At 41.5% G+C, this 69,565-nt stretch overlaps 5 protein-coding genes across 6 annotated transcripts in view; 4 read left to right on the top strand and 1 right to left on the bottom strand.

Moving 5' to 3' along the window:
• The window catches only part of arid3a (AT rich interactive domain 3A (BRIGHT-like)), a 49,583-nt gene extending 35,906 nt beyond the window's left edge, over positions 1 to 13,677 (top strand). Inside the window, exons 4-9 of one of the 2 annotated variants that reach the window (XM_034213105.1) lie at positions 622 to 694; positions 2,592 to 2,775; positions 3,728 to 3,975; positions 4,323 to 4,610; positions 6,484 to 6,573; positions 7,142 to 13,677. In XM_034213105.1, the coding sequence (XP_034068996.1) occupies positions 622 to 694; positions 2,592 to 2,775; positions 3,728 to 3,975; positions 4,323 to 4,610; positions 6,484 to 6,573; positions 7,142 to 7,287 (1,029 nt within the window). In that variant the 3' untranslated portion in view covers positions 7,288 to 13,677. Of the gene's footprint in view, positions 1 to 621; positions 695 to 2,591; positions 2,776 to 3,727; positions 3,976 to 4,319; positions 4,611 to 6,483; positions 6,574 to 7,141 lie in introns of both variants that reach the window. The other variant, XM_034213104.1, reaches the window with a different exon arrangement.
• An 11,760-nt stretch (positions 13,678 to 25,437) lies between these two features.
• On the top strand, positions 25,438 to 42,780 carry ctdspl3 (CTD (carboxy-terminal domain, RNA polymerase II, polypeptide A) small phosphatase like 3). Its single transcript, XM_034213052.1, has 11 exons — positions 25,438 to 25,831; positions 35,909 to 36,032; positions 36,164 to 36,304; positions 36,685 to 36,796; positions 36,885 to 36,996; positions 37,730 to 37,816; positions 37,970 to 38,032; positions 38,421 to 38,500; positions 39,451 to 39,577; positions 39,864 to 39,959; positions 42,312 to 42,780. The coding sequence occupies exons 1-11, from the start codon at positions 25,706 to 25,708 to the stop codon at positions 42,375 to 42,377; spliced, it is 1,134 nt and encodes a 377-aa protein (XP_034068943.1). The 5' UTR covers positions 25,438 to 25,705; the 3' UTR covers positions 42,378 to 42,780.
• A 1,370-nt stretch (positions 42,781 to 44,150) lies between these two features.
• Positions 44,151 to 51,966, top strand: LOC117544224 (transmembrane protein 79-like). The gene is made up of 5 exons (XM_034213082.1): positions 44,151 to 44,282; positions 47,107 to 47,391; positions 49,362 to 49,928; positions 50,515 to 50,728; positions 51,261 to 51,966. Exons 2-5 carry the CDS (start codon positions 47,118 to 47,120, stop codon positions 51,514 to 51,516), a joined length of 1,311 nt encoding a protein of 436 aa, XP_034068973.1. The 5' UTR covers positions 44,151 to 44,282; positions 47,107 to 47,117; the 3' UTR covers positions 51,517 to 51,966.
• A 1,721-nt stretch (positions 51,967 to 53,687) lies between these two features.
• On the top strand, positions 53,688 to 59,149 carry ndufs7 (NADH:ubiquinone oxidoreductase core subunit S7). Its single transcript, XM_034213061.1, is given in 9 exon segments — positions 53,688 to 53,780; positions 54,724 to 54,760; positions 55,381 to 55,452; positions 55,540 to 55,660; positions 55,917 to 55,982; positions 55,984 to 56,097; positions 56,458 to 56,504; positions 57,616 to 57,704; positions 58,656 to 59,149. Coding segments are annotated over 9 exon segments (660 nt in total). The 5' UTR covers positions 53,688 to 53,764; the 3' UTR covers positions 58,754 to 59,149.
• Positions 59,150 to 62,561: 3,412 nt separating this feature from the next.
• On the bottom strand, positions 62,562 to 66,444 carry gamt (guanidinoacetate N-methyltransferase). The gene is made up of 6 exons (XM_034213077.1): positions 66,110 to 66,444; positions 64,284 to 64,429; positions 64,090 to 64,153; positions 63,691 to 63,758; positions 63,123 to 63,233; positions 62,562 to 62,830 (listed from the first exon to the last, which is right to left on the bottom strand). Exons 1-6 carry the CDS (start codon positions 66,285 to 66,287, stop codon positions 62,690 to 62,692), a joined length of 708 nt encoding a protein of 235 aa, XP_034068968.1. The 5' UTR covers positions 66,288 to 66,444; the 3' UTR covers positions 62,562 to 62,689.
• Positions 66,445 to 69,565: the final 3,121 nt, after the last annotated feature.

Below are 69,565 nucleotides of genomic sequence, written 5' to 3'. Positions count from 1 at the left end.
ACGTGAAGGCTTTCTTGTGATATGAAATGCTCTCCACAACATGAAGGTTAGCTGTGGCTTGGTCTACTTGCTGCGGGCTGTGTAGTAACAATACGCTGCTTGTGTTTCACAACCTTTAAATAATAACAGATTATGAAATGTTTCCTACAGATACTGTGTGATTTATAGTTGTATAACTGGGGAATATTTTACTATGATACTGACAAACTGGACTGGAAAAACAACTACTGGTTTCAATGGCTGCTCTGTACTCCCCTGAGTTGGCGCCCCACTTTTACTGCTAACTTTCTCCTAACTTTTCCAGAGCCAAAGGCAGCTGGATCCACATCAGGTTCTCATCAAATGAGACTGCTCCACATTTCTTTAAGTTTCTCCCCCTGTCATCTCCTCTTATGATCAGAGGGAGACTGACTGGTTTCTCATGACAAACCTTTACGAGTGAATGTCGTCATTTCAAAGTTTTACAGCTATCGATTTATCATTATTATGTTTTCATGATGCTTATGTAACAGGAGAGCATCCTGGTCGTCTTCTTCCTTGCTGTGTCAGATCCTAAATGGTGGTTTTGATATAAATTCAAAAGCTGTTGTCTCACTGGTCTCTTCTCCTCCTCTTCTACAGCTGTATGAACTGGATAGAGACCCGAAGAGAAAAGAGTTTCTGGATGACCTTTTCAGCTTCATGCAAAAACGAGGTATGTTATTATGTTCGTTCAGTGTCTTACCATATTATAGGTCATATCTCCAGCCAGAGTCTCACATACATTTTTTCTGTAAACAATGTAAATCGTTTCCATTATAATTACAAATGACAAGAACAAGCTATTTTCTTCTTCTTTCCTCCTTCACCCAAAGCGACAAAATGTGATATAATTCCAACGCGCAAGCAAAAAAGAAACAACAAATCATCAACAAAATACAAACAAAAAATAAAAAAATAAAACATAATGCGCTCCAACTATTACATTGCTATTCAATGGTATCTCTATTCTATATTCTAAGGAATGTAATAAAGGGTTTCTTCAAACACATTTCTTTTATCTTCTATAATAGCATACATGAGGCCATTTTGCTAAGCTATTATTAACTTGCATGCTGTTTTCTACCAATATAGAGCAATATATACTGGCTTGCAATATACTTGGTACGGTTTAAAATCGTTCTTCATGTTTTTAGTTTGGATTTCAAATCTAAATCTTATGTTGGTCAGGGTCCTCTACAGCGGTGATTCTGTCCATCCCATGTTCTATTTCTATCCAGAACTCCATTGCGTACAGAGATGCTTAATAGTTGAATATGAGGGAGGGATGACCCCCCTCCACTCCTCTCTCTGACATACGACACAGACACGTCTTATCATCTTTCACTCACATGGGTGGGGTCTTTATTCGTTTCGGAGATTATTGCTTTATGGTTAGGCAGCCCCTCGTTCCTTCCCAGGCTATAACTAGAAGGAACGCATCGTATCGATGCCTGGGAACAGATTGGTTTACCTTCCTCTCCTGCTGCTCATCCGCCAGCCCTGCACACACAAACACACTCTCACTCACACACACTGACTCACCAACCATGCAGGATGTTCACTATGGCGACACAACCAACATAAAAGCTCATTTCTAATTGTGCAATATTTTATTTACATGTCATGGCCAATGACTCATTTCAGGTGTTCCTTCTCCCATAATACTCAAGCAGTCTGATTTATATGACAAGTTGATTTATGGCTGATATAATCAGATCAGTGGGGCGACGACTGACATGAGAGACATGAGACAGACACGTGCTCGCAACTGATACAGTACTACATGTTTACAGTGTCAGAGCCAACAGCAATGGGCGGATCTGCCAAGCATGATCTGAGAATATGAGAGCGCCATCTGCAGGTCGTACCTATAACTGAGGCATCACTCTTTAGTATGAACATCTAGGGTCGATCATATTTTGGGTCGAAGTGGACCTGAAGATTGTGTTCGGGGTCACTCTGTGTTTAAATGAATATCATTTGATGGAAAGATTAATGAAGTGAATGATCTTCCTAAGTAAAGGGCATTTGTCACAGATTAATCCGAAACTGGAGATACTGATTGTCCCAAGGCAATTTGTCTCATACTTGGTTTGTCATTAACTTTCATTCACATCCTTTAGAAGACAAGATTGTCAGGTTTGCAAATGTCCCCAAGACAAATCCTGTTTTATATTTTTGATGAAACAGTACATATTTAAACTGTTCTGTCTACTGAAAAGGATGTATCGAAATCGAAAGATGCATCAAAATGAAGGGCCATCACTTTTCCAGTACACCATACTTTATTCCCCAGAAATGTTTGGATATCTCGCCCTCTGGTGTCTAAGTATGTTTCCTGTATCTTATTATAATCCATTTGTCCATCAGATGACTGCATTTTGATACATTTGTTGACCTGTACTTCAGTCTACTCCTTGCTATGTGTGTGTCTGCCAGTTAAGAAAATTCGATCAAAAGATCCTCCTGCCTTTTTGTTAGTATAGGAAAAATAGTAAAAGCTCTTTTCAAGCATGTCAATTTCCAACTATTCCGAACAAAGATCACTGTGTGTTTTTGTGTTATTACAGGAACGCCAGTGAATCGTATTCCCATCATGGCCAAGCAGGTCCTGGATCTGTACATGCTCTACAGGCTGGTGACAGAGAAGGGCGGCCTGGTGGAGGTCATCAACAAGAAACTGTGGAGAGAGATCACTAAAGGACTCAACCTGCCTACCTCAATCACCAGTGCAGCCTTCACCCTACGCACACAGTCAGTACAAACACACACACACACACACACACACACACACACACACACACACACACACACACACACACACACACACACACACACACACACACACACACACACAAACACAAACACAGGATCACACCTCTGGTTGTTTTAATTGGATCTGTGTTATTTGTGTGTTTGGTATATTTGGATCCACACTGGCAGTGACAAGCCATAAGGGCCTATTATCAAAGTGAACAAAAGAGTGCAACAGTGACGCGTCCTTGACAGACATTTAAGAGACGGATCACGTTTTGTTCAGTCGGATAATATCCACATGTCTACCCTACTTTTATAATTTTCTATTCATAAATGTATCGATCATAAATCTATCGATTAGATTTATGATTTGAAAATTATAAAAGTAGGGTAGACATGTGGAGATTATCCGACTGAACAAAACGTGATCCGTCTCTTAAATGTGTGTCAACCACAGACCTTATTTTGAGCTATTTTCCAAAATCCTAAGGAGAAATTGCATTGCTTTTTTGTCGAAGGAACCCATGCGCAGCTTACTTCCGGGTTTTAGGACGCGTCACTGTGGCACTCTATTGGCTTATTTTTAACAAAATGCTTTTGTCCATTACTCTCATTCCTATAACCAGTTTTCTACTGCTCAGCGATTTCAATAACTCCTTCTAGTCACTCTCTGTAGTTGGTCCATATTGCAATGTACTTCGTTACATTTTGGAAACCTATCAGAGAAAAATTGTTGATATAAAAGAAGCAGAGACCATCGGTCATACAAGTGGGTTAGCCCACTCAAAATAGTTTTTTCCAGACAATCTTTCACCAACAAAAATGTTGAAGCTTTATACTGTATGTATGTTATAGGAACTAATTGAATTTTCAGCAGTAGGTTAAAGCTTGGCGCATCCCTGCATTAACAGGCTTTTAGTGAAACATAAATACATTGTACTCCTTTCAGATACATGAAGTACCTGTACCCATATGAATGTGACAAGAGGAGTCTGAGCAACCCCAATGAGCTCCAGGCAGCCATCGACAGTAATCGGCGGGAGGGCCGGCGGCAGAGCTTTGGCAGTTCCCTCTTCACATACTCGCCCAACGGGACCCCTACAATGCTCTCCTCGCCCAAACTCCCATCAGCCAGCGTTGGCCTGACGATGGGCACCAACGGAGCCTCGCTGATCCATAACCACAAGATCAAGCAAGGTGAGATTCGTTTAGAAACTCACATGATGTGTGATGTTTAAAGACTTTGGAAGGATGAAAGAATATATTTTGAGTGGTAAGACTCAATTACTCTATTTTGCATGACTGGGGATAGTTATTTTTTAAGTTAGGAAAACTAAGTAGTCCTCATCCTTACCATTTAACAGGAATGGACTTGCTGTCCTCTCTTCTGTAAGACATCTTAAACACTAACATACTATCTCAGATAGGCTGTTTTCATATAAGTGTGTTTATGGTTTATATCTTGCCTGGATAACACATCATGTTTAGTACTTTTTCAATCAAAAATAACCCTTCTCCCCTTCTTTGTGGTGTCTGGCTAGAAGAGGACGTAGGCCACTCACTGATGGGGCTCAGTATGGCTCGTCTGTCAGCGGGGGCGCTGCAGGGGAACACGATGGGGGTGATGCAGGCGGCGGCCGCTCAGGCGACAATGGCCGCTCAGATGGCGGCTCTGGAGCAGCTCAGGGACAAACTGGATGCCGGAGAGCCACCAGAGAAGAAGATGGCGCTGCCGGCAGAGGAACACCAACGACTGCTGCAGAGAGCGCTGCAACACAACCTGCTGGCCATGACCGCTCAGTTACCCATGAACATCCGCATCAACAACCAAGGTACTGACTGAGGTGGAGCTTCTGATACATTCAGTCAAACTAATCATACAGTCAGACGTGGTTTTTCATATTACATGAGGAAGCCTGTGGTTCACTGGTGAAATTCTTCCACTTTCTAATCATATAAAGATAAAAGTTGAACTAGCCTTCCTAAATCTGCTTTACCCATAAGAATAAATGGTTGACTACACTTGATTCAATATGCAATAAAATCAAAGTACTTCTCTTTTTGCACTTCTCGCTACTTTTACGTTAAATCATGAATTAAGACCAGTTTGAGAACAATATCATTATTGTATTAATTGAATCTAATGAATCAACTAGTAATTCAGTACTTTTACTTCTACTTGAGTGAATCCACCACAGCTTAAATAAATACAACGGTAATTTCTTGATAGCTGATAAAAGTAGAAATCATCTTTGGTCTGACAACATAATAAAATTGTAGCTCTGTTATATTAAAAAAGGGTTAATGCTTTGCCATATTTTTCCGTCAGACTGAACGTTTGCAGCAGATACGTACAGGGGGTATTGGTTCAACAGACATCAATATATACAATTAAACACATAAGAATACCATTTTATCCCCTGGTGATTAATGACATTGCCTCAGGGCAACATGTGCATGGATAAAGGAAGAAAATCCATACTCATGTATTAAGAATTAACATAATCAATCGGCACAAAGTATGATCTTCCAGACAGATCTACCTCAGAACAACATTTTAAAAGAATCCACAATAATGGAAGAAGGTGCATATCAATAATACCACATCTGCTGTGGATTTTACATTTCATTGTTTTTCCTTAGAATTTACACAAGCTGGATTCTACACCCTCTCCCACTTCCTGGCAGTTAGTTTCTCAAGCCATTGTTGTCATCTCACCACACACCACAGCAGCCGACAGGGAGGAAGTAACCCACAGCAGGCCTATATGTTGACCTGTTTAGCTTATAGGAGCAGCATGCATACATACAGTGCATGAGTGTGTGTGACTGAGCGGGGATTCCCTTCTGCCGGCTGACACTTTGATCTTATAGCCGAGTTTCCTTGGTTACTGTCTATCTGATTGAGCACGCAAACAGTTTCTCAGTACTGATAATACAGGTGACTTCAGAGGAATTTAAAGGTTTTGCAAGTTCACACACAAAGTTCCAACTTTGAATACCCAGATGTAAAAAAAATAGCACACATAGATCTTGAAGATAAAGTTCACTTAATTAAATAGCACCAATTTATGTTGGCTATATCAAACAATCAATGCCTGTTGGCGCTGTTGGTTTTGGACAGTTGAGGGAAGTCAACTCTGGACTGCTTCTACAAGAACATTTAATGGCCGAAATATTGCCTAGAATTTTCATTCAGGATTTGTTGTAATGGACGTACAAATTCCCAGTTTTAATAGCAATACATTTTAATCAAAGTTCCTATAAGGGGGAGGCCAGGTTGGACAGATAGGTAAACATATGTCAAACAGTAGGCCAATGAAGGAGCCTAAATGCAGTTTATTAGTATAAGTAAATAGCATGCAAAAAGATAAGTTACATTACATTGCATTTAGCTGACGCTTTTATCCAAAGTGACTTACAATAAGTGCATTCGACCAAGAAGATACAAACTTGAAGAAAACAGAATCATATGAGTACATCAGGTTTCATAGAGCCAAAACATTTCAAGTTAATATGTAAAACAACATTGATTGTAAGAAACTTATTTTGAAGTACAAACTTCAGCTAGAATACATCACAAACATACCTACTTTAACCAGAATTATGATATTTTCTTTGTTTAACATATTGTAATTTTAGCACATCTTGTGCCACCATCATGTAATGGGGTGTAATTGTTTTGTTTGTTTGTCTCCCTCACAGAGAGCAGGCAGAACTCGGCCCTGAACCTCACCACCAACGGCACAGGCAGCATCAGCATGTCAGTGGAGCTCAACGGCGTGATGTACACCGGTGAGTAACACTGTCATGTGGCACAGGGATCCCTGCTTATCACTACATAGTAAATATAAACTATAATTTGATATACCATCAGAAAATAGGGCTGTACCAAGGAGTGCAAGCTTCATTCATAAGGTTGACTTTATTTCTGACTCAAAAAGACAGAAATAAATTAAATGTATATACCAATATAACAAATCTCTCTTTAAATGTGTTGTCATGGGTTGTTAAAGACTAATTGTAAGACCTTAATATAGATTAACATTTACAATTCAGTACAGCCCTTTCAGGGACATTCATTGAGTTGATCAGTATTTGTTCAGATAAAGACTGGAAACTGGAAGAACGTGTTTCTTTTTAGCCTTGTACAAAAAACAGATCACAAAGGGGAAGTGATCTGTTGTAAATATTTCTTGTTGTCACTGTATGATTGTCAGGTTTTGTAAAAGCAATGGCGTCATTTCAACTTTATGAAATTCTCTTGGTTTCCCAGTCTTTTGTTTAATTTCATGTCGAGTTTCGTTGCTGAAATATATTCTGTATTTTGAACCGTATTTTTCTTTTAATCTTTTCTGTGCAGGCGTTCTTTTTGCTCAGGCAGCAGCAGGGGCAGCTTTGTCCGGTGCAGTCGGATCGTCCGTCTCCAACAAGATGGTCAGCAGTCGTGTTGCTCCAGCGCAGCACCAGAACACACCTACCTCAACCTCAAGCAACCCGTTGTCTTAACAAACCCCAGCCTTTTATTTTTTTTACCACGCTAAGTAAAGCCAAAAATCAACCTCATTTTCTACATAATCTATGCCAAAAAGAGAAGAACCATAAACTGTACAGAGACTCAAACTGAAACTCAGATCACTTGAATTACACTATCTCAGGTTTTCTCTCATCAACTCACCTCTTTTGTTCTTCATAGCCAAAATTATTTCGGGGAAAAAACAAAGAATATCTCAACTGAGAACCAGTATATGCTAAACAAATATGTATGCACAATCTGTGAATTATTTATTTCTGCATAAATGTACAGATTATTGGAGAACAAAAGAGAAGGTAATAACCAGGAAGGGTAATGCACTGTTTACACACAAACACAGCTACTGATTGACAGCAATGTTTTATCCTCTAGGGGTAGATTCTTTTATTTTATTTTAACTTTTTGTTGTTATTGTTATTCTCTTTACTGTGTTTTATCATTTAATTTTAAATCTTTAACAATCCTCTCACTGCAGGAAAAAAATATATTTAGAATTATATTAAAAAAAAAAAAGATAATATGAATATTCTCTATTTTTAATCAGAAAAGCTTTTAAGGTATATGTTTTCTTCAGGGCATATAACAATGTACCATTGTGACCTCATTTTGTGTAAAACCTTTTTCGCAAGGCAGCCATTTTGGATCTCTATTAGGGAGATTGCGGTCACTCCTGTTGTGTACCGAGATACACATCATATTAGTGCACAGATTCTCCAGTGAAACAAAAATGTAAAACGCATCTCAAGAGTGGTTACAATGCTACATAGCTAATGAATGCTCTGAAGCTGTCATGCTTCTCCCGTTACAGCTGGATAATGTTTTTATCTAAAACCTGCTTGTTGACATGAGGCCAGTTTAATGTATACTGTATCTGTGCCAATCTTGCAGGTATTTTGTGAGTTAGCTTTGAGTTCAAAATGGCTGTTTTGTAAGAGTAAGGTCAGTTCTGCAGGCGGGGATATGAACTCTTAGCCTTTCTTTTACCCTCGCCGCAGCTAACACGCTGGACTTTCGGAGCCTCAGTAGCGTCCACATAGACTGTTGCTGTTCGGGGTTCAGATTGTATGTGAATAATAACTATTTTCGACTGCTCTCAGGTGTCTGATGCTCATCGCTTTGTACAATATCTTGACAAAGCCAGAGCAATGCTTTTCAACATCTTTCTCTGCAGAAAGATCGATTTTCATCTTCTTGTTTTTCTTACTTGGCCTTCTAGTGAAGTGATTGTCTTAAGGTCATATGCATGCCTGTATTTGTAGATGAAGCCTTTCAGCGATCAGGAATGAGGCAGGAAAACTGTGGTTTTGTGAGTCGTGTATCCACTAAATCCCTATCATTGTGGAGACACTTACATGGACAATCAGGTGTTATTTTAGCTTAAATCTGATTTGTTGTTGTTGTATTATAGTTAACAGATGCTTTTATTTTTATTTCAGCTTTGTGTTTTGCATGACTTAGTGCTTCTTCTGATCCAAGTCCTTCTAATCCTGTGCTGTGACAGGGACCAGGTCTCCTTGAGACTGGCTGTCAAGGATATTACAGAGAATGTCTTGTGATCCTTTGACTGTTTTTAGATGTTGTTTAATTAGGGCTTTGACAATGTGATCTCAGAGGTAATTGTAGCTGCAGCTGAGCACCCGCTTGTGTCTTAGTGTTTCTATCAACACTTGCTGCAGTGAGATTTGTAAAAAGTTAAATCCGCCAGTGAAGATACCATAACATTCATGTAAAGTTGTGTTTTTGCCATTTAAAGTAGATCAATCATTCAGCTTTTAGAATTGTAACCTGTGCTACCTCTCTGGACTGTTAAATATTGTTACTCTACTCCCACCAAAAGCAGCCTCATTCCTACTGACGTTAGGAAGTAAATCAGGCTTTGTATGTGGGTTCTGTTCTAAGGCCTTAACACAGCATGAGAGGACCAGAGAGTCAGCAGTACCTCCGTCCAATCACTTTTTACTGTTCCAGTCAAATATCACCAGATGGCTGTTGCGGCTTTGATTTTGGACACGCCCCTCAATGGGAAATCACCACCAGCTGCTACACAAACAGACTAGTTTTGAAAAGTACTCTCCATTCTCTGACCGCCAACAACTCTCTTTCAGAGTCACATACAATAATTAAATGTTGTCTTTAAGATGGTAAAATAGTGAGGATTGTCTTTTGTCAAAGGTAGAGCTGGAAGCAGAGACAGGATCTCATTGGTTGATCTCAACGAAGTGGAAAACCACAGACTTTATTTACAAGCCTTTTTGCCTTTATTAAAAATAAACTAACTGTTGACATGACCGATGATAATGAATATTCCACTTTTACTCCGTCAACATTTTGAAATGTAAGCTTTTCTTTTGAGCATGCCTCTCTTTCTCAGTTTGTATTCAATGATCTTAAGCTGGCAAAATACCATGTGTTGCAAACTGCAGAAGATCCCAAATTGGGACGCATATTCTACATTTTGCTGTATGCGTATCTGATGCTAAAAGGCAGAATAATAGCACAGTCAAACATGTCTAAATCGGAAATTGCTACATTGGGAATAAGGCTTAGTGACCAAAGAGTATTACGGGTCAATAGTGTCACCACCTACAGGAAGAAAGTGCTCCTGCTGCATAGTTTCCGTTTTGCTTGTCAGTGTTTTTGAGGTTTACATTTGTGCACAATGGCATCTCAGCTCCCCCAGCCAAGGCCTTGCAACACACACAATCACGCACACACACTACACAGGACTGAGGCAGAGGACGCTGGGGTCGTCACACTATAAACAGACGTTTGAATAACATTGGAGAATTATGCGGCTCACTAACCTTTAATGGCTATTTAATAATATTGTGTCCGCATGTGGCTGTTTGGCATTAACTGTTAGCTGTTAATCATAAATACAAAATAAGAAAAGTATAGTTTGACTACTCAATAGCAAAAACTTTGTATTTCAAGTGTGATGAGAAAGCTTGTTTGAAATGCAAAAACCTCAAACACTCAAAAACGCCTTTTCGCACTATTATCAGTCTAATGCTACTCTTTAGATCCAACCAACTACAGTCAACTCAACAGATGAAATCATTTTTAGATTAAGATTTTGGATAAGGAATCATAGCCCATGATTGATTAATGTTCTGGTTCTTTATGTAGATTTGTCACAGATGAATTTGTATTCCTACAGTACAAATGTACATATCAAACAGGCAGTGCCATCTGGCTTCTTCTTAGCATGCAGCAGGCATATCTGATGTGTGTCTTTATTCTCCGTTATTGTTTAAGATATGGCTATTGAATTATTTATATGCATAGCAAGCTCAATTACCAATATTTTAGAGCATCAAAAAAGTTTGTTTGATTCCAGAAAACTGGAGAAAGTAGATTTAAATTTAAGTAAAGGCTTTTTCACCAGCTACCTTATAACTTTTATAGGGATAAAGTATGATGTCAAGAATTCCCATTCTGGTCTTAACTCAGTTTTCATTACATTACATTACATTGCATTTAGCTGACGCTTTTATCCAAAGCGACTTACAATAAGTACATTCGACCAGGAAGACACAACCTTTCAGTTAGTTTCTCCTCGATTCCCCCGTTAAGGCAACTGTTAATTTCATAGATTACAATGTAAACTGATGTTTTTACTTGGTCAATTTGGTAACACGCAGAAGTCTCAGCATGCCTCTCTCTCTGCGTGAGTAGCAGATGTCACAGTTACTGGTGATGGCTGACAATCAAATAGAGACATGCTGTGGTTGAAAGCATTAGTGTAGGGGGGAGGGCCGCTCGAGAGAGCACAATTAAATCAATACTGATCTAAAGGATCAACTGCTTTCTTAGGTTTTTGACCCTATGACCTTTTGACCCCCGAGGCAACATTCAGGCACCTGCCCCCTTCAATGGATCCATGTTTATCGTATAAATCTATTGTCTCCCTCTCTGGGATATTTGCATATGAACAGTGGAGGTACGGCAGCTCTCTGTCTTTCTTTCTGTACTGTATGTGCACGGCAGGTCTTGCGTGGTAGCGACAATCAGGAGACATTAACACTGTATACCTCCAAACACTCTGACATCCCTTCAACCACACAGAGCCCGCTTCTACCTCAAGAATAACAAAGCCTTGGCTTCAGCCAAAACAGACTTTTCAAGGTTGTGTTCAAGCAGAAAAACCTCATCAAAACGATATTGATGCTGGTTATTAAGTACTATGAAAGAGGTTGTAATGACCACAGACAATACGATATAAGATATAACTTTTGGTTATGCAAGGGAAGTCAGAGATGTTAGTACAGTTCAGGGTTCAGTTCAAGCTTCATCTTCTTTACTGAGCGCTCCCCTCAGTGGAAGGTTTTGTTATGACGCACTATCAGTTCACATTTCCTAAAGGGAAAGGCAAAAAAGGTCTGAGCTAAGGCTGTGAAGATTTATTGTCCTTCATTGTGGACATTTGCTGCAAACAAAGGACATATTTAAGTGTTAATTTCTTCATTTCACTACTTAGGGTTTTCTTTTTTAAAGTGACAAGGCCTCATCACTGGACACATTAAGGCTCCACTGAAACAAACTATTTTAGAGGCATTTAATTACAGAATGTGTTTACTTATTTAAACCAGTAAACAATCAATAATCAAACATCTTGCTTGTTTCTCTTTGCTGGGGTCAAACAGGTTTCTCCATAATTTACAAAACATTGGAGCAAAGTAGCTGTGAAAACTATATCAGTCTTAACTCTGTTCTTTACCAGAGTTTGTTCTGAGTCTGGAGAAGAATTTCTATCAGGTTTTATGGTCAGACTGGTATTTATTTCTGAATGCTACCAGCTGCTTTTTATGTGTCTGTAGCCGCTTTGTTTTCTTTCTTCCTTTTGACAAAGTTATATTATTGTGTGGTTATGCAGTTTAAACGCTTGGGTTGATTTCAAAAAGTCTGCTTGTTAGGTGCATTCATGTGCTGTTATACAGATCAGGAAAACAATAACCCCGCCGGACTGATTTTCATCTCACATTTTTTTTTGTCTTGGTGTTTGATTTCCAGTCAATCCAGGAAGGTCGTAAATGTAGTGCTTTACATGGGCTGACTCCCAATCAGCACAAGCCCCTGCAGTCTCTTGTGGTTGGCTTGCTCGCTCTGTCATAACTTTCAAGTGTTTCACCTTGAAATAGTGCTGCTTTTATTCCCACCAGAGCCTAGCTAAAGAACGTCTTGAAACCAGAGTGTCTTGCATGGAAAACGAAAACTCTTGGCTCTTGTTCCCACATGTTGCTGACATGGAAATTCTGCTGGAACATTTACGGGTTAAGGTGCATGTGGGCTTTGGGGGCTTTTGACTCAACATCACCACTGACTTTATCTCCATCAGGGGGACTGTGGACAAGGAAAATTAGAAATAACAAGATGCCTTCTGCTGTGACAATTGTTGTATGAAATAACCTGTATTACTAAGATTCATTAAATAGAATATGTCTGAAATATGGCTTTTTAGGGCTATGCATTATATCATGTTCCACTACCTGTTCTTTCTTTGCTTTTTTTTGGATACGCTATAGCAAACCCGGCACACCGAGATTACTTTTAGAGCAAATTTATTAATATAATGATGATGATGATTAATAATGGGATTATTTTAGGGAAGCATGTGATGTGTGTGTGTGGGCTTCACGTGTCTTCAAGTGAACTGAAACAGGCTATTGTGTCTTACAACTTCTCAGGAAAATCTACCTCTACCTCCAGTTTTATGCATTTAACCCAGTTTAAGTTACAGTTTAGTGAAAGAGGACGTGAGAGCGGACCCAGGTCTGAAATAACTCCAACATAGTATAGTACCTAATATAGCTCATAATGGCACACCTAAGAGTGTATTACATCAAGTATTGTGGTATATTTTTATCCATTTCCTGGCTGTTAACAAATACTCTCAGAAAATATATTTATCACCCTGGTGGGTGCGTGAGAGGTTTATTTTGGAATCTTGGGTCTTTCTCCGTCTCTCTGATTCTCTCTGTGTTACAGGTTGGTAACACTTTAGCTTATTTGAGCATCAACAACAGGGAACCTCCAGTTCAACAGCTTACTAACTACTCAGTAATACACAATAAAGTACTGCTTTTAGTACCACTGTTGGTATTGCCAGTCGTTTTTCAGTCTGTTCTATTAATGTGTGCTTATTCCTCCTTTTTTATAAATGATTTTTTTTTTTTTTTAATGGGATGTTTCCCGGTAACCACGGTAATAGTGAAGTGGCGGCAGGCAATGCAACAGTTTATTTTTTGTTTTCTTTGTTTTTGAAGGGTGAAGAGCTATTATTGCCCATTTACTCAATATGTGTTTGTGTGAAGACTTTTATTTTGAATCTGAAATTAATAAAATATCACCTCTCTTTAATGTCACCAGAGTGAAGGATGTTTTTATTGCGTCTTTAAGATAAGTTACATGAGATAATTTACTATGAAGGTTTTAAGTATTTGTTTAAAATGTGTTCATCATTTAGGCTCCTTAATAACATTGAAAAAGCACCTCATCAGTAATTTTACAAATTATTTTAGTAAATATCCCTTTTTTAGCCACTTATAATAAGCATTCAATTTTACTATGAATTTATAATGTATGGGAGAAGGGGGTAAGTTGAGCCAGTGGGTAAGTTGAACCACCCCCTGTAACCAGGCAACCAGGAGTGGTTCTAGGGGGGGCAGGGGGGGCCAGTGCCCCCCGAACACTGACCTCTGAATTATTATTATTATTATTGCCATTGATAGGAGACATCCTGAATTATAGGTGTGTGTTTTCATTTGTACTATGTGTCATTTCTCCTTGCTGGACAGCATAACTAAAAAATGGCTCAACTTACCCCACTCTCCCCTAATTTACCGATTAGAATTGTCTTGTTGTATTTACTTAAAGGTAAAGCATATTACAAAAATAAACTATCCAAGTTTCCACTGGGAACAAATGTATTCAGATTAAATGTACATTTGCAAGCATTACTTTTAGCATGTTTGACTTTTAGATATGCCATGTTTGCCAATGTCTGTGATGATGTAGCCCTGATAGAGAACAGCAGCTACCAGAATGTACACATGAGCAATGGCCTCACCCATACTATAGTAACAAACACCTCTAGTGTGTGCCATGTTGTTGTATAGGACCAAGTGTAAAAGCTGAAAACACATTTGATTTTAATTGAAAACAATTTGAGATGAGTCCAAAAAATAGAATGTGTGGAACTTTTTGATGATGTGTTTACCCAAAAAAGTGCCATAACATATATTGTAGCGTCACGCTACAGGAACACAGGGAGGCTTAGTTTGTCTATCCGGGAGTTTATTATACAGATCACAGGTTACTGTTGGCCGTAACCACGCCAAAAACAATCCACTAACCCTGTCGTATTCTCACTCTCCGTCACGTATCCCGCTAGCTCTCTCCTAACTTCCCGTGTCTCTCTCCCCAGGAACCTCCCTCTTCCAGCCCCAACCAACCAGACAACTCTCCCACCCTGACACTCTGTAAAATGCAAACAAACTCTGAACAACAAACACATCAACATTATAACCAGTCCGTTACAATATATATATATATATATATTATACATTATATTCGAGAACCTTTTAAAGGGATCTGACCCAACGCAATTCATAAACATAATTACTCTCGAGCCCTGCAACGTGACACCCGCCATAGGTTGACACTGGGGTTGCGGTCGGATAATCCAAAAATCAGCTGTTAGGACATACCTAACGTCTAACCCTATCGTCTATTCCTTGACCTCTGAGTGAAACGTCACGGGGTTAAGGGATAGTGGATAGGAGAATTCAAAAGGACTTAGGAGAAGAGACTGCGGTACTTTAGAGAATCCGACTGCACTTTCACTATCCGACGTGTTTATGATGCGCCAGTGGAGGTCATAAATGTGCGTCTGCTGCTGTGTGGAAACTAGAAACTACAGTTTTCTATACAGCGGACTACAACATGGATGTATAATAAGAACGAGGGACTACTGCAAACTCATCTAGAGACTCTGCACCGTGCTCTGATGCTGTTGTGTTATGCTTTATGAACGTGGACAACAGAGAAACATATTCTTCATGACCAAAGTTGGAATTGAAATAAAAAAGGGAAGTGAAACTTATGCTCGTCGTCACCCTCTCCCTCAGGTCCACATTTATACAAATGATCCCAATACGTATGATTGTAGGAACAATGAAAAGATCTTAAAATCAATACAAATGTATTTATTATAAACGTTAGTCCTTAACGTTCTATAACCGTGTATATTACCATTCAAACATCTTTTAAAAGTTGAACAAACCCCACACAGCTCAGTGAAATGTTGACTTTATTTGATAATTTCAGTGAAAACTAACGTTCATATTTCTCTTTTTGATTATAATACTGATGAACGTTCAAAACAAAGCACTTTGGCAACTTACCGTATACGTTTTAAAATGCTTAATTAAGACCTGGACTCACACCTGACATCATGTCCAACTTCCGGCCCATCTCAAATCTCCCCTTTCTGTCAAAAATACTTGAACGTGTTGTCTCACTGCCTCACAACTTAAATCCCACCTCAGCTCCAATTACCTCTTTTGCCCCTTTCACACCAACGCGTTTTCAGCTCCGGCTCGGAGCTGGAGCCTGAAAAGTACCGTTTTTTCCTGTTCACACTCCGGAATCCGGTTCACTTCCAGCTCCAAAAAATTGTCGGTCTAGAGCAGAGGCAAGAGCTTCGGAGCTAAGAGGCAGTGTCGCTTACGTCTCTCTTACGTCGAGGCGGGGGCAGGTAGATGCTGAAGACCACAAAGAAGTCTTACATTTTGCATGTGATGTTTGTAAAGTTCCAAGTAAAGTCGTCCCTTGTAAAGTCGTCCGATGCCTTCCATTTCGTTTCGTAAGAGGATAATCAAAGTGAACAGCGCTTCAATACAATTGGCCGTTGTTGTTGTCGACGATGTGAGGGATTTCCGCCATGATTTCCGCACGGTTTGGATTTTATGAAGCAGGCACGTAAACGGTGACGTCATGACGCAGCAGCGGCAGCTCTGGGCGGTGTGAACAGAAAAGGGAAACCGGAGCTGAACCAGAAAAGCTCCCGCTCGGAGCTAGAAAGGGAAAAGCGCTGGTGTGAAAGCCGCATTTGAGCCATTTCAATCCGGTTTCCGATCAAAACACAGCACAGAAACAGCTACTGTGCGACTGTGGCTGCGATCGTCTTTCAACCACAAGGTTGTGGGTTCGATCCCAGCCCATGCAGTCAACATGTCGATGTATCCTTGGGCAAGATACTTAACCCTGAGTTGCTCCCGATGGCATGGCCAACGGTGTGTGAATGTTAGGTCCTAGAGCAAGTGGTGCTGCTCTGTATGAATGGGTGTGAATGAGTGAATGACATGTAGTATGTAAAGCGCTTTGAGGGGTCGTAAAGACTGGATAAAGCGCTATATAAGTACAGTCCATTTACCATTTACAGAAACAGCTCTTCTGAAAATCACAAACGACCTCCTCCTCTCATCTGACTCCGGCAACCTGAACATCCTCATCCTCCTCGACCTCACCGCAGCATTCGACACCATCAACCACCATCCTGCTGTCCCTCCTCGAATCATCACTCAACATCAACGACACTGCACTCTCCTGGCTGAAATCCTACCTCACCGACAGACATCAGTTTATCAACATCAACAACTGTACCTCCTCCACTGCTCCTCTGTCCCAAGGCGTCCCCCAGGGTTCGGTGCTTAGCCCCCTCCTCTTCATCCTCTACATGCTCCCCCTTGGCAAAATAATTAGCCGCCACAACCTTCAATTTCACTGCTACGGCATACCATCCAACCTCCTCAATAAACTCCATCATATCCAGAACTCTGCTGCCCGCCTCCTCACCCACATCCGCTCCCGAGACCACATCACTCGCGTCCTCCACCTCCACTGTCCGTCAAATAATCAACTTCAAAGTCCTCCTCATTACTCACAAAGCCCTCAACAATCAGCCCCCCCCCCCCCCTACCTCACAGACCTGCTGCACCACCACACCCCTTCCCGCTGCCTCCGCTCATCAGAAGCCAACCTCCTATCCATGCACCCACATCAATCACCGGACCTGGGGGGACAGAGCATTCTCCGTCGCTGCCCCCTCCCTCTGGAACTCACTCCCACAACCCATCAGAGACTGCACTGTCCTCACCACCACCTTCAAAAAACTCTATTTGACTTTAACTTTAACTATATATTTATTTGTTGTTCCTTTCTTTTCTTTTCACTATATCTGTAAAGCGTATTTGAGCACCTGTAAAAGCGCTAACTAAATAAATATATAATTATATTATTGTTATTATTATTAATAATAATAATAAGCACCGTAACTTTCATGATATAATTTTTCGGTCATAATCGGTTGTTTCCGTGAACGGCCGACTGTTGTGTGACGGCAAATGCCGCGGCTGCAAGGCATTGTGGGGCAGCATTTTCTCCTCTCCTGTCGTCAAGGGAGGTCCAGTGGTTCCTAAGAAAAGGAGGTTATAAAGGAAGTTTGAATGAAACCTCCTTTCCTATCATCTAGAATTCGAACGGCACTTATCATGGCTGCCACTGAGGGATTTCCGGGTCATTTCACTCCGTTAGGAAGGTTCAGAGCCATATAATAGAATATTCTATCTATATGGCGCTGGGAAGGTTCCTAAACTAAATGGACTATTCGACTTCAGCCTGGAGCTTTCTTAAGCACCGCCCAGTTCCGCTGCCCGCAGTGCTGAACCTATCGCACCCGGCAGATTTGAACACGCTGCTGATCGAGAAGACACGGGGCGGAGCTACACCCTGAACCCGGACTGCAGGGGGAAATAAAGAAGGGGGCAAAGCGATCGGACTGAAAGCTTAATCACAGTGGACGAGTTTGATGTTTTCTACGTTAAACAGTTCCATTTAAAGAAGTAAAATGAGACTCAGGTCTCAAACAACCACTACGACATCCTGCTTGGAGCTGCCGAGAAGCACCCGCCGACGGTCCAACAAAGCGAGACAAACCAGTTTATCATGGACCGAAAGCCCTCTGCAAACCAAGGTAACACAGAGCAGTTTGATACGATTTGTATCCTCAGTAATCTACCTTGTTAAAATAACACAAATGTCACCTTGTTAGTTTCTGTATTTAGGGCAGTGTGATGTTCGTTACCCGGACGTTGTTTAGCTTGGTGCTAGCTAGTGTTCTCAAATCATAACAGTAGGTGGTGTTGCTAACGCTAGCTAGCTGCTGTTGTGCTAAAGCTGTGCACTACATGTGATCTACTTTACTTAATCAGGGAAGAACAAATTCATATGCTCTTTGACAAAACACCAGTGTTGTTATAATACATTATTTGTATGTTTGCTAGTTGCGCCCGAAACTGATAAGCTTTACGTTAGCTAGCGTTAAAATGGGAGGATGGCTGATAACGTTCAGGTATACGGTTGCCAGTTTTATTAGGTAACGTTACACCAAGCTCAAAGCTAATGCAGCGTAACAACAGCCTTGCAATAACTCTTAACAGCATGAAGCTAGAAGATTATTCATTTAACGTAGTGGTCGTTCGGAGGTTGTTGTGTGCAGCTGTTAAATTGTATCTAATTGCATTAGACGTGTTCTAATTATTTACATAATGATTGTTATCGATGCCATGATCTTAGGGCAGGAATACCGTGAACATAGTTTAACGTGAAAGAGGAATAAATACACACATACACCGTCGGCTTTGCTTCAACCGGAAGTTACACGTTTTATTGCGCGTGTCCCTTTTATCACGGGAATACAGGAAGTGATTAGTATAAGAGTATTAAATAAACAAATTCATATATTATAATTCAACACCCCCACTTACTCTTATACTGCACAATTTCTCAACATGAATTCAAATGTAAACACCTTACTCACTCACTTGCACAATAACACAGTGTTTTAAATTGCTGGGGTTATTTACATTCCATTCCAAACAAATACTTTACATATTTCTCACTTTTGACCTTTGTTGCAAGCTTAATGAAAATATCAGCAACCATAACAGCTGTAGGGCAATAGTCAATGGTTATCATGTTATCACTCAGTACAGTTCGAACAAAATGATACTTGATATACACATGTTTACATCGTTGACGACATACTGGGTTCTTGGATAGAGCAATTGCACCCTGGTTATCTTCAAAGATTTTCACAGGAGTATATTGACCCTCACTGTCCATGCTCTCTATTAGCAGCACAAGATACAAACTCTCTTGTGCTGTGGCAGCCAGTGCCATGTACTCTGCCTCACATGTCGACAAAGCTACTGTTTGCTGTTTCTTTGATCTCCAAGAAATAACAGGCCCATTGCTAGTTAGACTAAAACAGTACCCTGTTATACTCCGTCTGTCATTTTGGTCTGTTGCCCAATCCGCATCACAGTATGCAACAAGTTTCAGTTTTTCATCTTGTTTAAAACATAGCTCCTGATTAATTGTGCCCTTTAAGTACCTCAATACATGTTTAGCAGTTAACCAGTGTTGTTCTTTTGGCTCTGAAAAATACTGTGACAGTTTACTGACTATCCAACTTAGATCAGGCCGTGTAGATGTCATTAAATATATTAAGCTGCCTACCACTTCACGATATTGTGTTGCATCAACAGCTTCACCATCATCATCAAAGTTGTGTTTCTGTTCACATGGGGTGGACCTTGGCTTACAGCCATTCATACCAAACTTTCCCAGTATTTTTTGTAATGAATTTCTTTTGACCTATCTTTATTTCTCCTTTTTCCTGAGTAAAGTCAATGCCTAGGAAATGTTTAAGTTTCCCAAGATCCTTCATTTTGAATTTTGTGCTCAACATTTCTTTCACAGTATTAATTGTGTGAATATCATTAGCTGCGATAACGAAGTCGTCCACCCAAATAATCAGAATGATCCTCTCATTTTCTATTCCTTTACTGATCAGCTGGGTTTTGTGCAAAACCGTTCTCACAGAGATGATCATGCAACATTTTATTCCAGTTTCTTCCAGATTGTATTGTTAACCCATACAGTGATTTATTCAGCTTGCAGACTAGCTTTTCATCTGTGTCTGACTTGACCTCAAAACCTTCAGGTTGCTGTACATACAGCTCACAATCAATTGGAGCATGTAAATACGCAGTTTTAACTTCCATCGGATGTAGGTGTAAGTCATGTTGAGCTGCCAGTTGCATCAAGCTTCTTACTGATGTCATGTTTGCAGTCGGGGAAAATGTCTCCTTATACTCTATTCCTGCCACTTGACTATATCCCTTGGCAACATATATGGCTTTATATATCTCAGTCTTTTCTGTGTTTTCTTTGATTGTATAGATCCATCTACCCCCCACTGCATTTTTGCCCTCTGGTAGTGTGGTCAATGTGAATGTGTCATTTTCCTTAAGAGAATTCATTTCCTCCTGCATAGCATCAGTCCAGAGTTTTGACTCTGCTGAATTCATGGCCTCTTTAAAGGTGTTTGGTACATTGCACATTACTCTGTTGCAGTAGTCAATATTTACATACTTCTGGTCGTCACACTGTACTTTACATTCGTAGTCCTCTAAATACTGAGGTATCTTCCTGTCTCTTTGGGGATAGCTTCTATTTTGACCTTCTGCTCCCTTTCCTTTCCGAGTGTTTGTGCCATCTGTCTCCGTTCGAGCCTCCTGTGTCTCTTTTGGACACGAGTCAGTCCCCTGGGTTTCTGGCTTGGTGGATACAAACTTTTCTCATAAAAATCGTCATCACTTGCCTCAAAATCAGTCTGTGTATGTCGCTCGACTATACTTTTTGTGACAAACTTCACTTGCCTGTGTTTTCGAACACTACCTTTGTCTGGGTTGTAGACTAGGTATGCTGGGCTGTTTTTATCATACCATAAAAAAATACCCTTCTCACACCTCGAGTCTAACTTTTTATTTTCCTGCTGGTATGCATTAAATTCCTTCAATGGATGCTTTAAGACTGCAACATAGTGAGACCGTGTAATCCTTCAACATAAGGATCAGATATGCAGCTCTATGACGTGGTGTCTGGCAGGGGCTTTGTGCAGAGGATTAAACAGCCCACTTGCATGTGAGACAGGGTCCCAGTACAAGTAGGTCAAGTGTGAAGATGCACAGGACTCTAGCAATGTGTGTTTGAATCATTTTGTTTAGGAATCAAATGTAGGCATTGCCTGACTTTGGTCCCCCCCCAGTGTAAATGGCGGTGATTGGCTCCTGATTGTCAGCACCTGTGAGCATGGGCCCAGCTACAGGGGTCACTTGAAGGCTTCTCAATAATCTAATCTCGACTCCTCGGTCCTCCGGTAGTGACCCGGAAATGGATCTCAGCGCGCCATGTTGAAGGACATCTCATTTCTCTAAATGCGCATCGAGGAGGCTCTCTGGAGGAGCTCTAACCGAGGAGACACTGATGGGTCCTCCACGGCTCCTCCACGGATGCATTTCCGGGAACGGTGGAGGCGTGACGCACGGCCGGACTTATCTCAGCCAATGACAGCTATGCATGCATCCCCTGGATATTATTTTATTAACTGCTTTCATTGCGTCGCGATGTTTACAGTGAGAACAGCTGTGAGGTCCATGCATAAAGCAGAGCCGTGTGTAAAATATATATTAAAAGTAAATATATAAGTGGTCATGAACACATCTGTCCATCAGACAGAGGGCTGCTGTGCCTCCTGTCAACATTAATGGACGTCTCTTTAAAATGACCGCTCAGAGGAGAGGAGTTCTCATTTCTCTAACCGCCTGCTGCTTCCCCTCCTCTCAATCAATCAATCAATGTTTATTTATATAGCCCAATATCACAAATGTTACATTTGTCTCAGTGGACTTCCCAGTTTGTACAGAATATCAGTATGACAATACGACACCCTCTGTCCTTAGACCCTCACATCGTACAAGGAAAAACTTCCGGAGAAAACCCACAGTTTTAAAGGGAAAATGGGAGAAACCTCAGGGAGAGCAACAGAGGAGGGATCCCTCTCCCAGGACGGACAGACGTGCAATAAATGCCGTGTGTAAATTGAACAGATAATACATTTGCAACATAGGTAGTACAAATGTTTGGAAATGCATGTGTGTATAATAGGAAGATGAATCCACAAGGATATCCATCCAGGACCTATGATCCAGGACCACAGCCATGACTCAAGATCCAGGGCTCGTGATGCAGGACACAGGACCGCAGGATCATCCATGACTCCGGATCCCAGCGTATATAGACACCGAAAAGAAAGACATTTGGGGAAGCTGGGTTAATCGGAACATGAGAGTACACAGGTATAGACAGAGAGAAGGAAGAAGTAAGATGTTCCCCGACAAACTAAGCCTATATCAGCAAAACTAGGGGCTGAATCTAATCAGCCCTAACTATAAGCTTTATCAAAAAGGAAGGTCTTAAGCGCACTCTTAAAAACGGATAGGGTGTCTGCCGCCCGAACACAAACTGGAAGCTGATTCCACAAATGTGGAGCTTGATAAGAAAAGGCTCTGGCTCCCATTGTACTTTTAGAGACTCTAGGAACAACCAACAACCCTGCATTCTTGGAACGCAATGCCCTAGTAGGACAGTAGGGTATAATAAGTTCTTTAAGGTAAGATGGCGCCTGCCCATTAAGGGCTTTGTAGGCGAGAAGAAGAATTTTAAATTCTATCCTGTGTTTTATAGCGAGCCAGTGTAAGGCAGCCAGAACAGGAGTAATGTGGTCCCTTTTCCTAACTCTGGTTAGTACACGAGCTGCAGCATTTTGAATCAGCTGAAGCGACTTGACTGACTTTTTGGTACACCGTGATAATAAGGAGTTACAATAATCCAGCCTTGAAGTAACAAATGCATGGACTAGTTTCTCTGCATAGTTTTGAGGCAAGATATGCCTGATTTTGGCAATGTTATGTAGATGGAAGTAGGCGGTCCTTGAAATTGATTTTATGTGGGCGTTAAAGGATAAATCCTGATCAAATATAACACCAAGATTCCTTACAGTCTCACTGGAGGCCAAATTAATGCCATCCATAGTTAGTATGTCTTTAGATAATTTGTTTCGTAGATTCTTCGGGCCAAGTACAATAACTATAGGTTACTTACGTAACCCCAGTTCTCAGAGTAACATGAAGTGAGATGTCTCACTATGGGATGCGCCTCATCGCGGAGCAAACAGAAGCATCAATCTCATTACGTCAATCCTGATTGGCTGGTGATCTTGACGTCAGCGTCAGGGAATTCACCCCCTATAAGTAGCTTGCGCCACGACGCATGCGTCATTCAAAATAAGCACCTCTTCTCGCTTCACCATAGCAAGGAGGGCCGTCTGGTGAGACATCTCACTTCATGTGAGAACTGGGGTTACGTAAGTAACCTATAGTTCTCATTCATAACACTCCGTTCGATGTCTCACTATGGGAAATTGTAGCTCCCGTATTGTCAGACGAGCTTATCTCGAAAATCACCAAACCAACCAGAACTTAACAGGTAGAGCTCTGACTCAACCAGGTGCCCAGCACTGCTTGAGTCACACTGGGAGCAGAACGTCCAGCCTGTTAAGAGGCGGACAAAAGTGAGCGGCGAGGACCAGCTCGCCGCTGCACCAATGTCTTGGATGGGAGACATCCTGGACAGAGCCCAGGATGCAGCCAGACCCTGAGTCGAAAGAGCTCGCGGACCCGAGGGTGCCTGCGAACTCTGACTCGTATGGGCCCCAAAGCAATTGCTTCCACAAACCAGTGGGAGAGCCGTTGCTTAGCAGGCTTAACAGGCTTGCCCTTATAAGGGTTAGCCCAGGACACAAGGGGTTGGTCATTATGACGAAGCATCCTTGATCTGTCCCTGTACGTGCGTAAAGCACGGGTCTGGTTCTCCCTGTGTGTGTGTTTCGCTGCGCTTATCGGTCCGGCGGATAAGACTGGATAAAGCGCTATATAAGTACAGTCCATTTACCATTTACAGAAACAGCTCTTCTGAAAATCACAAACGACCTCCTCCTCTCATCTGACTCCGGCAACCTGAACATCCTCATCCTCCTCGACCTCACCGCAGCATTCGACACCATCAACCACCATCCTGCTGTCCCTCCTCGAATCATCACTCAACATCAACGACACTGCACTCTCCTGGCTGAAATCCTACCTCACCGACAGACATCAGTTTATCAACATCAACAACTGTACCTCCTCCACTGCTCCTCTGTCCCAAGGCGTCCCCCAGGGTTCGGTGCTTAGCCCCCTCCTCTTCATCCTCTACATGCTCCCCCTTGGCAAAATAATTAGCCGCCACAACCTTCAATTTCACTGCTACGGCATACCATCCAACCTCCTCAATAAACTCCATCATATCCAGAACTCTGCTGCCCGCCTCCTCACCCACATCCGCTCCCGAGACCACATCACTCGCGTCCTCCACCTCCACTGTCCGTCAAATAATCAACTTCAAAGTCCTCCTCATTACTCACAAAGCCCTCAACAATCAGCCCCCCCCCCCCCCTACCTCACAGACCTGCTGCACCACCACACCCCTTCCCGCTGCCTCCGCTCATCAGAAGCCAACCTCCTATCCATGCACCCACATCAATCACCGGACCTGGGGGGACAGAGCATTCTCCGTCGCTGCCCCCTCCCTCTGGAACTCACTCCCACAACCCATCAGAGACTGCACTGTCCTCACCACCACCTTCAAAAAACTCTATTTGACTTTAACTTTAACTATATATTTATTTGTTGTTCCTTTCTTTTCTTTTCACTATATCTGTAAAGCGTATTTGAGCACCTGTAAAAGCGCTAACTAAATAAATATATAATTATATTATTGTTATTATTATTAATAATAATAATAAGCACCGTAACTTTCATGATATAATTTTTCGGTCATAATCGGTTGTTTCCGTGAACGGCCGACTGTTGTGTGACGGCAAATGCCGCGGCTGCAAGGCATTGTGGGGCAGCATTTTCTCCTCTCCTGTCGTCAAGGGAGGTCCAGTGGTTCCTAAGAAAAGGAGGTTATAAAGGAAGTTTGAATGAAACCTCCTTTCCTATCATCTAGAATTCGAACGGCACTTATCATGGCTGCCACTGAGGGATTTCCGGGTCATTTCACTCCGTTAGGAAGGTTCAGAGCCATATAATAGAATATTCTATCTATATGGCGCTGGGAAGGTTCCTAAACTAAATGGACTATTCGACTTCAGCCTGGAGCTTTCTTAAGCACCGCCCAGTTCCGCTGCCCGCAGTGCTGAACCTATCGCACCCGGCAGATTTGAACACGCTGCTGATCGAGAAGACACGGGGCGGAGCTACACCCTGAACCCGGACTGCAGGGGGAAATAAAGAAGGGGGCAAAGCGATCGGACTGAAAGCTTAATCACAGTGGACGAGTTTGATGTTTTCTACGTTAAACAGTTCCATTTAAAGAAGTAAAATGAGACTCAGGTCTCAAACAACCACTACGACATCCTGCTTGGAGCTGCCGAGAAGCACCCGCCGACGGTCCAACAAAGCGAGACAAACCAGTTTATCATGGACCGAAAGCCCTCTGCAAACCAAGGTAACACAGAGCAGTTTGATACGATTTGTATCCTCAGTAATCTACCTTGTTAAAATAACACAAATGTCACCTTGTTAGTTTCTGTATTTAGGGCAGTGTGATGTTCGTTACCCGGACGTTGTTTAGCTTGGTGCTAGCTAGTGTTCTCAAATCATAACAGTAGGTGGTGTTGCTAACGCTAGCTAGCTGCTGTTGTGCTAAAGCTGTGCACTACATGTGATCTACTTTACTTAATCAGGGAAGAACAAATTCATATGCTCTTTGACAAAACACCAGTGTTGTTATAATACATTATTTGTATGTTTGCTAGTTGCGCCCGAAACTGATAAGCTTTACGTTAGCTAGCGTTAAAATGGGAGGATGGCTGATAACGTTCAGGTATACGGTTGCCAGTTTTATTAGGTAACGTTACACCAAGCTCAAAGCTAATGCAGCGTAACAACAGCCTTGCAATAACTCTTAACAGCATGAAGCTAGAAGATTATTCATTTAACGTAGTGGTCGTTCGGAGGTTGTTGTGTGCAGCTGTTAAATTGTATCTAATTGCATTAGACGTGTTCTAATTATTTACATAATGATTGTTATCGATGCCATGATCTTAGGGCAGGAATACCGTGAACATAGTTTAACGTGAAAGAGGAATAAATACACACATACACCGTCGGCTTTGCTTCAACCGGAAGTTACACGTTTTATTGCGCGTGTCCCTTTTATCACGGGAATACAGGAAGTGATTAGTATAAGAGTATTAAATAAACAAATTCATATATTATAATTCAACACCCCCACTTACTCTTATACTGCACAATTTCTCAACATGAATTCAAATGTAAACACCTTACTCACTCACTTGCACAATAACACAGTGTTTTAAATTGCTGGGGTTATTTACATTCCATTCCAAACAAATACTTTACATATTTCTCACTTTTGACCTTTGTTGCAAGCTTAATGAAAATATCAGCAACCATAACAGCTGTAGGGCAATAGTCAATGGTTATCATGTTATCACTCAGTACAGTTCGAACAAAATGATACTTGATATACACATGTTTACATCGTTGACGACATACTGGGTTCTTGGATAGAGCAATTGCACCCTGGTTATCTTCAAAGATTTTCACAGGAGTATATTGACCCTCACTGTCCATGCTCTCTATTAGCAGCACAAGATACAAACTCTCTTGTGCTGTGGCAGCCAGTGCCATGTACTCTGCCTCACATGTCGACAAAGCTACTGTTTGCTGTTTCTTTGATCTCCAAGAAATAACAGGCCCATTGCTAGTTAGACTAAAACAGTACCCTGTTATACTCCGTCTGTCATTTTGGTCTGTTGCCCAATCCGCATCACAGTATGCAACAAGTTTCAGTTTTTCATCTTGTTTAAAACATAGCTCCTGATTAATTGTGCCCTTTAAGTACCTCAATACATGTTTAGCAGTTAACCAGTGTTGTTCTTTTGGCTCTGAAAAATACTGTGACAGTTTACTGACTATCCAACTTAGATCAGGCCGTGTAGATGTCATTAAATATATTAAGCTGCCTACCACTTCACGATATTGTGTTGCATCAACAGCTTCACCATCATCATCAAAGTTGTGTTTCTGTTCACATGGGGTGGACCTTGGCTTACAGCCATTCATACCAAACTTTCCCAGTATTTTTTGTAATGAATTTCTTTTGACCTATCTTTATTTCTCCTTTTTCCTGAGTAAAGTCAATGCCTAGGAAATGTTTAAGTTTCCCAAGATCCTTCATTTTGAATTTTGTGCTCAACATTTCTTTCACAGTATTAATTGTGTGAATATCATTAGCTGCGATAACGAAGTCGTCCACCCAAATAATCAGAATGATCCTCTCATTTTCTATTCCTTTACTGATCAGCTGGGTTTTGTGCAAAACCGTTCTCACAGAGATGATCATGCAACATTTTATTCCAGTTTCTTCCAGATTGTATTGTTAACCCATACAGTGATTTATTCAGCTTGCAGACTAGCTTTTCATCTGTGTCTGACTTGACCTCAAAACCTTCAGGTTGCTGTACATACAGCTCACAATCAATTGGAGCATGTAAATACGCAGTTTTAACTTCCATCGGATGTAGGTGTAAGTCATGTTGAGCTGCCAGTTGCATCAAGCTTCTTACTGATGTCATGTTTGCAGTCGGGGAAAATGTCTCCTTATACTCTATTCCTGCCACTTGACTATATCCCTTGGCAACATATATGGCTTTATATATCTCAGTCTTTTCTGTGTTTTCTTTGATTGTATAGATCCATCTACCCCCCACTGCATTTTTGCCCTCTGGTAGTGTGGTCAATGTGAATGTGTCATTTTCCTTAAGAGAATTCATTTCCTCCTGCATAGCATCAGTCCAGAGTTTTGACTCTGCTGAATTCATGGCCTCTTTAAAGGTGTTTGGTACATTGCACATTACTCTGTTGCAGTAGTCAATATTTACATACTTCTGGTCGTCACACTGTACTTTACATTCGTAGTCCTCTAAATACTGAGGTATCTTCCTGTCTCTTTGGGATAGCTTCTATTTTGACCTTCTGCTCCCTTTCCTTTCCGAGTGTTTGTGCCATCTGTCTCCGTTCGAGCCTCCTGTGTCTCTTTTGGACACGAGTCAGTCCCCTGGGTTTCTGGCTTGGTGGATACAAACTTTTCTCATAAAAATCGTCATCACTTGCCTCAAAATCAGTCTGTGTATGTCGCTCGACTATACTTTTTGTGACAAACTTCACTTGCCTGTGTTTTCGAACACTACCTTTGTCTGGGTTGTAGACTAGGTATGCTGGGCTGTTTTTATCATACCATAAAAAAATACCCTTCTCACACCTCGAGTCTAACTTTTTATTTTCCTGCTGGTATGCATTAAATTCCTTCAATGGATGCTTTAAGACTGCAACATAGTGAGACCGTGTAATCCTTCAACATAAGGATCAGATATGCAGCTCTATGACGTGGTGTCTGGCAGGGGCTTTGTGCAGAGGATTAAACAGCCCACTTGCATGTGAGACAGGGTCCCAGTACAAGTAGGTCAAGTGTGAAGATGCACAGGACTCTAGCAATGTGTGTTTGAATCATTTTGTTTAGGAATCAAATGTAGGCATTGCCTGACTTTGGTCCCCCCCCAGTGTAAATGGCGGTGATTGGCTCCTGATTGTCAGCACCTGTGAGCATGGGCCCAGCTACAGGGGTCACTTGAAGGCTTCTCAATAATCTAATCTCGACTCCTCGGTCCTCCGGTAGTGACCCGGAAATGGATCTCAGCGCGCCATGTTGAAGGACATCTCATTTCTCTAAATGCGCATCGAGGAGGCTCTCTGGAGGAGCTCTAACCGAGGAGACACTGATGGGTCCTCCACGGCTCCTCCACGGATGCATTTCCGGGAACGGTGGAGGCGTGACGCACGGCCGGACTTATCTCAGCCAATGACAGCTATGCATGCATCCCCTGGATATTATTTTATTAACTGCTTTCATTGCGTCGCGATGTTTACAGTGAGAACAGCTGTGAGGTCCATGCATAAAGCAGAGCCGTGTGTAAAATATATATTAAAAGTAAATATATAAGTGGTCATGAACACATCTGTCCATCAGACAGAGGGCTGCTGTGCCTCCTGTCAACATTAATGGACGTCTCTTTAAAATGACCGCTCAGAGGAGAGGAGTTCTCATTTCTCTAACCGCCTGCTGCTTCCCCTCCTCTCAATCAATCAATCAATGTTTATTTATATAGCCCAATATCACAAATGTTACATTTGTCTCAGTGGACTTCCCAGTTTGTACAGAATATCAGTATGACAATACGACACCCTCTGTCCTTAGACCCTCACATCGTACAAGGAAAAACTTCCGGAGAAAACCCACAGTTTTAAAGGGAAAATGGGAGAAACCTCAGGGAGAGCAACAGAGGAGGGATCCCTCTCCCAGGACGGACAGACGTGCAATAAATGCCGTGTGTAAATTGAACAGATAATACATTTGCAACATAGGTAGTACAAATGTTTGGAAATGCATGTGTGTATAATAGGAAGATGAATCCACAAGGATATCCATCCAGGACCTATGATCCAGGACCACAGCCATGACTCAAGATCCAGGGCTCGTGATGCAGGACACAGGACCGCAGGATCATCCATGACTCCGGATCCCAGCGTATATAGACACCGAAAAGAAAGACATTTGGGGAAGCTGGGTTAATCGGAACATGAGAGTACACAGGTATAGACAGAGAGAAGGAAGAAGTAAGATGTTCCCCGACAAACTAAGCCTATATCAGCAAAACTAGGGGCTGAATCTAATCAGCCCTAACTATAAGCTTTATCAAAAAGGAAGGTCTTAAGCGCACTCTTAAAAACGGATAGGGTGTCTGCCGCCCGAACACAAACTGGAAGCTGATTCCACAAATGTGGAGCTTGATAAGAAAAGGCTCTGGCTCCCATTGTACTTTTAGAGACTCTAGGAACAACCAACAACCCTGCATTCTTGGAACGCAATGCCCTAGTAGGACAGTAGGGTATAATAAGTTCTTTAAGGTAAGATGGCGCCTGCCCATTAAGGGCTTTGTAGGCGAGAAGAAGAATTTTAAATTCTATCCTGTGTTTTATAGCGAGCCAGTGTAAGGCAGCCAGAACAGGAGTAATGTGGTCCCTTTTCCTAACTCTGGTTAGTACACGAGCTGCAGCATTTTGAATCAGCTGAAGCGACTTGACTGACTTTTTGGTACACCGTGATAATAAGGAGTTACAATAATCCAGCCTTGAAGTAACAAATGCATGGACTAGTTTCTCTGCATAGTTTTGAGGCAAGATATGCCTGATTTTGGCAATGTTATGTAGATGGAAGTAGGCGGTCCTTGAAATTGATTTTATGTGGGCGTTAAAGGATAAATCCTGATCAAATATAACACCAAGATTCCTTACAGTCTCACTGGAGGCCAAATTAATGCCATCCATAGTTAGTATGTCTTTAGATAATTTGTTTCGTAGATTCTTCGGGCCAAGTACAATAACTATAGGTTACTTACGTAACCCCAGTTCTCAGAGTAACATGAAGTGAGATGTCTCACTATGGGATGCGCCTCATCGCGGAGCAAACAGAAGCATCAATCTCATTACGTCAATCCTGATTGGCTGGTGATCTTGACGTCAGCGTCAGGGAATTCACCCCCTATAAGTAGCTTGCGCCACGACGCATGCGTCATTCAAAATAAGCACCTCTTCTCGCTTCACCATAGCAAGGAGGGCCGTCTGGTGAGACATCTCACTTCATGTGAGAACTGGGGTTACGTAAGTAACCTATAGTTCTCATTCATAACACTCCGTTCGATGTCTCACTATGGGAAATTGTAGCTCCCGTATTGTCAGACGAGCTTATCTCGAAAATCACCAAACCAACCAGAACTTAACAGGTAGAGCTCTGACTCAACCAGGTGCCCAGCACTGCTTGAGTCACACTGGGAGCAGAACGTCCAGCCTGTTAAGAGGCGGACAAAAGTGAGCGGCGAGGACCAGCTCGCCGCTGCACCAATGTCTTGGATGGGAGACATCCTGGACAGAGCCCAGGATGCAGCCAGACCCTGAGTCGAAAGAGCTCGCGGACCCGAGGGTGCCTGCGAACTCTGACTCGTATGGGCCCCAAAGCAATTGCTTCCACAAACCAGTGGGAGAGCCGTTGCTTAGCAGGCTTAACAGGCTTGCCCTTATAAGGGTTAGCCCAGGACACAAGGGGTTGGTCATTATGACGAAGCATCCTTGATCTGTCCCTGTACGTGCGTAAAGCACGGGTCTGGTTCTCCCTGTGTGTGTGTTTCGCTGCGCTTATCGGTCCGGCGGGCGGAGCTGCAGGATTTCTGCTTCACACACGTTGCATACCGCTATTGTACTGTCATTTTCGGACACCTTAAAATAATGCCAGACCGGTGAAGCCATTTTGACGAGCATGTTTTGCCGCGCACAGAGAAAAGTGTCATGTATTTTACGTCATGCTCTCGCGATCGGCATGTTTGAGTGCACCGATCGATCGGTAGAGAGTGAGTATCGGCCGATCTCGATCGGTGACCGATCGATCGGAGCATCCCTATGAGAAACCCAAGCAGATGTCGTGAGCATCTCCCGCTGTATGCTCCTTAGAGCCAGCTGAGATGTCACTTCTCTTCCCCTCTGAGTCTCTATTTGTTGTGTTATGGGGCCCTCCAGTGTCTAAGCACTGTGGTGCCCCATTTCGTCAATCCCCACCGACACAGCGCATGCGTTTGGCGGTGGGGCCCTTACGGCTCCAGCCGGCCCTGCGCATGCGCGTGACGGTGGTGCCTTCACAACCCCAGCCGGCACTGCGCATGCGCGTGACGGTGATGCCTTTACAGCTCCAGCCGGCACTGCGCATGCGCGTGACGGTGGTGCCTTCACGACCCCAGCCGGCACTGCGCATGACGGTGGTGCCTTTACGGCCCCAGCCGGCACTACGCGTGACGGTGGTGCCTTCACAGACCCGTCAATTGTCCGCCCTTTGAGAGAGGCCGTAGCTGCTCTCAGAAGGGAAGAGTTGACGGACTGTTTATTGTTTTTATTTTCATTTTTTCGAGCTGCGCCCTTGGCTCGAAGCCTGGATGCGTCAGCGGAAAATGCTTTATGACAGAAAAATCAGTGTGTGACATGTGTTTATGCGGACTTGAGGATGGTGTTGAGGCATCTCTCGAGGCGGCGGGAACACATTTAGAGCTGGGGAACAGTAGACTTCCAGCTCTGTCACAGAGGGGAGAAGGAGGGGCTGTCACGCCGCTCGCTTCTTCCTCGACTGCTGGCCGAAATTCTGGGTTGGCTGCGCCTGGGCTGCAGCCGGAACCGGAGATTTTCTAGGCCAGCTCGCCCTCGTCCCCTGCCTGGGCTGGGGACTCGGGGCGGACTGCGACCTCTGCGTTTTCGGTATTTTGAACCGAGCAGGGTTCGGGGCAGCTTGGACGAAGGGCTGCCGCTGCGAAGGCAGCGGCTGGGCCCTTCGAGGGAGGCAGAGGTGGAGGGCCTCGTCCTCCTTCTTTTTCGACTCGCATCTCCTCTGCATGGAGGCAAGAGCGGAGCCGAAAATCCCCTCGGGAACAATGGGCATGTCAAGCACATCCTCCTTTTCCCGGTCTGGGAGGTTGGTGAGGTTGAGCCATCTAGCTCTTTCCTGCACCACCATGATCCCCATTGTTTTGCCCGTGGCCTGGACGGCGCAGCGTTGGACACGGAGACAAATGTCTGTGACCGCGGCCAACTCGTCCAGAACGGCCGGTCCAGGATTACTCGACATATCCTCACAGAGCTCCACTTGGTATGCGGTTAGTAGTGAGGAAACGTTCAGAGCCCTGGCGGACAACGCTGCGGCTCTGTAGGACCGTTCAGTCATGGTCGACTGGAAACGGTCCACCTTCGCTGGCAGCATGGGGTTCCTGCTTGGTGACGGGCCCATCCTCGGTAGGAGGTGGGCTGCCACCAGCAGTTCCATCGGCGGTATGCGGAGCAGGCCGAGCCTCTCCATACCGTCGCAGTCTAGGGAGGAGGCACCCTGGATTGGGGCCTTGTTGCTAAAGGGTCGGTCCCTCCACGAGACCGACACCTCATCCAACATCTCCGGGAAGACCGGGAGGAGTTGCCTCCTTGTCCTCGTTGCTTTGGGAGAATGTTTCCCCTCGTAACGGGACCTGGCGGTCTCCTTGGCCATTTCGGGCCACGGGATGTCTAGCCTGGACGCAGCGCGCTGACACGCGGCCTGCAGGTCCATGCTCAGACAGGGCGAAGCTGGTGTGCTATTGCCCGGGAGAGCAGCCATCGCTCCCGGCTTTGCCGTTTGAGCCGATGACATGAAGATATCTTCTTCTTGCTCATCCGAATCAGACAGGAGGAACTCAGAGGTGTCCTCTTCGTCCTCCATGTAGTCTAATTCCAGGACATCCTCCGCGGGCGAGACCATGGTGAGGTCTCGCCGGAAGCTCCCGCCTGGTGATGCGTGGGGCTCCCGCCTGGTGAGGCGTGGGGCTCCGTTCCCGCGTCTCTTGCTGCCACCGGGTCCCGGCCTGACACGGCGTGGGATCCCGGTTCCGCAGCTGCCGCTGTTAGTGAGCCCCAGACCGACACAGTGAGGGGCTCAGTCTCTGCGGCGGACGCCCCCGTGTCTTGATTGCCAAACGGCAAATCAGTGGACATGAGGGAGTCCTGTTCCAACAAGCTAGCTTGGTGTGCTAGCCGTCGGTGGAGGCTCTTTCGGGTGAAACGGGCACAATGCCCGCGCGAGCCGGGGTTGTCGATAGCCTCCTGGGCGTGTTCCAGCCCGAGGCAGGACGAGCAGACCTGGTGTGAGTCTGTGCCTGCTATCTTCAACCCACAGCCGCATGACCGAGCCTGCGAGTCCCTGACTCCTCTGGTGTGAGGGGGAGAGGCGTCTATCTTGTTCGCCTCGTGGCGTGGAGAGGACCCGCTCGTAACAGGTACGTCGTTGAGAGAAAAAGTGTCACCAACCTGTCCTTAATCCGGAGAAAAAGGGACGGTGTGGGTCCTTTGTTCTCAAAGAATATTGACTGGTGTGTCAATATACTTCTAATCCTTTTCTCCTCCGTGAGAGAGAAAAAGAAAAGCGTCCTCGCTACCGTGGTGTCGGTAGTCAGGGGGAGCTAGCTAGCAACAGGTGCGTAGCTAGCTTGAGAAAAATCAAAACCTTACCTTACTTTCCGGGGAAAGAAACGGCGAGGTCGATTTTAATACTAACTGGCGTTAGTATTACCGTCTTCTTGCGAAGCAGAAGGAGTAGCCGGCGAGCGCCCGTCGGCCGAAATGGTTATATTTGGGTTCAGTCTGTGGACCGTTAAGCTTGTCCGGCTACTATAGAGATGTGCTCTGAAGCGAGAAGAGGTGTTTGAATGACGCATGCGTCGTGGCGCAAGCTACTTATATGGGGTGAATTCCCTGACGCTGACGTCAAGATCACCAGCCAATCAGGATTGGCGTAATGAGATTGATGCTTCTGTTTGCTCCGCGATGAGGCGCATCCCATAGTGAGACATCGAACGGAGTGTTATGAATGAGAACTTCAGTTTTGGTCGTGTTTAACATCAAAAAGTTTAAGGTCATCCACGTTTTTAAGTCCTTTAAGTTCATCAGGCTTGATTGATAAATATAGTTGAGTATCATCCGCATAACAATGAAAATGTACAGAATGATTCCTTGTAATATTGCCTAACGGAAGCATATATAATGTGAACAAAATAGGTCCGAGCACTGAGCCCTGTGGCTCCTCTCTCCTCGGTTCCCCTCCTCGAGTCTTCCGCTTGCATCTCCTGTGGGCGGGACTAAGTCTCGAGGATAGGAGTTGAGGAGGGGAAATTAGAGTATTGAGAAGCCTCTTTGGTGTCTGCTCCAAGAATCTGCATGCCATGTTTGCCTGGCTAGGGGCGGAAAAACCAAGTCGTGGCATTATTTGGAGTGAACCCACCAGCAAACTTAAGGCCACGTTTTATATAACGGTGGATGTCAGAGACAGGTTGCGAAGTGGAAGTCCCAAGAAGACAATTGGTAACCTTAGGCAGTCTTCTACAGGTTTGCAGGACGATATGGCCGACGGCTTGCTGCCCAAACAATCCGGAATGCGTGAACAGACCTCACGCAGCCAACCACCGGTCTCATAGGGCAGCCAGAAGGCCTGACATGACTGCCCTTAAACGAATAAATAGCTAAATTGCCAATATGTCTTGTTTCATCAGACCTCAATCATCCAATCAAGAGTCAGCTGCAAAAATAAGCTGTTTGGCATTGGCAGAAACTTTTAAACACGACAGCTCTTCTTTCTCTTAGCTTAGCCTTTTGTCTTTCTGAATTCGAATGATAGCACAATTAGTAGTGTTGATGTTTGTCTGTGTCAAAGACTATGGCTTTATGCATAATGTTGCACAAAGCCACTTCAGTTATTTGGATGTATTTTAGATTATAATACACATTTAATTATGGATAATTGCAGTAAAATGGTGAATTACCCTCATTATTCCAACAGTTATATTGACACTTCAATTACTTTTTGATCTCTTTTTTTATTGTGTAGGATACAGAGACCTCGGATAATGACTCCCAATACTCATATGACCAAATCCCACCAATCACAAGGCGACCGCTGCTTCGTGGTCGGCTGAGGAAGAGAGCTATCGCGGTCGATGATGGAGAATCTGGTATGAATGGCAGCTTCAAGCTTTTCCGAGGATACTTTTTATTTATAATGTTGTTCATTCCTGAGGATGTATTCCTTGCACTTCCCCTTGCTCCCTTTTATATTTTCTGACTGTCTGATTTTGTTTACTAGATTTGGCCTTCAAGACTCCCATCAGGCCCATCATGCAACGTGAGCGCATTCTGTCAGAGATCGACCCATTGTCGCCTCGCAACACAACGTCCAGAAACATATACTCGCCCATTGTGCGTTTCCTCACACCCACTAAAGAGAGTGAGTACATGCGCTGACTCTGCAATTCTCTATTCTTTAGAGACTGTAGGGCCATCAACGGATAAAGTAAACATACTTATATTAAACAGTACACATGTTATTGTCCCTTTTCATTAACCGTTAATTGTGGAAAAGATCAAGCCATTCCTTCAAAGTTTTTCTTCTTCTTTTCGTATGATGAAAGTGCATGGTGGAATAAACTTGCTTAAGAACCGCAGCATGAATGTACCAGTGTCTTTCTGGTGACTTGTGGTAAATTCCCACCCGGGGTGTATCAAATAAGAAGGACATTGTGGTGAGCTGACAGCCGGAGTTGGTATTGATTGCTTAACGATGAAAATAACTGAACTCTCAAACTCTGAATTTTATTTTCCTTCCAGACGTGAAACGTGACGGTTCTGGGGACGTGCTGATGAGCCCAGAACAAGGTGTGTTTGGATTTGGCTCAATTGACCTCTTGTCTGGAGAAGAGGATGAGGAAATCTTCAGTCCGTACGTACAAAGCCTCTGTCCAACATAACGTACATTTCAATGTAATTATTAACATTTTTCCGTTTCTAAGAGTGTTTTTATTTTCCAGCTCCACATTCGTCAAAAACATACCATCACAGTCGCAACATTCCCGTCCACAAATCACAGATATTCCCCCCAAGACCAGGAGCACCCCCGAGGCCACGCTGGTGGTCGACCTGGTGAGTTTAATGCTCTGGAGCTTTAAAAAAATGTCTTTGTGTTTTTTTTTTATTAGGATCTCCATTAGCACTAGCATGAGCATTGGCTATTCTTCTTGGGGTCCTCACACACACACAAAACATACATAAAACAAAACGGCTCTTCATCCAATTTTCGCCATCATAAGGTCAAACAAAAAAATACAAATACGTGTACATAATAATATATATATATATACATACCCACAGGCACAGTTCAATTTTACTTTATATTACTGAGATTCTTTTTTAGCTACCTTTTGAAATGTACTTGAGAATTTTCCTGAATGATATGGACAGGTAAAGAATTCCAGCTGATCATGGCTCTGTGCATGACTGTTTTCTGTCCCATATTTGATTTAGATTGGGGTAATACGAACCTTCCTTCTATTGTATGTCGTGTTTGATAGTTATGTTGAGCATACTGCGCTATAAACCTTTTAAACATGGAGCTTCAACTTATAAATCAATAAAATATCTTATTATTATTATCTCCCCTCATTTCAGTAGATGTTTGCAACTACAAAGAACAGAGGCGGTCACACCCGGATTCTATTTTTTATGATTTATTTTTTGATGTACACCACAGGAATGTTGAGATGACTTTGTCGGCTGGGCTGACCTTTTAGCAGGAGCGCTGCTGTCCTGACTCCGAGTTGTTTGTGCTCTGCCTCTGAAGTCCAAATGTAAGCCACATTGATCTGTGCTCTTTCAGGAGGAGACCCTGATGTTCAGCTCTCTGAATGTGATCGAGGAAGCAGAGTTCACCTTCAACACCGCTTTCCAGGACCATCAGTACAAGGTGACCACATGCTGCACGTCTTTGAGTTGGAAGCCCACTGACTGATGATGGAATAGGATATTGGACAAATCAGTTCAGTGCGTTTAGCCCTAAAAGAAATGTGTGTAATCCTATTTGTTTATTTTGTCATTATCTCTGGTTTGTTATCAACAGGTCTACATGATCCTACGACCACATGTCAAAGAGTTTCTGCAGGCCATGGCCAAAAACTATGAGGTATGAGTTATTTGATATTAAATTGTCTTGTCATTGATCGGTGTATTTGGGTCTTGAGTTTGTTTGAGTGAATTAAATGATGTTTTTAATATGCAGTAAATCGCTCCTACTTGTCTAATGTTTTCAGATCGTATACAGCCCCTTCTATATGTACTATATAACTACTTTGTCATATTTAACTTTTAATCTGAACCTTTTTTGAAATCTTATCTTTCTGTGTATACTCAACATCCTTGAAAGGGAGAAGCATTTATCTCATTGTACATGTATAATGACATTAAACTATTCAATTCTATTCTAACTAAATGTTGTTTTCGTGGGGTCTTGACGCCCTGTTGAGTTCTTGTTTGTGAGAAATCGGTTCCAGCTGCTGTCTGTTCTGTTCCAGATGTTTGTTTACACATGTGCAAAGAAGGAATACGCAGAGAAGATACTGGACATCCTGGACCCGCAGAGAAAACTGTTTCGGTATGTCTCCATAAGATCTGGGTCCACTTGTGTTTTATAAACTGTTTGCTCGGCAGCGCTCAGGCTGACCTGTCTGTGACTCTGACATCTGCTCAGAAACTTTACATATTCTGCTTGTGGTCTGACTCCTACCCTGACTTACACTGTCGCTTTCGATGAGGGCTGTAGAGATTCATTTTATTTTGGTTTCAGGTGGTTGATGTCTCTTAGACTCAGGTGGTTGATGTCTCTTAGACTCAGGTGGTTGATGTCTCTTAGAAAAGGGATGTAAAGATGAACAGATAATCGACCAAAACCTCACGTAACAAGAATTCTGAGAAACCAGATTCTGCATGAAATTTAGAAAAAAGCGTTAGTGCAACAACCCCACTCTGAAAGAAATTCTGCCCTACTTTGTTAGTCTCCTTAAATATTCCTCAAACCCCACTCCTCAGTGAAAGTGGCTTTATTCCAATTGTTTTATTAAAACAGCGTATAAAAGTGTGAGCAATGTGAGATGAGTCCCTACTAGTAGAAGCTACAGATATTTATCTTTGCGACCTATTTCTCACCTTAACTTTCCAGAGTTTATATTGAGTTTTAGATCGTTGTTTAGCTCTGCAGTTCAATATTTTGCGGTTTTGTTTCATTCTCAGCTCTCAGGCAGTTCAGATATTGTAGGTGACTTTTGCACTGACTGTAAAGTAACAGACATTTTCGCCAGGAAATGTAGATTCTTTTTTTAATAATTCAAAAGTGTTTGACTTGTCTGCATTATTGCACTCTTATAAGAAAAGTGAACATTAAATGCATTTGGAATATTTGGCAAAGATTGTTGTACTGTTTAGCATTAGATTGTATAGATGTACCTAAAGTGGCCGCTGAATATCTAGGAGGGAGAGAGGCAGACAAGGACATCTTGCACATACCATCCTAACACCGGGTTTTAAACGTGATGCATTCTCTTGCAGACATCGCCTGTATCAGGACGACTGTGCCTGCGTCCTCGGACACTACATCAAAGATCTCGGCGTTCTCGGGAGGGATCTCGCCAAGACGGTTGTTCTGGACAACGCCCCCCACACATACCCGTACCATGTAAGCACTATGATTTCAGATGTGATGCTGTGTCTTTTCCATTGCTGTTAATGGGCAGGGCTGCTGAGATGCTGCCTTCTTTTCTAATCTGCAAGTCCAATGAGAGAAACTAAATCACGAGAAGAGTTTGTCTCTCAGTACTTTTTTAACTGAAGACAATAGGGAAGAGTGTAGAATATCATCAGACTTGTCTTGAATAACATCAAAAACATTAAATATTGTTTTTTTTTATCAGAGTGAAAAGAAATAGAAGACCTTATTCATTTAAATTGTGGGTGATTTGCAGCTGATGAACACGATACCCATCAAGAGCTGGTCCGGGGAGTCAGAGGACCGAGACCTGCAGAAGCTCGTCCCCTACATGGAGAAAATGTCTGCAGCGGTAAGTCTGTCCTCTTACAGGTCTGCGGGGTCTGAAAAAGTATTAAAAGTTGATAAATAAATGTAACGAAAATGAAGGGTATTAAACGGCATTTTCCAAAGTATTACATTTTGTAGCTTGTTTTCAATAAGTATATAAATTGTCCAAAGAGGTTGTATTCTAAAGTGTGCCTGAATGTAATCATTGCGTAGGTGTGTAGTGTAGGGATGTGCATCTCCATCACTGAGGCCGATGCGATGCGCATCTCGATACGTTGCCAACGATACGATACATTAACGATACATTTGAAACACCGGACGATACGATTCACCCCTGTTGCGATACGATTTGATTCAACATTATGCGATACAGGGCGATACGATGCCATTCAACACGATGCAAAATAATGATACTTTAATTTGGTACGACAGAGGATGTTTGTTGTATTCCTTATATGCAGCAAATCATACATTAACAAAAAAGTGCTTTAAATATTTGGGGTCTCTCTACTAGTACTGCGCATCCCATTATGCTGTTTCTTTTTTACCTTAAAAAGCTCTCCAGATTACAGTACAATTGTATAACACCTCACAGTTAAACAATTTAAGGATGCATTGTCCATGATTTAACAATGTGCAAATAACAGCTACCATAGTGCAATGCCCATACAGCTGCCAGCCTGATGTGCTTAACACTCATTCATAGGCTAACTCACCAGTGAGCAGAAAGCAGTGGGTTCTATATGAACAATAAAGAATACAAATAACCTTTCACAAACAGGTATTTAATAACTGCTTACAGTAAGGAAGACATTTAAACTATTATTGGCAGTCACAGGCTGCTGTAAACTAAACACCACTCTCTCTGACATAACACCTCACTGAGTGATTTAACTCATGTCTAACTTTCAGGTTTCTCTTTCTCAGCCGCAGACCCCATGTCGCCTCTTTATGTGCGTCGCTAAGTTCCTCGTACTACTTGTGTACTTTAAAGCGGCACGGCATCGTTTCCAATTTGCGAGCAATTTTTCAAGTTGACCATCTTTCGGTGCGCTGTGTTTCTCTTTCTCCTCGACTTCCATGTGTGTTGATAACTGAGACTCTCGGCCTCCGTAGTGCGAAGCAAAGATCAACGATCGTCTCTTCTGAGTGCTGACAGGATGAGGGGATATTATATGAATGAATCGTTTTTTTACCGATGCAAAGACGCTACAATCGATGCATCGCGAGTTCAACCCAAACTGTAGCCGATGTGCACTCTTTCAACCGGTGCACTCGCATCTTGAACGTTTATGCCGGTGCACCGATGTGAATCGGTGAATCTTAACATCCCTAGTGTAGTGTGATTCTGTGTAGTTTATTTATGGCATCCCGTTGGATTTGACGTCATCTGAACAGGACATCGCACGCTCACTGCTCGATTGCGCGAAGGTCCGTTTACGCCGGTTGTTAAACAACATCGTTATGGGGAAATGCAAGTTTGCGTTGGAAGATGAGGAGGAAGGACTATCAATACTGTATATAGTAAATGTGAGGTAAAGTGTGTCGCCAATGTAACCGGTTAGAACTCCAAGTGGCGATGAGGTCTTAAAATGTATGGAAAGGGTCTTAAAAAAGGTCTTAAAAGGTATTACATTTGACTTCAGGACTCCTGCATATACCCTGTCTTATCAGCTTTATGATTATTACGTATTACATGTATGCATCAAAAGCCTTCTTCATACTGACACACCAGTATTTTTCAGATCCTATGAATGGGGGATTGAAGTTAGGGATCTGCATTTCAAGCAAAAATAACTCTGTGATAATCACTACTACATCAATGATTTCAAACTTGTTGCAACATTGAACAGACACACTTTTTAACAAACTTCCCATCTGAGACGATTGGACACACAAAAAAAAGCACCTGTGGTAAGGGATAAAAGACAAACTAAGTTTATAACTTATGCTATGAGAACAATATTTTTTTAAAGATGTGACAATAATCTTATAAACGGTTCACATTTTTTCAAGACACTTCCAAATGTATGACCCATTCTTCATTATAGTAAAGGTTTAAATGTTTTACCAGCTAGACGTGTTAGATGTCTAGGGATGCAGCAAACTTTGTAGATTGTTAGAGAAAAGTTTAAATTCCTCAAATGTATTTGCAATGTTGAAGAATTGATCCATAAAGTAGTAGAAGGGTTTTACTATGACCTCAGACTTCCCTGTGTTTTTTATCCCCTCAGTTGTATTCCTCTGATCAGTGCAGCTGCTAGATGTTTCAGTCAGTTGAATAAAACGTCTGGTTATCTGCAGCAACAGGTTTGTTGTCTTTCCTCCCCGGTTTCATCATTCACGCCAAATATCTCCCGTTATATTTTTTCAGGAGGATTTTCGGGAGGTGCTGAAGAAGAGGAAGGATCACTTCCACCGGCTGCTGTCGGAGGACTAACAAGACTTCCCCCCCCCCCCTCCCTCACTGAACCACTTGATGTGACTTTCACAGCTTGTGTTTTCTTTCTTATGCTTTGGCTAAACGCAGTTGGAACTAGCTAACCTTTTGTGGCGGACCTAATGTCTTTAAAAGACGACGGATCAGTATTTCAAACATGCTGCTGGTTGTTCATCACCAAAACTTTGTGTCTCCATGACTCAGTCCACAGGTCAATAAACTGCTGCCCAGTGTTTGTGTATATTTAAAAAAAAAACTTGAAATATGATTTTTGTAGTTGTGATTTTCTTATTTATTAATGATATATCTAATCAACTGCTGTTATCTCTGTGTTAGATATGCTTTTGTATGCAATGAAATCACCCTGATTATAAATGGAAATAAAGTTGTCCTGTCACTCACACTTGCTTCACTTCCAGGATGATGTGTTTAATCTGTTTCAGTTCTGTGAAATAATATTTGATTTAATTCTAAAGTTTGTCATGAGAGCTGCTTCCCAATGATGATGATGATGAAGAGGAGGAGGAGGAGGAAGATGTTAAAATGGACAGCTGTGAATATTTTCAGTGATTAATCAGAATTAAGTCACATTTCTGAGTCATCCTGTCACTGTTAATATTATGAAATAATACATATTCCACAGGACAGCCTGAACCCGGTATACATCCTCTGCTGGTTTGTCAGAAACTCATGTCAGGTATTTTATTTTGGGTTTATCATAACTGAGTGTTTCAGCTGTGTTTCTGAGCAGTAGTTCTAATGTGGTTCCTGTTGCTGAACAAATACAACCCTTCACTTCCTGTGCAGCAGGAAAGAGCCACTAGTGTCGGGTTCAGGAAAGCAATTGGCAGAGATGTGGGAATCAGGTGTCATCACTTTGCAGCTTAAGGTTGTGGTAATACAGAAATACTATAATATTCACTTTCTTACTTTTCAAATAAGACATGGATCTAATGTTCTTTGCTGCAGCAATGACGACTCCTTAAAAACAGCATAATACGTTTTTGTTTTTTAAATTATAGCTTTATTTAACAGATTTGCTATATTATAGTGATATAGAAATACTTAAGAACAATTAATTCCTTCTTTAGACTATAAAATCTAACGAAAAAGGAAGCCTCGGGACACCAAAGGTCTGGTATTTTTTTCAGTTGCTATTTCAAAACATGATGTTAAACAGAAAAGCTTCCCATTTTAGAGGCTTAAAAACGGCAAATATGTAAGCTTCAAATGTATGCTTTTAGAAATGCAATATCTTACTTATGCAATTAAGTGCTTTTTGAAATGCTGGTGATGAGAAATATGTCGATCAAATAATAATTTCAGAGCCAATCGAGTCATTGTAAAAACAAAGAGCAATTATATCCATATAATCTAAGTATTAAAGACACTATTGATCATTAATTGAATCCACAGGCTGCAAATGTGGAATTATAAATTCCTTGTGAACAGTTTGTAGCTCATTATGGTGTTGTAATAAATAAAGGACAACAAACAGTGGTGCTGTAACGTCATTAGTACACGTAGGAAAATACAAGGATCACTGAGCTTTAGTTTGAGAGTTAATGTTTACTGTCCTGTTTAGTTAAACTCGTTTTTGTGATGATGTGATTGTTAGTGTTGAATTTGGAGGTAAACTGAGAGATGGTGCCTCCCCCTCCTCCTCCTTCGGGCTTTATTTGCTCCATATGGTGTTCGACATGGTACCCAGGAAAGAAAAAAACTATTGTGGGCGGAGGAAAATACTAGTATTTTGTCCGACCTGAAATTTGATTCAGAAGTTCAGGATCCTGGAAGACAAAAAGCAAACGGAGGGGGAGGGAAGAAAGGCAGAGAAGGACGGAGAGGTTTTTTTTTTCTGCCAGAAGAATAAACTCACCAAATACTCTGCAACCTCCGACAAAAGTAAGTCTATTTATATGCCGCATGCTTCTAGTAGAATACCCCGCTTGGAAGACATTACATGGAGTTGTATTCAATCACATCTATGCCCGAAATCCGACTTTAACTGCTGTAATTGCTGCTGAATGGCCACTTAATATAAGGTTTCAGCGCTGCTGCTATTTGAGAAAAACTGTGTCCTTTACGCGCACATTCATGCAGGCGCGTTTGATTTATATATCACCAAATTGGGCATTTCCTGCAGCCTCTATTCAAAACCATACCAGTCCAGACTTTACTTGCTTGTGTGTATGAGAAATTGTAAACACATTTTGTTAGAGAGAGTTACCCAGCAGCGGGAGAAACGTGTTTTTTTCCCTACGGGCAGTAAATCACATTGCCCCCTACGCGCGTTTCCACATCCACGCCAGCTCTGATAACCAGCGAGATGTACTCCTCTCCGACATTAAAGCCCAATGAGTTATGTGCGCTCTATGGTATCGTGCCCATTTATTTGGAGAAAGGTCCCATGGCGAAGATTTTGCGTGCAGATACTGCGCCACTGTTGGATGTGCGCCAAAAACATCCAGAAGAAAACGCTCCAAACTGAATCTGCAGATGTTAATGAAAACCTCTGAAAGGGAGCATGCAGTTCCAAATAACGGCAGACCGACAAAGGCGCATGGTTTATTATACAGCCATTTGTCAGACGCGTCTATCATTTGATTGTAGCTTACTTTTGACCGAATTAAGTTTTTTTGTAAGAAATTACCGAAAGGCTATACTCCATGGACGTTTTCAAATCTGCCTTTAGGAACAAGCAGCGATTTCATTAAGTACTCAATTACAAAAGCCCTTCACTCAAACATACATCAGTATTGCCCACAATATGTTATTCAAGTATTTAAAGTAGGCTACTCATTATGTAGATTTAAACGGCCAGTGTCATGGATTATGTGAACAATTTAGCTAATTGTAACTGTTTCATGTGCTGTTGGACTAAAATGCATCATATTCTATAAATTAATCACATATGTAGTATACAAATAATGGCGTAAGAAATACAATAGGCTATTTAGTGCAGAAGAACTATTCAGTAACATCAAAATGGAGTATCACGTTTGTACTTAGTTACTTTCCACCAGTGCTAACCACATTATGCAAACCTGGGTTATCCTTACAGAAATCATGATATTTTTACATTTACTTACTTATCTTATAGCAACAAACCTGCTTTGTGTTATTTCTCAGTATCCTTTCTGATGTGATGTTACAGAGGTCAGGACCCTCCTTAGGACAAATCAAGGGTATTAAAAGATCAAAAAACACATTTAACAGAAACACATTTATTTATATCCCACATTTTGCAAGTATAATATTTTTCTGATGGAGAACGTTCCCCCATGGTCTGTAAACATTGTACAAAATGAAGGGGCATCACTTCTATAACACTGTAGATGCAGTGGGTGATGGGTTATTCACATCTCACCCAAAACCTAAATATTTCCTGCTGAATTTAGGGCAGGGTTTATTTAGGTCACAATTTGCTGCTGTATAGGGACCTTCTGCATCTCCAGCATCTTAATAATAATTATAATTACTTACATTTAAATAGCACCTTTCATATACCCAAAGACCAGCATCTTTCCTGTTCCTTAATGTTGAAACTCTCTGTACTTCATTGTAAGGTCTGTCAGAATGAGTCATGGGGTGATCAGGGGATTGACAGAAGGAACAATTCAATGCCTCAAAATGATAGTTTACATTACAGAAACTCATGTATTCCTTTTTTCTTAGTTTGCTATTTACATGTGAGTAGTTACATATGGTTACTTCCTTTAAACATCTCTCAATTTACATTTTGGACACACCTACCTTTCCCTAAACAAATATTCAACATGACATTTTTATCCCTAAAAATCCTGGAAGACAAAGAGCAAGGCTCACAACCACATGAGCACACCGAGGTCATAACCTGACATACAGGGTCAGAGGCCTTACAGATTGGGAAGTATGGTGCTGAAATATTGCTTTATGATATAGTTCCATGTAAGTTCATATCCAAGATTTTAGAAACACTGATTTCAGCAATTTAATTCCAGTTGAAGCGATATCACTGTTAAGATCAATGTATCAATCCTCAAAAGGAATCAATCAAAAGTGACTTCAGCATTAAGTTATAAGACGTGGGTCCCGGTTTTAAAAGACAAAAACAAACGAACAAAATTAATAGCAAAAGCATGAAAAATAATAAAACAGAATATTGAGCCAAAATGTCATAAAACAGTTCAAACATGCACAAGCAGCGTGACGTTCAAGAGTAAGATACTGACTAGCTATCGGTGCTGATATTCTATAACCATCCACAAAGATATCAACAGTGATTTCCTTTATTCACCAAAAAAAAGCCCCTTTCCCACATGACCAGTTTGACATCACTCCACATAAAGTCCCAACAGTCTTTGAGTTTTAAGGACCCATACTTGTCTAATTTAGAGGGCCTTTGGTGAACTGAAGGTTTTTAAAGCAGAAGCTATAAAGAGCTTCACAGGTATAAGAAAGGGGAACAAATAAAATATAAAAAGATAATATCTAGAAACAACTCTCCTCTCTTCAACATTTTTGTTTTTTGTAATATTTTGAAAGGCACTTTGAACTTGCTGCTTAAAAGAAAGTGAATAGTGAATCTAATAAAAGATAAATGGGTGTTTTTTAAAAGGCATGCACCACTTCCGACTCTCCAACACTTTGAAGAAAATGGAGCAGGTTTTACGACCCTGTGTGTCCCTGGTTTTGTGTTTTTAACGGTTTCTGGTCTTGTTTTTGTGTCTGGCCCTCCTCCTCTCAGGCTGTGTGACTATGAGCACCTCGGGGCCTCAGGCCACTAACGGGCAGAACGTGAAGGAGCTGGACAGCATGAAGGAGTCCATCAGTGACATCATCAACCAGCTCCAGGACATAGACCCCACCCGGCTCTCCTTCTCCCCCTTCCTGGACCTGGACACGCAGATCTCTCTGGCGCCGGTGTCAGACAGCCCAGAATCCTCGGTGGAGGAGCTGCACTCGTCCTCCCACTCCGTCTCCGGCTCCCAGCGCTCCCTTGAACAGCCACCAGCAACCGATCGGCCGAGGAGTGAGTTATTAGAGCCTCTTTTCTCCGTCTGTCTCACAAAGCTGCAGGATTTGAGGGAAAGCCAGAGCAAATTAGCAGAGGCTGAAGTGGAGTTTGAGTCCAGACTGAAAGCAAAGAGAGTTGAGAATCAGGGCTGATTAAAGCAGGGCAGCAGATAATAAGCATCGCACAATAAAAGCAGTTTCTAAGATTGAGCAAATGTGTAGCACTACCTGCAGGAGCTCTGGACAAAATCAACATTAATGCCTTGCAATTCAAATGTCCATACAGGTTGACATATCATTATTTGTTTATTTTGCTGGTGATGTCATAACAAAGCACTGAGAGGTTTGAATAACCTTTCTTAATATCTTGTCTCCTTATAATCAGTAGTAAGTTGGGTCCAGATACAGTCTCACTCAGGTACATTACCATTTGCTTTAGAAACAGGCAACATGAAGAGAAAGGGCTTTGTTAGTTGAGATTAAAGACTTCCTGTTTCATAACTCAGTATTCTAGGACATTCTAACTTGTCCTTCTTTGTGTTCTTCTCTGAAACATTAAAACAGACAAAACCGGCAGTTGTGTTTTAGGAAAGGAGCCTTTTTTGGTGAGACAAAGTGCTTTGTCTGTTTCATGTTGTTTTTCGACATTTCCCCACTGCAACAGCAGTTGTGGTGTCTAATGAAGTCCATGTGGACTGGGCTTGTGCATGACACAATGAAATGTTTTTGTTTTGCTCTTAAGTCAAAACAGACAGGAGATGAGAGATGAGACCTTTATGTGAAATGTTTGCAACCCCTGAACCAGGGAAAAATATTCTGATGTTTAAAAGACGTCAATACAATTCCCTATTGCAACAATGAAAACACTCTTTTCGAGTGACCATCTGTAGATGTCCACAATTCTACTTTCTGCAATTTGCTGTGAATTTCTTGATGTAAACTAAACTAAACTTGGTTATATATAATATGATTGTAATCATTCAAAGCTAAAAATAACTATTCATCAATTTAACAAGATAGCAATAATAAGCTCTGTTGTTTATAAAAACGTACACATTTCTTTGGCAGAATAATATTTTTATATAATCTGTTAACCATGTTTAAAGTGTGAATACAATTACCTCAAGTAGAAAGTTACTGTATGGCTAAAAACGAACTACACCACGGCCACATGACTTCACAACCACCACTAAACTAAATGTGGACTCCGCGTGTCAACGTTTAGTGGTATGATTTAACCGCTTGTTACCAATCCTATTTTTGAAGACATGAAAGCTTCATAATTCAAGTGGGGTATTTACTGACATATGTCGTGGAAAAAAATATGGAAATCTCTTCAATTTGTGTTAACCACAGACCTTATTTGAGGTCTCTAAACATAAAAACACATTCAATAAAACCATTTACTGCCCAGAAGTGCTTAAATGCTCTGTTATTTTTCAGATAGGGCTCTTGCTTCACTTTACCTGATAGTCTTTATGTGATGCATACTCTTAAATGGTTTATGTTAAAATGGTTAACTAGTTGACACAAAAACTAGTGATCATGTTTCAGCAGGACTACTGGTTGGTTTTTGTGTCCAATGTAACTGTGGGAACGTGGAGGAAGTGCGGACGGGGGCAGGGCAGCTCAATAGGGGCCCAACAGCAGTTTTGGCCCGGGGCCTCCTAATAGGTTAATCCTGCCATCCAAAATGTTACTTGAGACCCAGGGTCGACAAGCAGTAAGGGAGTGATTGATTAGTGTGAGTCTGCAGCTAAATGCTCTCAGTATGTGTTATATAATGCCTTTGTTTGTATGGTTTTAATCTTACAAGGCAATATTGTTTTATATATGTTCTTCTTGTATTGTTTGTTCTTGTAATGTTTTAGTTTGCCTCTGGCTACAGATTGTTTGACGTTGAATGCAGCTGTATACTAATACTACTGCATGAGAACAAGTCATAGGATTAGGATTGTGTATTAAAATCTGCTCTGCTTTGCACAGGCTCTGCTCCCGGACACCAGCCTCCCGATGGCGACCACCCAGAGGATCCAGGAGCCGATCAGCAGGAGGAGGGGGAGCTGGATCAAAATCTTTCCAGTCCCATCATCACAGCACACAATTTGGACGCTGCCACGGAAAACTGCATCAGCTTTCCAACCCCGGCCTCTCAGGGAGACATTCCCAATGGTACAGACACACCGAGATGGAGCCCAGAATCCACCAATCTTGACTGCACTGTCGATGAAGGTCAACCTCTGATAGGCCCCCCGCCAGAGAGTGTTGAGCTGGCAGTGTGGAGCTCAGAGGGGCCAGGAGAGACTTGCGAGGCCGCAGAGGAGGCTTCAGATCGGGGACAGTGCTGCTGCCGCTGCTGCCAGTGTAAATGCTGTCAGAGCGGCCGAGTTCCTGCATTCTTCTCAGTCCTGGCCTCTCTTCTGTGTGCAGCCGGGATCCTCTATGCACTCTATTTTTACGTCCCCATTAGAGCCCCAGATTGCCCCGACATAGCCAGCCGCATCGTGTTCACCTTCTGCTGCTGCGTGGTGGCCGCCATCCCCATCCTGCTAGGTACGCTTCACACACCAGCACACTAACATTGAAAAAACAGCCATGTGATCGGTACAAATGAGAGATAAAGATTAAGAGAGGATTTGGTTTGTCTGGCCGCCTCGTCTCGGAATGCTTCAATGTCTCCTGTCCCCTTTAATTTCATGTGCTTCCAACCTCAGTGCAGCAGACGTCTCCCCGGGCCTCTGCAGAGAAGCATAATTTCCTTCCCCTGCACACAGCTTTAAATGGAAACTACAACAAGAGGCTGGCTGCTTCTTTCCTCTCCTAGGCTGTGGCCTAATTGTTTCAGAATATTTTAATCACTTTCCAACCAGGGTTTCCAGAAACCAGAGGGCAGGTGGCAAAAAACATCCAGACCAAATCCTCTCCAGGTCATTTCCCTCTCACCCATTTGTCAAGTTGGTTTCACTGAGGAGGATTTGCATGCAGGCTATTCTGCCGGCAGTTGCTGTATTCAAATTAAGATGTTATGACAAAGCCGCTAATGCTGTCAGAGGAAATTAAGTGCAGCTAGGAGTTGTTTTTGTAAAAATGGCGTTGGTTCAAGATGCTAACTGACTCATTGCTCTTTCGTCCCTGGCAGCGATGCTGACGGGTGCAGTGTGCCAGTTCTGCACAGCCTCCTTCAGTCTGCAGGAGACGTTTCCCAGAGGACGGGCTCTGCACCAGCGGTTTGTCACGGCGTCTTTGGAACAGTTACTCCTCTACGTCCTCAACCTCGTCGTTATGGCCGCTTTGCTGCCTCAAGACCAGCTGAAGTTGGTGCCCATTCTGGTCGCCATTTTCATCTTCGGGAGGTGAGGCTCAAAGGGGGACCAGGGGGATCTTTGTGTTGAAACTGTTACTTAAAGGGGCATCTAACCCCAGATCAAAACTACATATTTTTCCTCAAACTGTAGTGCTATTTAATTTTGGAATTACACTTTTCTTGGTGTGAAAAACTCAACAATGTCTCTCTCCGGAAATCATGAACCAGCAGTTACAAAAAAGATATCCATAAATTGTTGTGAGCAATTTCATGTAGGGACTATTTTCCTTCTACTAACCAAAGCCTGCAAACTAATGAGCATAAGCCGCTTTCTTCTGTGATGGTTGGCACGTTCAGTTTGGTAGAAAGAAAAAAATAGTTGCAAAATGAAACTGATCACAAACAGATCTGTGGATTAACTGAAGTTACTGGGTCATGATTTCTGGATATAGACATTTCTGCTGAAGTGAGCCAGGCTTTAGTAATCATGCTCAATGAAACACTGTCAGGGCGGTTGTGATTTTTTATCAGTGAAGTTTGAACTTGATCTAGTTTCCTATGTCTTGTTTAATCCTCTACAGGCTGGTTTACTGGGTCAGCCTGAACGCGTGCAGCTCCTGGAGAGGCTTCGGATCAGGCCTGACCTTCTTCCCACTCCTCGCCATGGTGGCTCTCAATCTGTTCCTCATGTACACCCTAAATCTCAAAGAGCCACTTTTTGTCTCTCAGGACGTCCTCTATAATCAGGTCACCCCCTCTTCCTGGTCAGGGGAGATATCACAGAGCCCGAGTGGCAAACCAGACATCCTACCCACAGACATCCTGGACGCTCAGTGAGGAGTCGAGCTGTGCTTTCTTCTTTCAGAGGAGGAGATCTTTTCCTAAAATAGGCCATTCCTGTGGTCTGCAACTCAGCACAGCACCACACGCTGCCACTATAACCTCCCAGTCTGTGACAGCTTAACTTGTATTTTTGCTCCTCCTATACAGGATTTTGTTAACGTGGATTCATGCTTATTATCTGAAATGCAAACGCTCTTTCCCTGCTAGTGGCGGAGGATGCCTTTGAACAATGCTGTTGTCTTAAAACTTTTGTCCTTTTAAGCAATTCCAGTGCCTATATTTAATGTTTTGTACTTAAAAGCCCTGCTTTTTGTATGGCTGAATTTGGTTTGACCTAAAAAAATCACAGGCAAAAGCAACTGCTATTGTAAGACTTTATTATTATTTTAACTTGTCCAAACAGTTTGTACATGATGAAGACAGAATAAAAGCCATTTGTAAAAACGTCTTTTCATCTTTTCCCGACAGTTTTCAATTCCCTCGCTTACTTTGACCAGTTTGACAGAGCAGCTATTCCTGGAGACACAGCAGTGTGTTTTCATTGCTGGGCTGTCATTATGTGATAACATGCTCTCGATGTTCTCTGGTTGCTCTCCATCTTCTCCACCCTGCTGGCTCTCACTGCTGCTGATGCCACTCGCTAAGTTTATGCCATAGACTAAGGCCAAAACAAAAACACGATGCTAAAGACGGCTGCACTCTCTACTTTTCAGCATTGAGTGAATAGAAAATTAAAAAGCTTTACTTTACTTTAATTAAAGGCAATTCATATAACATTCGTCAGCCTCAAAAGCTATCGATTTGCTTTTACCAACGTAATGAAAGAAAGGGTTTAATTCCCATACGCAGAAGGTCCACGGCCGACTGAAACGTTTTCTTTAACAAACTCAGTGCTGACAGCGTCTTCAGTGTCTTTCTGCACTTATGATTTGTATTTTCCTGTGCGTCCATTTTTACTTCCTTATAACAAATGTTAATGTTTCTTTCATACAGGTCAGATTTATTATTTAAGTCTGAAGTCTTTTTTAAATGTCTCTTAAAGTACCCGACCCAAAAGCTCTCTCTACACATCACTGTTGAAACTTGTCCACATTTAATTTATTAATGTATTTCAATTCATTTACTTGTGAGATTTTTCTCACTCTTTTCTTTGAAAAAGGCACAAAAAAGGTGAAACATAAATGTTTTTCCTTGTGTGAAATTAATTTGGTTAAATGTGCAAAATGGATGAAACTAGTATAAAAAGTTAACAGTAGAGAAACGATATAAAGTTAAACAATAAATACCATTAAATAAAGGGACAGTACACTCATGTCAACAAAATGTCTGTTTTTTAAAAACCTATAACAAAAACAGTTGTTTTAAGTAATGTAGGGATTATTCATCATACTCATTTTTTTCTGTCTGACATGTCTGTATATTATAGTGTACTTAAATAAATGTGTTTGTTTTGACAACACATGAAACCAGCTCTACCATGAGCAAAGCTGCTCCATTTGATTATATGGGTCACCGTCTAGTCCTTACCTCTAAAATGAAAACACAGAACCAGTTGTTTAAAAGACAACTGGTAACTTAATAACTTAATTTGTAAATGATGTAGAATAAGCACCGTTCATGAGAATGATTTGTCCACATATTACCCTCCAGGAAGTAAAACAGCTCTTCCCTAAAAGGCAAATTGTCAGTTCAGATTATTATGTGTTACATCATTTAGAGTTGATAAGGGCTATTAAATATGTTTCACATAAATCATTGGCCAATAGTTCAGCCACTTTATGCCTCTGCACCTCTGTAGAGACACTTATTAAGATAAAAAATAATCCATAAAATATTCAGTGACAATACTACATTTTTACAGTTTAGTTTAAATTGTAATGTATATCTTTACATAATGTTCATCATCATACTTTAAAAAGTCACATTGCCACAAGTCAGTAGTAGTCAGTGTGTGTCAGCCAACCTACAATTGCCTACATATTACACTTGGTGATTGATTTGTAAAGGTTTATTCTGCCATTGTATTGTGTCAATATTCTTTACATTTACTGTTTAGATATGACCACCATATTTCCCTTAAAATAAAGAATACAAAAGGTTAACCTTAAATTAACTATATTTCTCGTAATGCTCAGTAACCTTATGACCCGTGGTTAGATAAACTGGTTGTCATTGTTACAGCAGCGCCCTCTGCAGCTCGAGCTCATACAGGAAGCAGTCTGACGTAACCAGAATCCCAAAGATGGCAGCGTTAGCAGGTAAATTATGTTTTGATCTAACAAAAATGTTTTTTAATAAACATTACGGCGTTTCTATACGTATGTTGATAATGGTATATTAACAACTAAACAGATATAATACACTACCCACTATTTTGACTGTGTCGTCACTCGGAATTGTAACTTTATTGAATGCGCACACTGACCTTGCTCTGTCGGCGTTAGCATGGCGGCTAACTGGTTTAGCGCTTACGTGATTTCCAGATGCATTCAAGTAACAGTAACTTTAGCTAACAATATATAAGTAATATATATATAAGTAAACCAATCAATTTCAGTTATGTTAGTACGTTTGCATCTACATTGGGGGTGGACAACCATGCCAAACATGTCGTTAGACACAGTACGTGTAATCATCAATGGATACGATGGTCAAACCAAACTCCCCTTGAAGCCAGTCAGGGTTTCCTTATCATTTTCTGCGAACCGTATACTGCGTCAAGTGTAATTTAAGAGTTTTAAAGGTTTCCACAAAGGCTACTCTCAGATTCGGCGTGCCTTAAACACGCCTAGCAGCATCTAAAGCAGTAACAAATGGGTCTCTTGTGGTTATTGACTGTACTGTATTATACAGTACAGCGTAAAAAGAGGTAACCTTATCGTTTACAGTTGAATTGTAAATTGTAAAAAATGATTCTGAGGAGGATCGCACAATAATCTCTAGTAGAGACCACCATGTCCAGATTTAGCAGTCAGTACTTGGATTGAGATTATCTCACTGAGGTTAAACATTTGTGTCCATCATTAAATTGTCAGTTCATCTTGACAACAAAATAACTAGTAATGTTACACCTGAATGCACTGTTCAAACAAGATCACAAAACATATTGAAAAATACAGCGGTTAAAACATGTTAAGTATTTGCATTATATCACTGTTTTATACAATTTATTCAGTTTGGGAAATGCTTTTATTTTTGCAGCGCCTCGTCTGGCCATGTTCGGCTGCTTTTCAACAAGGTAAGAAACTTGCACACGTTTTCTGTTTCAATCTTCACCTAATTTAATTCAGCTCGTTGTCCTACAGCTGCTTTATTATTATTATAACTTTAACAGGAGTGGAGTTCGTTTTCTGGTAAAAAAAAAAAGAAGAAGCTTGAATTGCTCGCCCGCAGCTATAAGAAAGATCTAACTTTAAATTCAAACTCTGCAGGCAGTTAATGCAAAGTGGGATATTCTCCAAAAATATCCACATCTACCACAACACACAGTAGGTCAAGTTACACTGATACTGTAGAGGTCAGATTGTTTCCCATTGAAGAGAATAACAAACGGAAACAATCCTCTTGAAAGCAATTGCTGAAACACTGGCTGTGCAGTCTTTCTTCTAGCAGCAGGATAGCTCAGCCTGTGTGTGTGGAACAGTCACGGTAATCCTTTAAAGCGGCATCAAGTTTAGGGAGCTCAAACTAAATCATCGTCTCATATAAAATCTGCCCATCTGTCCATCACACACAGTGTCTGTCATCGCACTGAAGAATTACATTTCTAGTGAAACTGACTGTATGGGTTTTCATTATTTCATTGACTGTTACATATGTATATGTTATAATTAACATGCTTATACATTTTTTCTCCAGGCCCATTTCAGTATTTGCTGTTCATCAAAGGAGTCTGCACAACATTGCAAAAAAAGAGAATACCACCACGAGGTGAGTTACCGGAGAAACTCTGGAGTAAATATGTTTACTCTGTAAACACTGTGTACAAAGTTTAAATATTCTGTCCTTCTGTTGCAGCTTGGTTCCAGTCAGAGAGCAGAGCACGGCAGTGACAGCAGCCCAACCGTCAGCTGTAGCCACCAGCAAGGGGGAGTATGTTATCACCAAGCTGGACGACCTGGTGAACTGGGCCCGCAGGGTGAGTAGATGAGAGGATGTTGGGAGTGGTTACACCTACAAATGTGGAGTGGATTGATGTCTGCAGTTGTTCTGTCTCGTGACCTGGGATGTTACTGCTGAGGGGTGTACCACAAAGTTAGATGTCTTTGTTAATTGTTTTTAATCGAGGGAACCCTAGCAGATAGAAATAGCATATTGTGCTTTTAAAGCTGATATATTAATGCATCTCTACCTGTGTTGCTGGTCTTTATGTCTCTGCTGTGCTCATCCTTCAGAGCTCTCTGTGGCCTATGACCTTTGGCCTGGCATGCTGCGCGGTGGAGATGATGCACATGGCGGCACCCTCGTTACGACATGGATCGCTTCGGAGTGGTGTTCAGAGCAAGTCCCCGCCAGTCTGATGTCATGATCGTGGCAGGAACACTGACCAATAAAATGGCTCCTGCTCTGCGGAAGGTAAGGGGGAAATGGTGGGACGTAATGGCAGCTGTTTAATATTGAAATAAGTGTAACTTATCACGCTCCAAACAGCAGACCCCAAACACTATCTCTGATCTGATTCAGCTCCGTGGTATGGAGGAAAACTTTTCCAAAAACTGGATTTCCTGCTCAGACATTGTCAGTTTTCACTGCAGCTCTCTCAGACTTCTGTTTCTGCATGAGAACAGTATAGCTGTTTATTTGCCGCCTGGATTATGACCAGCCTGTCGCTGGATCGGTAGACTGGCACGAAGCCTCCCTCCAGCCGAGAGGACGGATTTAGGTCTTAGTCAGACTTTATATAAGAGTGACTGAAGTGCGTCTTCTTTCCAACAGGTGTACGACCAGATGCCAGAGCCCAGATACGTGATTTCCATGGGAAGGTATGCTAACAGCAGTCTTCTCTTCTCTTTCTTACTGAATACTCTTCATGTCCAGTCAGTAGGGGCTTGGACTGGGAGCTGTAGGGTCGCCGGTTCAAGTCCCCGGTTCAAGTCCCCGACCAGACCTAAAATATGGAGTGTGGACTGCTACTTGGAGAGGTCCCAGTTCACCTCCTGCCCTGCCGTGGTGCCCTTGAGCAAGGCACTGAACACCCCCCTTCCCCCCCACTCCCATTGCTCCCCGGGCGCTGTACAATAGCTGCCCACTGTTCCTTGTGCTAGACTCCTGGTACTAGGATGGGTTAAATGCAGAGGCCACATTTTGTGTGTGCTGTGTATGTGTGTCCATTTTAAAGAGGGTTTCATCCCTCCCAATTCTATTCTATGCCCCAACACCTGCCTTAATGTCTAGTTTGGCTGTGATTTAGTTTATCCAGTGTTCTTCTTTCTGATTTATGGTCACTAGAATTTACCTAAAATCTTTGTATCTTTCATTGTTGTCATGGTGTGCTTCAAGTTAAAGGGGACCTATCATGCAAAATGCACTTTTGTACGTCTTTTATACATGAATATGTGTCCCTGGTGTGTCAGGGAACTCACCAAGTGTCAGAAAACACAACCCTCTCTCTTTTCCTCCATACCCAAATCTCTAAAAACGGGGCTGCAACGGAGCTGATTATTATTTGAATTTTTCTGACATCAGAAAAGGGGTGCTCCGCCTATATGGGCAACTCTCCACCTATCAGGGGAATGACAGACCGCTCGAAAGCGCTGTAGTACATATGCCAGGCCTGTAAGTGGCGCTGTAGTCTGCCACAAAACCAGAATCAGCCCTTGCAAAAACAGGGCTGGAAAAGAGCAAATGGAGCGAAATGAGGCATGGCTAAAATGCATGATCTGTTTGGTATTTTGAAAAAAAAACTTCACAGATATGTTTTATATAGGTATGGCCCTAAAATATATGTTTCAAATATAGCATGATAGGTCCACTTTAAATGTTTTTTTTGCACTTAAATAGCTTTTAAATACCTATTGTTTGTGTTTAGAGTCTGAACCTCAACTGTAATTGTCTCAATACCTAACAGTGTTTTCCAAAATGATGCTTTTCCAGCTGTGCTAACGGAGGAGGCTACTACCATTACTCCTACTCTGTGGTCAGAGGATGTGACCGAATTGTACCAGTGGACATTTATGTTCCAGGTAAACATTAGTGCACGATATGTTACTGATCAAATCTACAAAATTGTTTAGTTTTTTTAAAACTGTCATTTAAAATGAGGACATATCAAACACACACTTTATGATGAACAGTAAATGCCCCTGTGCACAAATGCAAGTGAAGAAATATGAAAAGAGTTTGTTTTGGAAGAAGTTGACTGGCCTGCACAGAGCCCTGACCCAAACCAATTTTTAAACATCTTTAGGTTGGAATAAAAGACTTACTGCTTATCAACCTCATTGCCAGAAATCATTCACTGATGCGTTAGTGGATTTCTGCAACCAGGTTCCAAAATCTTATGGAAATCCTTTTTGAACAACAATCCCACATTTGTTGTTTTGTTTGCTGAAATAGTTTTTGAAACAGTCTCAATGCAGTACAGATAGACCAACATGAGCAAACAAGACTCTCAGCTAAATAATGAAAATGTTTTAAGTTATTCTAAATACCTGCCATTGCAACATCCGCTCAACGATTTATGACCTGCAAGTGATCAGAAACCTTAACAGGGGTGAGAGGGGCAGAGGGCCAGACCCTGCTGCTGTAAAATGAGAGGTTTTCTAAAAGGAGTCTGGCAGCTGCATATCTTTACGGCACGAGGCGTTGCTGCTTTTGTCGACAGGGGCCGCCAAAGTCAATACTAACAACGTTTGTATTGACGTGGCTTAAAAAATGTAGGATCAGGTTCATTAAAAAACACAGAGGTTTATAACTATCTCAGTAGTAGTTGAAGCACAATCAACTGTATTATTGTTATCATTGGTAGTGGCGGGGGTCGATCTATTACCAAATCATTGAATTATTAATAAATACTGGTAATATTTGTAGTAATGGCAGTACTTATTTTATTGTAATAACTAATATTATTACATGAAAACTGCTTGGTATTTTCTTGCTGTCAGTATGAGTAATAAGAGTTGCTCTGTTTTCAGGTTGCCCCCCCACTGCAGAGGCTCTCCTCTACGGAACTTTACAGCTGCAGAAGAAAATCAAACGTGAGAAGAAGCTGAGGATCTGGTATAGGAAGTGAATGTGTAATATGTGTCTCTGTATCTGGTCTGTAAATGGTGTATTTCTGGTTTCATTTGGAGCGCGGCTCCTCCTCCATGTAGAGCTACAGGAACTAACTTCAATAAAATCCTTACTGTAATTTACACTCAGTGCACTGCTGTTTATTTTCAACATAACAGCAGCTGTCACTCAGTTGTTCTGCTTCTTTAGTTCAGTTTTAATTATAGAGACTGTTTCTGTTGCAGGGAAATCATGTTGGTGTATAACCACACTTTAGTTTGAAACAATTACATTATTGTTCTCCTTTTTTTTTTGTTGCCATCTCTCGACATACAACAACACCATAGAATGATTTAAGTTATCCTGTTCTATCTTAAATATTGTTGCGAATAAACTGGGCTTGCATGAAAACACATTGTTTTGTCATACTGTGTCATTCTTCCCACTGTGACCAGTCAGGCCAAGTTCAAACCATAAGGTGGCTCCTGTTGTCACCAGCACCGATACCTGGATGAATAGTGATATAATGAATAAATTATCAAACATTATTTTTTTTTAAATAGCAACACCTCGTATTCACATTTTAGAGGATAAAAGAAGACAAACAATTGGTAAAAATCCAAAAGGAATTGTGACCGAGATGTGGGCTCAGCAGGACGTTGAGGTGACACAAACTCTATGATGGTGACACTTTCTGAATTGCCTCAAAAAAGATCTGGCATGTATTTACAATATTCTGTATTTGTAACAAATGAGCTAATACGAATATACCATAATATACCATTCTTTAAAAACAGCTGCATCTCATAGAGGATCCAAAAACCCAAATGGCTGAACACATATTAGCCAAATACCTCCACTAAAGATGGGAATACCTCGGCACTAAAGAATGTATGAAAAAACAAATGTTCTTAATTATTGTTTTGTATCATTTTGTATAATATTATTGTTATCTGAGAACATTGGGAAATAAGGCTTTATGAATTCCTCCTACACCAAAAGGGCCTACAGTAAAAATCCTCAAAGATATTCATATAACAATAAATGCCAAAGAAAATAAGTACATCTTCAAATTCTAGAAACTGAATCCAGAGAACATTTGGATATGTTGCTTTAAAAATGTTTGCATTTCAACTTGGTCTGATTCAGATTTGAGATCTGCCAGCTGTGGTTTCCCACAGGACTGCAGCCTGGAGTTGCGTCATCCGTTCATTTAATGATTAATGTGTCTGCACCAGGTGGTCACTTATTCGAAGTATTCGGTGATAACATGCACCGTTATCTACAACCATATATTCAAACGTTTGCTGTGCCGGCCCGTGTCCATCTCAGTGGACAATTTTACAGCCAACTTATTGTTTTATTGAAGGCTTTTCATTATACATTGAATACTTACACAATTACTTAACAGTGTAGCATGCAGTAATCTATATTGTTAGTATCCAAATACTTAAATTATAAATTGTGTAAATAAAGGAAAATCCATTTAAACTGCTCGTTTTTGTTAGATTTTTTAAATGTATTTAAGAAGGCCATTTCAAAAAAAATTTAGCTTGTGAATCTGTGTGTACCATTATGGCAAAGTGTGCTCTTGGAGACACCTACTGTATCAAGAACTCCCACAGAGACTGCTCTCTATATTTCTGTCTGTCTGTGGACATACCTGGCCCAATTATATGTCCCATATACATGTATTTGTGATAGAATCTATAATAATATAACACTTTGGTAGGAGACATACAAAAAAAGTATTTAGTCAGCCACCAATTGTGCAAGTTCTCCCACTTAAAAAGATGAGAGAGGCCTGTAATTTTCATCCTAGGTATACCTCAACTATGAGAGACAAAATGAGAAAAAAGAAAATCCAGAAAATCACATTGTCTGATTTTTAAAGAATGTATTTGCAAATTATGGTGGAAAATAAGTATTTGGTCAATAACAAAAGTTAATCTCAATACTTTGTTATATACCCTTTGTTGGCAATGACAGAGGTCAAAGGTTTTCTGTAAGTCTTCACAAGGTTTTCACACACTGTTGCTGGTATTTTGGCCCATTCCTCCATGCAGATCTCCTCTAGAGCAGTGATGTTTTGGGGCTGTCGCTGGGCAACACAGACTTTCAACTCCCTCCAAAGATTTTCTATGGGGTTGAGATCTGGAGACTGGCTAGGCCACTCCAGGACCTTGAAATGCTTCTTACGAAGCCACTCCTTCGTTGCCCGGGCGGTGTGTTTGGGATCATTGTCATGCTGAAAGACCCAGCCACGTTTCATCTTCAATGCCCTTGCTGATGGAAGGAGGTTGTCACTCAAAATCTCACGATACATGGCCCCATTCATTCTTTCCTTTACACGGATCAGTCGTCCTGGTCCCTTTGCAGAAAAACAGCCCCAAAGCATGATGTTTCCACCCCCATGTTTCACAGTATGGTGTTCTTTGGATGCAACTCAGCATTCTTTCTCCTCCAAACACGTCTAGTTGAGTTTTTTACCAAAAAGTTCTATTTTGGTTTCATCTGACCATATGACATTCTCCCAATCCTCTTCTGGATCATCTAAATGCTCTCTAGCAAACTTCAGACGGGCCTGGACATGTACTGGCTTAAGCAGGGGGACACGTCTGGCACTGCAGGATTTGAGTCCCTGGCGGCGTAGTGTGTTACTGATGGTAGCCTTTGTTACTTTGGTCCCAGCTCTCTGCAGGTCATTGACTAGGTCCCCCCGTGTGGTTCTGGGATTTTTGCTCACCGTTCTTGTGATCATTTTGACCCCACGGGGTGAGATCTTGCGTGGAGCCCCAGATCGAGGGAGATTATCAGTGGTCTTGTATGTTTTCCATTTTCTAATAATTGCTCCCACAGTTGATTTCTTCACACCAAGCTGCTTACCTATTGCAGATTCAGTCTTCCCAGCCTGGTGCAGGTCTACAATTTTGTTTCTGGTGTCCTTTGACAGCTCTTTGGTCTAGGCCATAGTGGAGTTTGGAGTGTGACTATTTGAGGTTGTGGACAGGTGTCTTTTATACTGATAACGAGTTCAAACAGGTGCCATTAATACAGTTAACGAGTGGAGGACAGAGGAGGCTCTTAAAGAAGAAGTTACAGGTCTGTGAGAGCCAGAAATCTTGTTTGTTTGTAGGTGACCAAATACTTATTTTTCCGAGGAATTTACCAATTAATTCATTACAAATCCTACAATGTGATTTCATGGATTCTTTCCCCCCATTCTGTCTCTCATAGTTGAAGTGTTCCTAGGATGAAAAGTACAGGCCTCTCTCATCTTTTTAAGTGGGAGAACTTGCACAATTGGTGGCTGACTAAATACTTTTTTGCCCCACTGTATATTTGTTATCTTGACAACTGAAGGGCAGTTTACTTCTCTACCTCTAAGTTAACATTTAGAAATGTTGAGACTTTGCTTTTAACAAAATATTTTGTTTCGTTAGTCAGAGTGTGGTGTTTTTTTACTTTTATTTAAGTAAACAACCTTTGAGATCTGTTCCCCCACTGCTTCTGATGCATGCCGCTGAGCAATTATGCATTATTCGGAAAAGTATTGAGGTCAAGGAAGATTTTCTGGAGTTTATGACAGATACTGGGTGATTTAAGACGTCAAACAGATGGGGTGTAAATGTATTTTTGGTGATTTGATGTAGTTTTAGTCTGCTGTGAAGAATAACTTTTATTAATGGCCTGATAATTTAGTGACAGAACTGTAGTGACCAACAAAACCTATAACTCAAAAGAAGACATTGGTCCGAAAAATTGAACAATTTGAAAACTTAAAACTTTTGTAAAAATTGTAATTAAAATGAACACATACAATCTGAATCGGAGGGACTTGTGTTTATTGAGATATGGCAGATAGTGGAATAAACAGTCAGGAGGTCAGAAGGGTCAGATGAGAAGGCACATTATGGTACAAAAAAAATAAAAGTTGCAGCAGCATCTTCAGGCTTTAGTCCTTGATGATGGTGGGAGTGATCATCTTATTGAAGGAATAGTATTTGCATTCTTCGGGCGGTGCGATGTCCATCGTGGTGGTGCTAATCTTCTCTTTCTTGAAGCCAGCTTGGACTAGATGAGGCATCTGGGTCTCCTGAAAATCATTAACAGACAGCGCTGGTCAGTGTGTGGAGGCCGGCAGGGCTGTTTATCGCTAACCTTGAAACGATTGCACCATGTAATTCAGGTTGTACTCGGAACAACCTTGATAGAAACACTCACAGATAGATAAATATGACACATTAAACATTTCTGTTGTCATACAAATTCCAAGCAACGGAAGCAAATCACAACTAAGAAGACCACGCACAGTGCGGAAAACAGAAGTTATACAGTTTTTGATTAGTTAAATGTCTTGTCCTCGAGGAGTTAAGAAGCTGACCAACCTCGAACATCTTGACGATGTTGTCGTATTTGGTCTTGAGCAGCTCTCCCCAGGAGGTCAGGTTGCAGTAGGTGAGGACACCGCCGGACTTCAGCAGCCTGTGAGCGTGACCCTGCAGAGACACCCGGAACAAATCAATTAAACCGGGGATATGAAGACTCCAGTATGTGCACCACACAATATATTAACACTACATTTATTAATACTGCTTCTCAATTTGTTTTTTATTTCTATGTTTGCAACTTAAACAATCATATTCACGATGTTGCCAAATGCTTTTCTGACCTGCTGTATCTAATATTCAAAGATCATTGAATTTTAATGTTATTAAAAAACATTTACTTCAGCTTATATCAGAAGTTTTAATTGTAATTGTTACAGATAGAGAAAAAAGGTTAATTATTACGACTGTATATTGAAATGTGAACTATACATGAGTGGCTTTTATCCACTTTACATGCAAGCAATTCCAACAATCCAGTGATTATTCTCCTTCAGTATTTTAATCCTTTCAGGACGTTTTGTAATGTACTGTACTGTATCGTTTTATGTACATTTTAACTACTTACCTTAATGAAGTCAAACTGATGAGTGTGCCATGTCTCCTCTGACAGAGGGTATGTGTCATACAGGATACCTGGGAGAAGAGAGACATGTTTTTAGTAGACTGCATTTATTTGATTGGTTCCCTTGTATACGTCAAATAGGTGAAATGGATAATGTCTCAGTGTGTTGATCAACATCTCGTGCACCAGTAGCTGAAGTTTTATGGAATTTTTAATGGATTATGCAACCTCACACTGACTTTCAGCAATCAATAACTTCAACTGAGTGACCAAACCGGGGCAGCACTTTTTTACCCTGATGTGGTAACGGATAGTCCATCAGATTTTTAAGAAAGCATAAAGGGAAGAAATGGTTGGACCGTCTTGTGGTGTTTAATAACGCTGTCTGGTTTGATTTCTTACCATCAAAGTGCTTATCTGGCAGAGTGGAAACAACGTTCTCCCAAAGGCCCTTCAGGGGGACGACCTGCACAAACATAACCACACATTTTACACATCTTTAAGGACAGTAACAATAACCTAGACGTGCAAACATGCAGTGTAACAAAACATCTGTAATAAACCAATACCTGCAGATAATATTGACCTTTACTGACCTTATGTGGCTGAGACTTGGCCCAGTTCTCCAGTCTGGCAAAGACGCCGTCGTTGCACTCAATGATCCAGTGCTCCTCGATGGGAAAAGACTCCATCTTGGTGGCAGCGATGGCCATGCCGAAACCAATCTCCAGAACCCGACCGCCTACCAGACAGAACCCAGGGAGACAATTACATCAGAAAATACGAGTCTGCTTCTGCTACTTTTGAGAGAAACTTGTACAACTGTGACATTCATTTTTAGTCAGCAGTTAATTCTCAGGAATTCTGATGGATAGTGGCTAGTCTTTGGTGGTGGTAAACAATAAGCACATTTCAGTATGCACATGCAGGTAAAAATTGGTGCAGAATGTATTATGACTTGTTTAAGACTCAAAACTAAGAGTTTGGAGTGCAAAGAATTTCTTGCAAAACGATGACTGCGATGACACTTTGAATGTTGCAGGGCTCAGTAGTATAACATTAGTATTATTTATTTTCTGAGTCATTGTGCACATGGACTAACAAAACCATGCACTCAGGTTTTTGTAGTTGAATTACGTCCCCTGTGTTGGGTGTGGAGGGAAAGCCAGTTGTTTGGCGCCAGTTGGTTGGTAGTAACCATCATTTAAGGTAGTAACATGTGTTTTGACAGAAAGGTCAAAGGGTTTCATTTCCTTTCAGAGAAGCATATAAATAGATGAGGGGTATAGGCTATGTGTCGCCGCTTGACCCCTTCAAGATGATTTACTGAGTCTTTAATCAGCAGATCACTGTAATATTCACATTTTAATTGTATTATATTGTGTACATTTTTTAAATCAATCAATTGAATCTTAAAATTAAGAAATAATCAAGACATGAATGGCTAGAATGCATTTTGCATATGGCATTAAAATAATATAGTGGACAATAACAACATTGTGGTTAGAAAATGCACTTTCAGTGTCCAACATTTCCAGTAAACTACATGTTTCATAAATGTATGTCTTAAAACATGCAAAGAGAAACGTGCATCTGAACAGTGTTGTGCAGACAGTATCAGTACACAGTCTTTCCCCTCCCACATGTCTGCGAGGGTGTGTGGATCGTTCTATTTTCACATAAAGCAGATGTCCATTTCCCCTGCATATTTCTTCGCCAGATCCCATGAGTAGAGAAACAGCTGCTGTAGTACTCACACAGCATGGAGCACCATGCTGCTCACACTCTCACGTGTCCCCCATATAATTTATCAAAAAAATAAATGTTAACTATTTAATATGTGTAAAAAAAACATACATTAACACACCAAAATTAATTGACCAAATCTCAAAAGTCCACAAACGCATTTCAATGAATGCATATTTTACTTCCAATTCCTATAAAGCAGATGGATTTTTGTTATTTTTAAGGCATTTTGTCCCTGCATCTTGCATATTTATTTAGTTGTAATATTGGGAACCTTTGCACATCCCCAGAAAATACTTTTTGTATACATTACTGCCTCCTGCTCTTTCCTTCTCTCTCCTTTTGTAATAGTTACAATGTGTGTATATTTAAAAAGTTTTTTTAATAAATATATATGTTTTGCATTTATAAATCTCTTTATTTTACAGAAAGGTAGCCTAAACAATAAAACAGTTCACTGGAACTACAGTTTGTTTTGTGTATAGAGAATATGTTCACCTATACAGCAACATATGAATGGCATAACTGTATATATGTTATTTATGACATTATTTGGTGTCTTTCTTGTTTATCGCCCTAAGTAAACAGCTTATTATGGGACAATTAGTCCAATAAAGTACGGACTACGGAGTCCGATAATGGACAAACATTCGCTTTCCTGAACCTCGACTTTTACCTTTTGAGGCTGCAACGGTCGACAGGGAGTGCATGTACGGGGTCTCCCAGCGCTCCATCACGGGCTTGCCCATGATCTCCAGGTGTGTATCGGTCTCATTGTAGCCGGCGCTAGCATCGTGCCAGGAGGGCTTGCAGTCCTCTCCACTGCTGAATATGGGCTCAGCTGCGGTGGTCATTTTGTAGTAATATGGAGGAGAAGGTGGTGGTTGTTTGGAGTCTGTTGAACTGTTGGTCGGACTGTGTCTCCACTCAGAAGAGAGTGAAAGGCAAGAGGCAGCGCTTTATATCGGGCTCAGAAGTGCTGACACGGCCTGAGTTTCACTGCAGGTCAAAGACTCACACACATTCCCAGAGGAGGGAGGAGGTGTCCAAGATCCTCTGTAGAGCAGATGATTCACTCTGCGGTAAATAACTGGCTCACTAGCTCTGCAACATCAAACATTATTTGAATTTAGTAAACCTTATGGTGCTCAGTGTTCAGGAAAGGTATTTTCCTGAACATAGGTGTTGTAGCCTACTCCCTTATTCTGCACAGGCAACTCGCCAAACTAATGAACATCATAAAAATAAAGCCTCACATGAATATCTTCCCTGCATTATCTTTAACCTATTTATTTGTATGATACTTCCTGCCATGTATATCTTTCACATACCCGATAACCAATCTGCGGACAGCAATTTAGCCTCAGGAGGAAATGGCCTGTATTTGTGGGCTTCCCTTGATATCTGGGTAACCCATAACAGCCAGCCCAAAACCTAATGTTCCTTGTGGAAATGTGTAATATTGTAAAAATCCACCCTGCATAGCTGTTTGAGGTCCGGGCGGCGGTAAGGCATTGACCTTATAGCAGGGATGGGCAAATGGCGGCCCCCACCTCCTCTTTTTGCGGCCCTCAGATTAATTTATAAACAACATAATTAATAAAAAAATATATTTTTGTTAAAAAAACTAAAACGCGAGCTGCGTACATGATTTCAAATACCGCAAAAAATAATCTGTGACGCATTTGTGTGTATTGTGTTTGTTTCCCGGGGAAACCCTCGCAAGAAACACTGTTGTTATGCCTGCTGTGATGTTAAATTGCCTCTTGTAATTATGCCTTTACAAGCTTAAAAGTTGTATTTATCATCTGAATTTGGCGAAAGAAGTTTAATATTCTAAAAACCAAGACTTTGTTTATTTGAAATCAGATGAAAACAAACTGTCACGGACTCTGCCGTGTTATCTATGATTACTACGCTTTTCATTCATAATTTCAGCGGGAGGGAGGGGGAGTGGCGCTGAGGAACAGCAGAGTGCGGGCTGACAGGTGTCTGTGTGGACATTCCCCTGTGGAATAAGGGGAATGCAGAGACTGAAGTGTTTTAGGTTCAAGTTAGTGTTCATGACTTCATGTGTATGTCATCTTAATGGTTAATCTCAATACACACACATTTTCCGTGCTTTCCAATAGTTTAAAATAGTTTTATTCCACTGTTTAATAACCTGTTCAATACAAACATGCCACTAGTAATAACATTTATGTGAACTGATATTTGTTTAGTGAGCTTATTAGAGGATGTTCCCTTTGATTGTAAAATGTCAATGAAGATGTCAGACTTAGTATATTTGTTAATAATTACATACAACACATGGAATTGTTGTGTGTGTGTGTTCCAAGTGGATCTGCGGCCCCCTGGTGGCCAGTACATCAATGATGTGGCCCCCACCACCATCAAAGTTGCCCATCCCTGCCTTATAGGGTCAGGATATCCCACTGGATTGGGCAGAGCACCTAAACAAATAGAGTAACTTGCACAAGCCTGGAAAACTGAAGTATTTAAATGCTACGCAGGGTGGGTCTGACATAATTACTCACAGGTCATTGTTTGAAGTGTAAGAACCCACTGAAACATGGTAATGGAGTCGGTGCTGATGATGTTTATATTTGCATTAATATGCATAGGCAGATATCTGTAGGGGTGAATAATAAGCTAAATCGTCATCAGAAGATAAACACAAGTTGCATTTTGGCCAATGCTTTCTGCCTCTTCTGCTCTCCACATTTAAGTATGTTGCATAAGCTGCATGCAACCAAAGCCAGCTAAAAAATTATAGATCAATAACACTCTTGACACTTTTTTGTTATTTTTGGAAAACAGTAGATATCTGTGCATAGAGGCATAAGGTATATTAGGCTGTTATTTTTGTTTAAAACTGAAATAAGAAAGTTTAAGCACCATGGTGTGTGTGAGGACTGAAGTCACTGCCATCGACTCCATGAAGTCACTGTGTCTGGCCACGAAAAAAGGCGGAACATGAGACTCCTCTAAATCCAAAATGTGTCGATATTACACAATTAAAGTCGTAGATTTAAGAAATGCTATTACATTTTTTTAATTATGACAATTATGAGTGAGCTTAAGACATGCTGGTAGCTGTATTGTGTTATACCTTCGGACCTGGATACGGTTTCCCCTTTTGTTTATGTTCTTTATGCTAAGCTAAAGTGATACCTTTTATATTAGTTACATATTGAACAGATATAGTTTCACTCCTCTCATCCATCTCTATCACAAATGAAATGCTAAAAATGTTTTAACAAAATAAATCATGCTCCATTTCCTATCTTTTAAAATTATGTTTCTTGTTTAGATGGGACTGAACTAGCAGCAGAGTGAGAGCTCTGTTTTTTCTTGCTCTCTGAGCAAAGACAGCTGAAGCTATTGCATAAGAAGTTGAAGAAGCTAAATACACTAAGAAAAGTCCTCAAGCTGCAGTATTTATGAAAAGCATTAGGCTATGTTTTTGTATTACTGCCCTTAATGTGTTAACATACTTTAAACTAAAGCGTAGTTCAAACTCTCGTAAATACACATGCCTACAATTGTAAGCCAATCCTTTTCACAAAGATGTATACAATTGATGCCGGTGCTCGCATGAAATGAAAATGTTCTAATTGTTTATGCATTACGATGTTCAAACATTATTAGTTCCTTCAGAGACATTTTAGTCCTAATGTCTATATACAAACAAAAATTTGAGGTGTTATTGTTTTTTTGCTAATACAATAAGTTTACGTGATTGTTATAATCATAACAGGATATAAAATGCTATTGAAACATTTTAGATTCATAGATTACTTTTACAAATACTATAGCATGTAAAGCAGAAACAATTAGGTAATAGGAAAAAGGTTTTAAATAATTAATTGATGCTTTGGTTAAGTTGATTTTATAATGTCAATATGGCCTCTAAGAAACAGCATGAACTACATTAATGTAGTGCATTGAATCAGATGTGTAGATAACAGTCTTAACAACTTGTTTAGTGTAGGTTATAATTGATAGATTAATTAATTACAACAAACCCGATGTCACTGAGGCTTTCCATGTGTTGTAATATTTACTGCACAATGATACAGTCAAACATGGATAATCTGATCATCTTCACAGGCACTCTGCCCCGGTTACC

This window comes from Gymnodraco acuticeps, unplaced genomic scaffold (assembly GCF_902827175.1).
Source record: "Gymnodraco acuticeps unplaced genomic scaffold, fGymAcu1.1, whole genome shotgun sequence".
Classification (NCBI taxonomy): domain Eukaryota; kingdom Metazoa; phylum Chordata; class Actinopteri; order Perciformes; family Bathydraconidae; genus Gymnodraco; species Gymnodraco acuticeps.
This window is presented reverse-complemented; position numbering and strand designations above follow the sequence as displayed.

Bases quoted from the DNA above. Each gene is read 5' to 3' on its own strand.
- ctdspl3 (XM_034213052.1), top strand. From the start codon at position 25,706: ATGAGACTCAGGTCTCAAACAACCACTACGACATCCTGCTTGGAGCTG. The intron at 25,832-35,908 runs GTAACACAGAGC...TTTATTGTGTAG, and splicing joins AAAGCCCTCTGCAAACCAAG to GATACAGAGACCTCGGATAA. The intron at 39,578-39,863 runs GTAAGCACTATG...GGTGATTTGCAG, and splicing joins CCCACACATACCCGTACCAT to CTGATGAACACGATACCCAT.
- gamt (XM_034213077.1), bottom strand. From the start codon at position 66,287: ATGACCACCGCAGCTGAGCCCATATTCAGCAGTGGAGAGGACTGCAAG. The intron at 64,430-66,109 runs GTAAAAGTCGAG...TCTGTCTGGTAG, and splicing joins GACCGTTGCAGCCTCAAAAG to GCGGTCGGGTTCTGGAGATT. The intron at 62,831-63,122 runs GTTGGTCAGCTT...AATGATTTTCAG, and splicing joins ACATCGTCAAGATGTTCGAG to GAGACCCAGATGCCTCATCT.
- LOC117544224 (XM_034213082.1), top strand. From the start codon at position 47,118: ATGAGCACCTCGGGGCCTCAGGCCACTAACGGGCAGAACGTGAAGGAG. The intron at 47,392-49,361 runs GTGAGTTATTAG...TGCTTTGCACAG, and splicing joins AGCAACCGATCGGCCGAGGA to GCTCTGCTCCCGGACACCAG. The intron at 50,729-51,260 runs GTGAGGCTCAAA...AATCCTCTACAG, and splicing joins GCCATTTTCATCTTCGGGAG to GCTGGTTTACTGGGTCAGCC.